General features: G+C 44.0%; 2 protein-coding genes across 6 annotated transcripts in view; both read left to right on the plus strand.

Annotated features, from left to right (window-relative positions):
* Positions 1–7998: 7998 nt before the first annotated feature.
* LOC129495407 (beta-Ala-His dipeptidase) lies at positions 7999–38259 on the plus strand. Of its 3 annotated transcripts, XM_055302877.1 has the most exons (12): positions 7999–8283; positions 12184–12309; positions 15500–15649; positions 16460–16622; positions 17331–17419; positions 19607–19807; positions 21607–21691; positions 26618–26778; positions 27785–27949; positions 29211–29352; positions 32184–32331; positions 32507–38259. In XM_055302877.1, the coding sequence occupies exons 2-12, from the start codon at positions 12226–12228 to the stop codon at positions 32571–32573; spliced, it is 1455 nt and encodes a 484-aa protein (XP_055158852.1). In that variant the 5' UTR covers positions 7999–8283; positions 12184–12225; the 3' UTR covers positions 32574–38259. The 3 variants fall into 3 exon arrangements, with proteins under 3 accessions (XP_055158852.1, XP_055158854.1, XP_055158855.1); XM_055302879.1 differs by lacking the exons at positions 7999–8283; positions 12184–12309 and adding an exon at positions 14977–15098; XM_055302880.1 differs by lacking the exons at positions 7999–8283; positions 12184–12309; positions 15500–15649; positions 16460–16622; positions 17331–17419 and adding an exon at positions 19204–19303.
* Positions 38260–41733: 3474 nt separating this feature from the next.
* The window catches only part of LOC129495406 (zinc finger protein 407-like), a 448575-nt gene continuing 418916 nt past the window's right edge, over positions 41734–71392 (plus strand). Inside the window, exons 1-2 of one of the 3 annotated variants that reach the window (XM_055302874.1) lie at positions 41734–42002; positions 70569–71392. The exon at positions 70569–71392 is cut by the window's right edge and continues 3919 nt beyond it. In XM_055302874.1, coding sequence (XP_055158849.1) covers positions 70625–71392 — 768 coding nt within the window. In that variant the 5' untranslated portion in view covers positions 41734–42002; positions 70569–70624. Of the gene's footprint in view, positions 42003–42251; positions 42875–70568 lie in introns of those variants that run through there. The other 2 variants (XM_055302876.1, XM_055302875.1) reach the window with 2 other exon arrangements.

Consider the following 71392-nt stretch of genomic DNA (forward strand, 5'->3'; position numbering starts at 1 on the left):
TCTGGAGGGATCAGGCAGGGAGAAAAGCATAAATATTTCAATTCTGTTTACAGAAATGATTTATCAGATTACTATAAGTTAAAGATAGTTTAGGAAAAGAAAAGGGAAAAGGGTTTCCTTAATCCTAAAGGAACCGGCAATACTTCAAACAAAAAATTTTTTTAAAAAATGATAATCATCCTCAACAGTTCGCTTAGTCCCCTGTAGTTAACTTTTTGTTTTGCTCGATTCTGGTTAGAAGTTTTGTGACCACATCAGCTCTTTCTTTTTCTGGAAATCCTTGCTCAGCCCAGTGGCAGGGTCACGGAGCTCTTCTAGGGATGCCAGCATGGAGCATTCTTGCTGCAGCTGATTACAGATATTCTGGGAAAAGAATCAGAATGAGGCAGTAATGCTAATGACAAAGACAGAAAAATAACCATGGTTAAAGATGTATTGAAAGTTCATTTTGAAATGATGGAATTGACAAAGAAATTTGTTTATTTCCGAGGCACACAGCATTTAAAAATAAACATTGGGATTATGATGGATTATAAGTGCAGTAAAAACATGGACAGATTTCTAGAAATTTCATAGAGTATTTTAAATACTTATATTAGTAACCATACAAATATAACCTAAAGAAGGTTAAACATCACTTTTGTTTGATAATGCTTTTTTATTTTTAAGATTTTATTTATTTATTCATGAGAGACACAGAGAAAGAGAGAGAGGCAGAGACACAGGCAGAGGGAGAAGCAGGCTCCATGCAGGGAGCCTCATGTGGGACTCGATTCCGGGACCCCAAGATCAGGCCCTGGGCTGAAGGCGGCTCTAAACCACTGAGCCACCTGGGTGGCTCACCTTGTTCATGCTTTTTATGTAATTTAACATATCAGATAGGCCTAATTATACATAGTTTAATATCACTCCCAAATCTTTGAGATTTTTCCAGGGATCCTCCTAAAAAGCCCAAAACTAGTTATAGGTCAAAAAGACTTCATTTAGAATTTGACTTTTGGAAGTTGTCAAAAACATCCAAAGGTTTAAAATTTGGTTAAATATTATCAAAGGTCACTGTGAAGTAATACTTGATTATCTATTTAACCAGAGTGATAACTTCAAATTTTCAAGGGCAAATCAGGAAGTTGCATAGTTTGGAAAAAGATAATAACCCCCCAAACTTTAGTTCTTTTAATACTGAGAAGTTTCGACTTTCTTAAGTAATCAAGGACCTGATTAAGCAACGTAAAGAACAGAAAGTTATTTTAATAAGGCACATAATCTTTATTTTCTGGGCAGATTAGTCAACATGTGAAAAACAGTCTTTTACAATAATCAAAAAAAGTATTGTCCTTTTAATAGAGAAAGATTATTAAATTCTAGTGTTACATAGGCACCACTATACTGTTGATATGGAAGCTCTTTTAGAAAAACTTGTAATAAATTCATTTAATTTTCACCAGTTTCACCACACAACATAAGATTTTCTTTTTTTTCCCCCAACTTTTGATACTTGTTTCATTTCTATTTTTTATTCTCCTGGTTTTTAGATTTTGAAACAACCTTTAGATAACCCCTAGCTAGGACAAAATCACTCTTCTTTGAGTAAGAACATATCTTCACACCTTATATACTTTTTCTTATCAAAAGCACACCTTACTTTCCTTGGTATTTTGTAAACAGAGTTTATTTCTTTACCCTAGTTATTCTTAGCAGTTTCACTTATATGCATGGATTAGAGTTCTTAACCCTTGTAACTTTGATAGCTAGTGAACATGAGGAGGTAAGCAGTTGTGAGCTGGTTGTTACATGCATATTCTGTAGTAAATTAGCAACTTTATGAATACATCATCATAATTTCTACAGGCCTGTGCTTCCTCACAGTACAATTTATTTTCAATGTAGCAAAGGAATATGTTTACCAATACATTCATATACCTTATCTCTCTGTAATAAGAAGCCAAAAGTAGATAAACTCATATTTAAAACATGTTTATAAATTGTATCAGTATTTTGTCTTATTTAGAAATGGTCTGGATATTTAATGAGTATACATAATTTAACTTAGTATAAGATTTTGGGAACTTTTGAAGCAGATGTATTTTATAAAACCTAAGCACCGTGTGGGTTTATCTGGGAGGAGAATGGAGGTAGGATGTGCCAGTCCTCTTGGACTCTCAGGGCACCCACACAGAGCTCCTGCCTAAAGGGGCAGGCGGGTGGATTACTTACGGATGGAGAGCCTGCACCAGCTGTTGTAGTCTCACTAATTCGGGGCAGATAAGAAATGCTGCAGCAGGAGCAAGTAAGCCCCACTGCACCCCTCCCAGCCCTGAGCACAAAACAATAGGCCATTCCCATACACTGGGTGCAAGGGACTCGTCCCCAGAGCACCTCTCCCTGCTGGCCCCTGTAATTCCTCAAGTGCCCCATATCTCAACTGCTCTTTCAAGTGATTACAATCCTCCCCATTCAGAAGTGCTCTTGTTGGAACAGAGGCACCTTTTCCGACTATGCTTGATGCCCCTGAGAAGGACCACACTCAGCTTCGGCAGCCGCTGGCACACAAAGTTGGGGATGCTGTTCCCTGTCTACCCCTGAAGGAATGGGGTACAGAACACCCTGAGGGAGTGAGGAGTTTGTGAAAGGAAAGAAGCCAGAGGGAGTATGCACAGGTGGAAACTCCCAAGGATTGTAGGATGATGAGCAACCCCAGTACCCCGGGCTCCCGGAGTCGCCATACTGACATTGTGGGTGGCATCCTGTTACCTAACTGCACACCCTGTACTGTGTGCAGTCAACGGTCTCTGCAGGAGCACTGGGTGGGTCAGTGACCTAGAGCCCAGACCCTACTGACCTAGCCCTTGGTTTAGATCCTGGACTCACAGTGCTGGGCCCACAGTTATTACTCTATCCCCTGTCCTGGTCTTGGAGGCTGTGGGTATCTGGGACATGGACGTTTATGTCTCTTAAGGCACAGTAATTGCAGCTCACAGCCTTTCAGGGAGTTCTTCTTCATGCTAATCCTGCCCAGTCCCTGGACTTCAGAAAGTGTGCAGTGAGGCATGTTTCCTGTCCGTCTGTATGTGGACAATGCTCACTGAGGCTTGCACTGGGCCAGGCTGGGGAGCCCTTGCCTTTCAGGAGGCAATCACTGTAGGGACTTCTGATCAAGATTCACTGAGTTCACTCTTGAACTCTCCCATCCACTCCAAATACCCCAATTACATGTGCTCTAAATTTTTAATTAAAAACACATAGGCTCAGGGGCATCCCAGGTGGCTCAGCGGTTTAGTACCGCCTTCAGCCCAGGGCATGATCTTGGAGACTCTGGATCAAGTCCCACATTGGGCTCCTGGCATGGAGCCTGCTTCTCCCTCTGCCTGTGTCCCTGCCTCTCTCTCTCTCTCTCTCTCTCTCTCTCTCTCTCTCTCTCTCCTTATCTCTCATGAATAAATAATAAAGTCTTAGAAAAAAAACACATAGACTCAGAAACATAATAAATATCCCTACTGAACAAAAACAGAACCAAACCTACAGAGGTGATCTGGGGCTGAAGCCGCTACTTTGCAGGACTTTGGGTCCGAAACAGGCCATGGCCTCTGGAAATGAGACTCCCACAGAGTCATAGGACCAATAGTGCCCTGCACAGAGAACAGCCAGGGCCACTGCCATTGCAGAAACCGAGGGACTGGTGGGTCTCCCTGCTGGTGACACATCCCAGCCTCACTGCACAGTTGGGGAACGCTAAGCCACCAGCTTAAAACCTGATCCTGGACCAGGGATCCTGAAGTGCCAGGTGGAGGCAACCTCAACAGTCCTAGGCAGAAATAATCATGAAGGAGAATAAAACAGCTGTCATTCATGTAGAGTCTGCAGGTGAAGATCCCAAAGAATATAAATTCACAGTAAGAAAGCCCACAAATTAACTGAGAAGCGAGTTTATATCCTCTGAAACGCAAATAGAACATGTTTAAAATGGATGCAAATGATGTATGTTTAAATTCAAGAGATTGGTGATTGCATGTAGAAGGCCCATATGAGCCAGGAACAGACAGATATGAAACACAACCAGTTGGAAGTCCTGAAAATGGAAATTAGTAATTGGAAAAACTCTATGGTTCAGGTAAATGCATAACTGGCCACAAAAAGGGACTAATGAGTAGTCTTCAGTTTGCTAAAGGATGCTGAGGATTGAGCAAGACGTGGAAATATGTCTGACACATCACAGTGAGGCCGAGAACACTGAGGAGTAAGAGAAAATCCAAAATCCCTTCGGGGAGGAGGGGCGCAGGCAGTCGGCAGCGATGATCCCTCTGCATGAGAGGTGCTGGTTGTAGATGCCCCGGCCCCCAGAGGGCCTCCCCATTCAGCTGCAGCAGCTGGTGTGCACTGTGCGGGCACAGAACTGGCGGTTGCGAGGCTGTGGATTATGGACAAGGAAGGAGGGCCTCATGCAGGACGATGAGCAAATCCACTGGTGGGTTTTCAGGAAACCCTGGAGACTCTTGAGATTGCTGGGAGGGAATGAAATCAGCCCAAATTTGTATTTACACTTCCCTTGTTCATGTCACAGCTGAAATGGTCTTATCCGTGGACAGGTTTTGCTTTTTTTCCATGCGGTGTTGAGATAGTAGTGGCGTCAGTGAAAGTCCCAGTATCCTTCAGATCTGTGCCTGTAATCGCTCCCTCAGTGTTGGCTGGGGTCTTATTCTGTGACAGGCACGCGGGGATATGGAGATAAGGGAGGCAAAGGTCCTGGCCCTTATACAACTTATGTCCAAGCAAGTCAGATCATTATTAAGTGAACACAGAACAGAGTAGGAGATCATGAGAAAATATAGAGCCGGTTGTACTGGGTCAAAATGCATGTCCACCTGGAACCTCCAAATGGGACCTTATTTGCAAGTGGGGTCTTTGCAGATGTAATCAGTTAAAATGGGGTCCTACTGGAGTGGGGTGGACCCTAGAGCCACTGCCAGTGTCCCTCTGAGAAGAGAGAGCACAGAGACACACCCAGATGGAGGCGGGTGGAGCTGGGGTGCAGATCAGAGCCTTGCAGCTGTGAGTCGGGACACCCCCCCAGGATGGGGAGCTGGGCCCCCAGGTTGGAGAGCTGGGGTTCCCCCAGGATGGTGAACCAGGCCCCCCGATGGTGACCAGGGCCCAGGATGGGGAGCCAAGGTCTCCCCAGGATGGTGAACCGGGCCCCCCAGGATGATGAGCTGAGCCCCCAGGATGGTGAACTGGGCTCCCCAGGATGGCAGCTAGCCCCACTCTCTCACAGCTCACTCGCTCCTGGAGAAAAGGCAAGGAAGGCCTCCCCTAGAGCCCTCTGAGGGAGTGTGGTCCTAACTTCCCACTGCAGAGCTGTGAGAGGATCTGCTCTGCGGCTCTGAGCCACCCCGTCAGTGGCACTTGTTCCAGTAGCCCTAGGGAACTAATATACAGGACGGAGAAACTCCTGCCAGCTCCTCAGGGCTCCCCTTGTTCCTGAACTTTCATTTTTTTTTTTTGAAATAAATTTTATTTTTTTATTTTTTAAATAAATTTATTTTTTATTGGTGTTCAATTTGCCAACATACAGAATAACACCCAGTGCTCATCCCGTCAAGTGCCCCCCTCAGTGCCCGTCACCCATTCACCCCCACCCCCCGCCCTCCTCCCCTTCCACCACCCCTAGTTCGTTTCCCAGAGTTAGGAGTCTTTATGTTCTGTCTCCCTTTCTGATATTTCCCACACATTTCTTCTCCCTTCCCTTATATTCCCTTTCACTATTATTCATATTCCCCAAATGAATGAGAACATACACTGTTTGTCCTTCTCCAATTGACTTACTTCACTCAGCATAATACCCTCCAGTTCCATCCACGTTGAAGCAAATGGTGGGTATTTGTCGTTTCTAATGGCTGAGGAATATTCCATTGTATACATAAACCACATCTTCTTTATCCATTCATCTTTCGATGGACACCGAGGCTCCTTCCACAGTTTGGCTATTGTGGACATGGCTGCTAGAAACATCGGGGTGCAGGTGTCCCGGCGTTTCATTGCATCTGAATCTTTGGGGTAAATCCCCAGCAGTGCAATTGCTGGGTCATAGGGCAGGTCTATTTTTAACTCTTTGAGGAACCTCCACACAGTTTTCCAGAGTGGCTGCACCAGTTCACATTCCCACCAACAGTGTAAGAGGGTTCCCTTTTCTCCACATCCTCTTCAACATTTGTTGTTTCCTGCCTTGTTAATTTTCCCCATTCTCACTGGTGTGAGGTGGTATCTCATTGTGGTTTTGATTTGTATTTCCCTGATGGCAAGTGATGCAGAGCATTTTCTCATGTGCATGTTGGCCATGTCTATGTCTTCCTCTGTGCGATTTCACCATACTCAAAGATAAACTCAAAATGGATGAAAGATCTAAATGTGAGACAAGATTCCATCAAAATCCTACAGGAGAACACAGGCAACACCCTTTTTGAACTCAGCCACAGTAACTTCTTGCAAGATACATCCATGAAGGCAAAGGAAACAAAAGCAAAAATGAACTATTGGGACTTCATCAAGATAAGAAGCTTCTGCACAGCAAAGGATACAGTCAACAAAACTCAAAGACAACCTACAGAATGGGAGAAGATATTTGCAAATGACGTATCAGATAAAGGGCTAGTTTCCAAGATCTATAAAGAACTTATTAAACTCAACACCAAAGAAACAAACAATCTAATCATGAAATGGGCAAAAGACCTGAACTTTCATTTGTCGTACTTCGTGTTGGACACCACAGGCCGCCTGCAGACGCCTGACGCGTTCGGGGGGCCAGGCCTGGAACCTGCGCGCTGCCCTGGGCTCCGGTCCTGAAGACGAGGGAAGCCTGTGCTTTGAAGTCAAAGCAAGTTCTCTGTGAGCTCCAGGCTGACATTCAGGAGTATGGAGACGACTAGAGGTTTCTGGACAAACTGCCCAGCAACTCCCGACACCCCGAGCACCTCGCTCACTCTCCCTGGTCAGCCCCATTTCTGGGCCTGGTCTGGGTCTCCCTCCCCGCCCCCTGCCCCGGGCCTTCCGGGTGCTTCTCTGTTCAGCTGCCGCCAGCACCCCGATTTCTGTCGTGCCCTGAGATCCGTCAGTCACCCTGCAGGTGCTTCCATTCACCCTGTTAACCCTCATAGAAAAGTCGGTCAGAAAAAAAATAAAAAAATAAAAAATAAAAAAAAAAAGAAAAGTCGGTCAGGTGAGCTTCAACGGGAGAACCCTGGCCCCCATCTACGCACAGCCCGGAGGCCAGGAGACACAAAGTTGGCCTGGGAGCGGGGGACAGGACCACTGATGCTTTGGGACCTGCTCCCCCAGACTGAAGGCCGAACTCAGTCTGGGTGCAGAACCAGGGGGAGTCTGGCCTCTGAGGAGCCCCCATCCAGCTCCTGCCATGATGCTGCTGTTGGGGCTGGTGCCCCTCAGATGTGACCTGGGGTACCTGCACACCGTGGGAGGCAGTAGGGCCTCTCCCCCCTCCCCTCCCACCTCTGCTCCCAGCCTGCCTGGGCCCTGCTTGCAGGTGCTGGGAGCTGGCACCCTGCCAGGGGTCAGCAGGCTGCGAAAGTACCGCGGAGCAGGACCCTCTGTGCGGGTGTTTGGGCCGGGACCGCCCGACTGTGGGGAATACAATGGGCCCCAAGAGTCCCTTCTGTCGCAGGCGGACAATGCCTGCTTTCTCCTTCCCTGAGGCCCACGTGGGGTGCAGACCAGAGGGAGGGAGAGAACCTTGCAGTCCCCAACAGCTCAATCATGGGACCAGCGGTCTCAGGCCCAGGATGGAGCACTGTGTGCAGAGCCCAGGGCAGAGGAGGGTCCGATGCCGTGCAGGACCTCGGGCCTGGGCCTCCGGAGGGCATACGGGTGGGCCTGTGCCGCCTGCACCCCGTGACCACACCCAGCTCCTCCTCCATCCCCTGGCTTCTGGCCGTCTCTGCTGGAGAAACTGACGGCTTTGGGACTTTCCGGAGAGTTCTGCTCCTTGCAAGCCTCTCCTTCACCCAGGCTCCCTGTGAAAGCCACGCCCCAGGCTTGCTCCTTCTTCCAGACTCCTTGCCAGAGCTCGTTAATCTCTACAGAATCACCCGGTTCAGTTGAGCACCTGCAGGGGAATTAACAAGACTCCGGAAAAGCCTGGGTTTGGGTTTGGGATTTTATTTTGAACCCTGTCATGGTGAGATAAAGTAGGCGAATCCTAACAAATTCATCTAAGCAGCCACCGGGCAGAGCAAGTGCTGTAGGACTGTGACACAGGCCTCCCCAGGAGACTAGGTGAGTAGAATTCTCGGTGTGCACGTCCAACCTGGCCTTGAAATTTCTTACAGGCCAAAAAGGGTTTGGTGGATGGGGGGGAAGCTGGGGCACCAGCCTGGGGCAGGAGGGCAGTAGGGAGGCTCTGAGGAGGTGGCGCTGGATTGGGACTGGGGGGTGCTTTACATCACAGACCTGGGCATGACATCGATAAATCTTAAGAGGTAAAGTGTTTAAAAATAAGATTTAGCACAGGGACACTTGGGAGTTTGTTCCAGATCAAAGAACGACCAGCTGGAGTTAGCAGAAGCCTGTGGAGAGAGCAAGGTTTCCTCTGCCCCCCCCCCCCCAGCCTGGGGTTGGGCAACCTGCTTCCCTGAGAAAACAGGTTCTGCCTCCATGACCCCACGCTTCACCTTCCTGTTCCCTGACAACCTTCTAAATCTGCAGGATTCTGTTGGGTGATTAGTTCAAGATCAAGTGTGACTATAACACATGGAGACAAACAGGAAGGAAAAGGGACATGAAGGACTCTGGAGCGGGGCAGACATGCCGCCCGGGGTCCCACCCCGGATCCAAGGGCTGGTGCGCAGAGTGAGTGCCCGTGGGCCTGATGGCAAAGGACAACAGTGCTCCGTCCCTGCATCCGTCTGCCATGCAGGGATGGGGGAATGCGGAGTGACGTGTGTGCAAGCTCCTGCTCGCACATGGCCGGGGAGCAGTCTTTCTGGAAGCTCAGTCCTCAGCCTGAGAAGGGAGGTGGTTCCCACTGAGACTGGAAAGATCCTGGGTCCTTGCAGTCACCCTTTACCTTCTTTGCCCGTGGCGCCCTCTTCTTCTCCAAATTCCTCCTTTTATTTTTCATCAGAGAGGAGCATCCAGCAAGTTTTCATGAAAATTCAATGAATGAATAATAAAAGTTCAAGTATTAATTTAGGTGTATCAGCTGTGAAAAAAATAGCCTACTCCACTTCAAAGGGCTTTTCGCGGGTGCCCAGAGCTCCATCTTCCTGCCACTGTGGGTCAGAGGACTCATTTCCTCAGAATTTATTTGTAACCTTTGGCTTCTGGCTCTGCAGCCACAGAGCTGAGCTGGATCCAGCGCACTCCTACCAGAACGCAAGGCAAAGGGATCCGGCTCAGGGAGGCCCACTGGCACCATCTACTGGGCCAGCTGCTTCATCTGTTCCTGAAGGAGCACGGCTCCTTTTATCGTATTTTATTTTATTTTATTTTAATAAATTAATTTTTATTGGTGTTCAATTTGCCAACATACAGAATAACACCCAGTGCTCATCCCGTCAAGTGCCCCCCTCAGTGCCCGTCACCCATTCACCCCCACCCCCCGCCCTCCTCCCCCTCCACCACCCCTAGTTCGTTTCCCAGAGTTAGGAGTCTTTATGTTCTGTCTCCCTTTCTGACATTTCCCACACATTTCTTCTCCCTTCCTTTATATTCCCCTTCACTATTATTCATATTCCCCAAATGAATGAGAACATACACTGTTTGTCCTTCTCCAATTGACTTACTTCACTCAGCATAATACCCTCCAGTTCCATCCACGTTGAAGCAAATGGTGGGTATTTGTCATTTCTAATGGCTCAGTAATATTCGTATTTTAACCTGCTGCTTCACTTCCTCTGTGGACAGGGCTTCGATGTATGACTGCTATTTTTGTACCAACTGCATTGCGCTAGAACTCACAGGCCATACGGTTCACCCATTTCAAGTGTGCACTTCTAACGCCTTTTAGGATATCAAACTGTGTGGCCACTGCCACAATTTCAGAACATTCCAGAAAGAACCCCCTGCCCACCAGCACTCACTCCTCCCAGCAGCCCTAGGCAACCAGCAAGGCGCTCTCCGTCTCAGGATTTGCCTCTTTTGGACACTTCACATCCACGGACTAGTGCATCTGTGGTATCTTATGTCCGGTTTCCTTCACTCCGTGCGGTGTGTTAAAGGTTCTTTGGTGTCGTGCATGTGTCACTCTTTTGTCAGTTTTCATGGCTGAGCAACATTCCCTCGCATGCAGACACCACATCTTGTTTATGCACTCCTCCATGGGCGCTCACTTGCACGAGCTCTACCTCTTGGCTGCCACGAAGAACTCTGCCCCAGGTCATCCTGGACAAGTTCCTGTATGGCCCACGTGTCGTCACTTCTCTTGAGCGTGTACCTAGGAGTCGAACTGCAGGGTCATACGGTGACTGTGTGTAAGCATTCGAGGGCCTGGCAGCCTGGCTTCCACAGCAGTGCCTCAGTTTACATCCTCCCCATCGGTGCAGGAAGGGGGCACTCCCTTCACATCCCCACCTATGCTTGTTCTTATCTCACTTCTTGATTTTAACTGACGCTGGCTCATGGGTGTGAAGTGATTTTCACTCCCTGATGCCTAATGATGTTGAGCATCTTTTCATGTGCTTATTGGCCGTTGGTATATTTTCTTTGGAGAAATGTCTGTTCAAATCCTTTGCCCATTTTTAAACTGGGGTAGTGTGTATTTTATTAGGGAGCTGCAGTTTCTTGTGCTGTCGACACAAGTCCTCACCTTGACCCTGCTCATGCCCAGAACCAGAGGCCAAGAGGAAATCGTCTGAAATGGTTCTGTTGTAAAAATGTGCAAAAAACCCAGAAGGAAGAGCTGGGTGGGAAGAAGAAAATTAGTGTAGCTCTGACCTTGCTCGGCCTACCCTCATCTGGACCTAATTTTTCTGCTCTGGGCCCAGCCTGGAGCCTACTGTGGGGATGGAGGGATGGCTGGGAAGTGGCCAAAGGGGAGGGCAGAGGGGGGAGGCTGGGGTCTCAGGCACATCCCATGTTTACAGGCAAAGTAAGGAAGGGCCGCTCATAGACAGAAGCAGAGGGGCCAGAAGGATTTGCAGGAAGACCAGAGAGATGGGCTGAGGTTCCTAGGCAGAGAGAGTGGCTAACAGTATCTAAGTGATTGCTAGGGCCTCTGTGTCATTTATCACAGCATGGCTTATGAGTTTCTTTTGAACATCCTCTACCTTCAGGAGCGGACGGGAGAAACCCACAATACCACACAGGATTGTAGAGAGTCCTTAATATATATATATATATATATATATATATATATATATATACATTTTTTTAAGATTTATTTATTTGAAAGAGAAAGAGAAAGAAAAAAACCGGGGCCAGGCACAACGGAGGGAGAGGGAGAGATAACCTTGAAGCAGACACCTTGCTGAGCACACAGCAAGCCATGGGGCTCGATCCCAGGACCCAGAGATCACGATCGGAGCTGAAATCAACAGTTGGCCACTTAACCGATTTAGCCACCCAGGTGCCCCCAAATATTTTTTTCCTAATAAACTGGTTGATCATACAAAAAAAGTTTTATTTTGTTTTGAACTGCTTCACACTAATCTCTCTTATTGCCCTTACCACCTAGGGTATAGAGTGCAGACTTCTCTTCTCAGAAAGAGAGCCAATAGGAAAGATTGCATGGCAGGGAAAACCTAAAAGAGAAACTTGGTGCTAAAAGACAAACTTGTTTACTTGATTCCTGTCTTATTGAAATTATTTTTAAGATTTTATTTATGTATTCATGAGAGAGGCAGAGACACAGGCAGAGGGAGAAGCAGGCTCCCTGCAGGGAGCCCGACATGGGACTTGATCCCAGGACCCCGGGCTCCCACCCTGAGCTGAAGGCAGATGCTCAACCACTCAGCCCCCCAGGCATCCCTTATTGAAATTCTTGAGCATTGAAAATGAAGCATTTTGGTGGAGACATAGCAAAAAATATATTTCCTGTTCTACTACTTTTGTTATTTTAGTCCAAATGGCTGGAAGCAGCTGTGTCAGATAAAGTAAGCTTTCTTGAAGTATTTGGAAGGTTAGAAGTCCCAAATCTGGTGTTTATTTTTGCTGTCTCTCCCCTGTGGCCCACTCCAGGCATCCTCTCTTCTTGCCTCCCTGCTGCTGCTCGAGGGAGGCATGTTCTCTCCATCCTCACCACCTGCCGGGCTGTTGGAGAAGGTCTTCCAGTACATTGATCTCCACCAGGATGAGTTCGTACAGGTAGGAGAAATGGTACACGCAAAATGCTTGCATGACAGACCCTTTGGGTATCTGGGTAAACGAAGCCTTATTTGCGGGGAGGTGTGGATTTCTTTTTTTATTTTCTTTTCTTTCTTTTTTTTTTGCCTGAAAACTTAAGTCCATTTAAAATGCCTGTGGCTCCTCAGTGAGTTAAACGAGTAAATATTTGTCAGATTGAGGGAAGAGATCCTCTGCAGCCTTTCCTCCTAGAGAAGGCCTTCCTAGCATGTTGGTCAGACTGTCTGAGCAGTGATGATGCCCGAGGAGCCCACACTGGCCCTGGACCGTCCTCAGAATGCCCATTCCCCCTCTAGAGGGGCCTTTGCTGAGGTCCCTTCCTGCAAGGCCTGCTGAGACACCGCCCACCCCCAGGACACCCTCCCAGAGCCATTCCACCTGCCTACAGCCCGCTTCACGTCCAGAGTTCTGCCAAGTTCAATGTCAACGCTGTTAGGTAGCCCTTGCACAACACACACTTTGTCTCCTCCCTTGTAATCCTCTAACTCACTACATGGCAAACTGCACATGGTGTGGGTGCACATCTTGGGGGGGAAGAGCTGGAGCCTGAGGGCGAAGACCAAGTGGAGAGGGAGGCTGGGAGCTGAGGGATGGGGGCAGGGAAGGACTGTAGCCACCGCCAGCCTGCAAGTCCCCTTCTCCTCCGCTGACCCTCTTGTCCCCGGGCACATGGTATGTCCACTGCAGCCCGGGGACTGTGTGACATGTCACGGAGTTTTGGACCCTGAGCCCCCATGCCCTGTGTGGCACACAGTTGGTGCTCAGTCTGTGCATACTGGATCAATCAGCCCCTTCTGGCAATATTCATGTGCGGACCACTGAGAAGAGTTCATGTCTCGTGCTTTCACACAGAGCTGAATGGCCAGGCCGCTGGTCCTACACTTGACCTTCACGGGATCTTTCCTGAAACTCTTGGGCATATTTACTTGACATAATGCCTCCTGGGTTCTTGAAGCCCATGTGGGGACTCCACCTGTAGGTTGGAATTAGCAGTGGAGAGGGACAGTGTGCGGTGGAGATGTATGAATTTAGGTCTTTGAGCCAAAACTCTTCTTTCTGCAACTTCCTCACATGTATCCAATCTGTTACCTTTAGGGATTCCTTGACAGCATCTGCTCTGTAAATTCCAGCTTAAGAGTCTAAAAATCAGTACTCCTTAAGGTTAAATTCATTTCTTCATAATAAAAACAAAAGTGCTACACCCAGCAAAGAGATCAAACTAAAATAAATTGGGGAATCCAAGATCAGTCACCCAAAGTATGTGTGGTTTTTGTTTTTTTTTTTAATATTTATTTATTTATTATTTATGATAGACATAGAGAGAGAGAGAGAGAGAGAGAGAGAGAGAGAGAGGCAGAGACACAGGCAGAGGGAGAAGCAGGCTCCATGCACCGGGAGCCTGATGCGGGACTTGATCCCGGGACTCCAGGATGGTGCCCTGGGCCAAAGGCAGGCACTAAACCGCTGAGCCACCCAGGGATCCCCAGTATATGTGGTTTTTAATAAAAATGGTGGCTATCCCAATATGAACAACTCAAGCAACAATAGTGGAATGTGATTGATGATTATTAATCTCCAATATTAGTTGGTGTTTATTGAGTGCCCAGTAGGGGCCAGGCATTGAGCTAAGTCTTATGCACATTGTCTAATCCTCGTGGAAAGGAATGCTTGTTTTCTTCGATGGTTCCCCTCACTTTAGTGGCCAGATGTGTGTGTTTCCCACACATCAAGCAACTGTCTAGTTCTCTGGACACCAAAGGGGCACCCCACAGTGCAACTCCCTCTGACACCCCCTGCCTGGTGTGAGCATCACCCTCCTACCCTCAGCGCCAGTGGGGGATGCCAAGTCACACGTAGGTAGGGAAGCCCCTGGTTACTTACATATTCCAAATTGGGGCTCCCACGAACCCACTCAGGGCCTGTCATTTGCTACAGCAGCTCCAGAACTCAGGAAAACAATTATGTTTGGAGTTTGTTATGTAATTAAGGACATGATAAAGGGTAGATGTGAGCAGCCTGATGGAGAGGCACACAAGGCAGGGTCTGGAAGCAGCTTCTGTCCCCCTGGGGTTGAGGCATGCCACCCTCTCAGGCTATAGTCACCAACCTGGAAGATCTGTGAACCCCATACTTTCTGGGGTGCTTGTGGAAGCTTCATCATGGAGGCAAGATGATTATTAACTAACCTACAGCTCCTCTTCCCCACCCAGAGGATGCGGTGGGGGCAGGGAGCCCCCAGCTTCTAATCACAGCTTGGTCTTTCTGGTGAGGCAGCCCCCACCCCGGAGCCCACTAGAACTGCCCCATTAGAACACAATATGCTCCCGTCTCCCAGGAAGTTCCAGGGAGTTAGGAGCGCTGTGTCGGGAACCCAAGACAGAGACTGAATCTCTGAACAAAACATGCTCCTAGCACCTTTATCACATATGAAGTTAGAGGTCATAGGGGCTCTGGCCAAGAGCTCAGGACAAAGATCAACATGTGTATTTCTTGCGTGACAGTATCACACTCACAGTAGCCTGCAGGTAGAGAGCACCGCCCTCCTCGTGTGTAGGAGGGAGCTGAGGCTACCAGTTGAACACATGCAAATCCTACACCTCCAACGGGCGGAACCAGGTACAGAAGCCAAGGCCGCCTGCCTGCCTCGCCCTGGGGACACCGCCTCCCGGATTCGGGAGGTGCCAGACCTGCATGCAGAGGATGGTCTGGGGAGCCTGCCGCCCAGCTGAGGCCACTGTGTGGTTCCTAAAGTGAGTTTCGAGGACCAGAGGCCTCCAGGGCACTCGTGGGAGGCCCAGAGTCCTGCACTAGGGGCTGCCAGCCAGCTGCTCCCGGTTCCTAATAAACGGGAAGTGGTGTTTCCAGCGAGGCACAGGCCCGGGGCCTGGAAGGCAAACTTCGACCCTGCCTGTCCTGCCCTATTATTCTTCCTTCTTAAGCAGACGTGTCTACCTCTGGTTCTTGACCACAGCAGCCCACCTGGCAGTTACTTTGGAATATTGCGTGTTTGCCAACTCAGTCTCCAGCGCAGGTGGGGAGCGCTGGGCACCTGGTACCTCCTGCCCTCGAGTCATGGCTCGGTGAGGTGTGTCCCACCTAGAGTGGACGCTGGCCCCCCTCAGGCAAATCACCTTGTCACCTTTCCTTCCAGACGCTTAAGGAGTGGGTGGCTGTGGAGAGTGACTCGGTCCAGCCCCTGCCCCACCTGAGACAAGAACTCTTCAGGATGATGGCCCTGGCGGCAGAGCAGCTTCGGTGCCTGGGAGCCAGCGTGGACTCCGTGGACTCGGGTTTTCAGCAGGTGCCGGACGCCCCCTCCCCGCGACGAGCTGTCGTTTCTGTGCATCGGCCATGCCTTCCCTTGGGCGTGGCAAGACTGGGACCTGCTCCCATCCGATCCTCCACAGAAATGCCCCCATAATCTCAATTCCCAATAGGGCTAAAAAAAAAAAAATCTTGTCCCAGACAAGTCGGCATTACTGATTTCTCGTGGTGTCGGGGCAGAGGGGCAGGCGAGAGCGGATGGAGTGGGCGAGCAGAGCCAACCTTTCAGAAAGACCCCCCCTTTCCTGTACTAGTCTCATCCTTCACATGTGGTTTAAATTTTTCTAAACTGTCCCTCCCTTATGTTCACATGTACCTTTCTCAAAGGATCTGGTCTTTCATCAGAATCCCCGCTTATCGCTGTGTCCCGGTGATAAAGGGCAATCTTTTCATTTAAGCACCGGTGGTGCCTCCTTCAGCACAGCTGAGTCTCCCCAGTGGCATGTGTTTTCCAGAACCATGTCCATCTAATTTAAGCCACCTAAGTCTGAATTCATATCGAAGAATTTGCTCAATTAAATTTACTGTTTGTCACTATGCATCCAAGGAAGCACTTTACTTTTAATTATCTATTACATTTTAATTCAGTGTCTCATGGCACCCATTTTAGAGGTAGATAAAGTGATGATTAAAAGAATTATGTGGGCACGACAAAAACCCAAGGGTAGAAACAGGACTCCTGGTGTCATGTCTGAATTTTCTGGGAGAACTAAATAACATTTTTTTTAATGTGATGTTTTTGTTTGTTTGTTTGTTTGTTTGTTTGTTTCTTTTTTTTATTTTGCAGCTGCCTGATGGTCAGACTCTCCCAATACCTCCCATCATCCTGGCTGAACTGGGGAATGATCCAAAGAAACCCACTGTGTGCTTCTATGGCCACTTGGATGTGCAGCCTGCTAGACGGGAAGATGGGTGGCTCACAGACCCTTACACACTGACAGAGGTGGATGGTCAGTGGCACATCAGAGCTGGGTTCTTTGCAGATAAGGGACTCCCCACAAGGCTTAGGTATTGAAGATGTGACTCCTGTCCCCAGCTCCAGGACTTACGCTGTTTCTTGTTAAGAATGAACAGAATACTACCCGTTTCACAGTCCACCAGCTGTCCAACGAGGCTGGCTTTTTTCTCATTTGTGAAAGACCTATGCATAAGTGATGCATGCCCCTGGGCGAATTGACTCCCATGATGGCAGTCCTTGGGAGGAAGAAGTTGTCTAGGTCACACATTTTCCTTTTTTAAAATACTAAATGTAATTATGTTTTTTTAAAGAAAAGAAGAAGAAAGGTTAATGGAGATACACTCATACCCTTTTTTCATTCTTTTACTAATTATAAAATCTTGAAATGAGAGAGGCTATGTTACATGACATCCTGCAACAAATCCTCAGGTCTGTTTCAATGAACTTGGATAAAATAGCTAATTCCTGGTAAGGCCAAAGGGATATGCATATTTCAAATTAGTTTATATTATCTGATTAGCTGATGGCCATACTGTTTGTACATAAGAAATCAGACTTTGTGACCTTGGAGCAAGATTTGTGCCTGGAAAAATAGGAAGCACTATTAAAATGATTTCCATAAAACAACCTTTGTTTTTAACTCACTCAACTTGGCAGAGGTATCTGTGCTTTTCTAAAAATTCTTCCCTCATTTTTAAAGGAAAACTTTATGGACGAGGAGCAACAGACAACAAAGGCCCTGTTTTAGCATGGATTAATGCTGTGAGCACCTTCAGAGCCTTGGAGGAGGTAGGGAACCAGCCATGTTTGGGAAGGGATGATGTTGACAACAGTGACTGTGAGGACAATGATGATAATGACGATGTTGGTAGTGATGGTGATGATGACAGTGATGACAATGATGACGGTGACAATAAAGGTGATGGATAATGACGATGGTATTGACAATGGAGGTGAGGATGATGATGACGACAATGATAATGATGATGGTGATGAGGACAAAAACCATAATGATGATGATGATGTTGACAATGATGGTGAGGGCAGTGGTGACAACAACAATGATGATGGTGATAATTATGACAGTGATGATGAGGACAATGACAATCATGAAAGCGATGATGACTAGGATGATGAGAATGACAACAGTGTCAATGAAGGTGATGACAATGACTATGATGGCAATCATGGTGATGATAATGACAGTGAAGGTGATGGCAATGACAATGACGATGATGACAACGATGAAGATGATGACAACTTCCTTCTCTCCTTCTATTCCTCCTTCCTACCTCCTCTCTCTCTATTTCTTCCCTTCCTTCCTTCCTTCCTTCCTTACAAGGAAGCAAGCAATATTTATAAGAAAGTTCCCATATAAAGGCCAAAATCTGCTTTGCTTTTTAACTTTCCACTCTGAAACGTACATAATCACAAACAAAGCATGAGAAATGTTCACTGCTGTTGGACAAATCAGTTGATCTCTCTGAGTCTCATTAACCTAATCTGTGAACTAGGAATAGTTATTTCTGCCTCAGGAACCTGGCATGGAGTAGGTAAGGTAACACATAGAGGAACCCCAGTGCCTGTGAGTGTGAGGCCCTTTATGTGGGTGGGCTTCTTCTTTTCTGGTGCCCACTGTTCTTCCATCTTCCCCTCTTCTCCTGTGTTGCTAACTGAGCGCTTGAATACACCTCACACCACTGGGTTAGTTAACTAAGAGGCAGACAATTATTAATACCCATATCGCATAGATAGGGAGGTGAGTGGCCAAGAGGTAAAATGACTTGTCCCAGGTCCCTTGTATGTCAGTGACAGAGAAGACACCAAAACTGAGGCCTGGCAGTTGGTCTGTCTTCCTTCCTTAACACATAGTGGTTACTGGTGTGTATTTCATTAATCACATTTTACCAGAAAATTTTTAAGCTTTCCAACTACGTCTCAGCAATTGTTTTCTAGTTAAATGTTAAAAAGAGCTTTCAAATATTAATATATCAGAACTTTAGCTTCACTTCTTAAGACACATAGAAATAAATGTGTGCAAGGGATACACTTGAACAAATCATTATCCCAAAATGTCCTTAACCAACTGAATGACCGAAGGTCACTTACTTTCTAATATATAATCCTCCACTCATCCTGCCTTTGTTAATCTTTGGTGAGTCAATCCCACTCATTAAAACTAATTAGTATGTTTGTGCTATCATTTATCTGAATAGAATTACTTCTAGAGTTCTCCTGTGTGTGTTTTATGCTCTAGGAAGACTTTGACCTTCCCTCTCAAAGATATGAAGTTATAAATTATAAAGATACAAAAAGATCAAAACCAAATGGGGGAAAGGCACATTGTAAAAATTTTAAAGGAGCTATTCTGTGCCCTAATATTAACCAGAGGAAAAACTCAAGTTCCATTTTGCTGTAAGATCAAAGCTTTGAATAAGTTAAAAGGCAGATAGAACTCAAAGCTGAAAAATAACAGATACTTGAAATAAAAATTATCCTGGGGCTTAAACATTAGACAGTCTTTCAAAGGAAAGAGCTCTCATTCATCATACTCAGAATTATGAGGACAGAAAAGAGATTTGTAATTGAATAACCTTTCTCGAAAGGTTCCTTCTGGGGAGAAGGAGGAAAGCGTCTGTCTCCGAGGAGGCCCAGCAGAGCTTCGCAGCGTGGGTATGGCTTTTCCTGCAGGAATTCTTCCCTGGAATCATCCTTTAGGGTCCACATGGAATCCAGCAGGGTCATGCTGGAGGCCAGACACCAGGTCTTCCCTTGTATTCTCCTTCACAGTCTTGGTTATAACTCCTTTGCTGTGAGCGGAGCTGTGGGGAATGTGGACAACCCGTACATTGAATGTGTGTAATAATTAATGTATTTATGTCACATGCAAACTAATTCTGGATCTGAAAAAGATGAATGGGCAAGTCGTGCAATTTTTCTGACAGAATGGTTTGTCCTGTTGTTCATTTGATTCAGGATCTCCCTGTGAATATCAAATTCATCATTGAAGGGATGGAAGAAGCTGGTTCTGTTGCCCTGGAGGAACTGGTCAGAAAGGAAAAGGATCGGTTCTTTTCCAATGTAGACTACATCATAATTTCAGATAACCTGTGGCTCACCCAAAGGAAGCCAGCCCTCACTTACGGGACTCGAGGGAATAGTTACTTCAGGGTGGAGGTATTTGCAAGCCCCCTAAGGTGGAGGGAGGAGTCCATCCTGGGATCTTGGCAGGAAGAGAGAAAGCTCTTGGGAGAGCAGAGTTCTGACCTGGAGACATGGCCCTGGGGCCCACAGGTCTCGGGACTGGGGGATTCCAGAAGCTTCCCACACCCTGGGGCCGTTCTAGGATTCAGGGATCTGTGACTCAAACACCAGAAGGCTTAGGAGGCATGGCTGTGGAGTTTGGGGGTGAAAAGAGCAGTGCATGGGGGTGAGGAGACTGCCTGGTCAGGGGCTGGGCTGCGGTGCCCTGGGGAGGAGCTCCAGGTGCACAGATGGTCGGGGGGAGGGGCAGGGGTGCTTCTTCCCGAGCCTCATCTGTGCAGGTGCACAATGGCTTTGCAGAGAGAAGACTTCCAGAACATTTGTCTGTCTTGCTGTAGTTGGCCTCTGGGTGTTCCACTGAGTAGGAAGTTTGCTTACCTGCCGAGGAGCGATTGCTGGAAGTGGTCGCCATGCAGAATGGGTGGGAAGGCAGATTGGAGCACGATCAAGTGTCAGGCGGGATTCAGGGTGTAGAGTCCCTGTGCCTATGCAGTTGGGTGATTCTTAGCAGCTATGCTCAGTAGCCAGAGATGGACAAGCAGGCGGGGTTGCTGCAGGGTTGACTGAGGTCATTTTATGGGAAGTGAGGGAAGAAGAAGGAAAAAGTGAAGCACAGTACTGACACAGACAGGTTGAAGCAATGAACAATGTGGGGTCAGGGGAGACAGGAGGACAACATGGGGGGAATTTGGGATGGGTCAAGTGAGGCCAAGAGCAGGTGGGGTGCAGGAAGTGACAAGAATGGGTGAAGGGGGATGAAGTTGGGAGTAGAAGGTGGGATAAGGCAGCTTAAGGTTTCAGAGGTGGGGCTCTGCAAACCCCAAAGTGCTTTAGTTAGTATGATCGCCCAGTGAAACAAAGGTCTTAAGCTGAAGTGACTGAACAGGCGATCCATCTGGCAGCGCTTTAGAGATGGCCTGGAGCTGGTGGGGGACCAGCCAGGAGGGAAGACAGAAGGAAGGAACCAAAGGGACAATTTAAACAAAACTCGTTAGGAATTGGTAGTGTATTGGATAAGGTGTGCACAGAAGTCAAAGATCATTTTAAGGCGACAGATTTATAGGACTGGGGTCACTTCTTGTTTTGGAAGTGGGCGGGCTGATAGGGAGTAATCATAGGAGAAGATGCTGAATTCCCTCCTACATCCATTGAATTTCAGACATTGGGAGCATAGCAAAGTATTATGCACCACCAGCAGCCAAAATCTTTAGGTCAAGTGAGTAGGTGAAAGGTCAGCCCTACAGGGATGAGTGTGTGTGGTGTGGAGACAGTAACTGAAATCCAGGGAGGCAGTTCTTGAAGTTCTGTGTGTAGAGGAAGAATGAGCCAGGGCCTGAGCTCTGGGGTGGGAGGCTGGGAGGAAGTTACAAGTGGAGACAACAATAGAATTATAAGAAAAGAATAAAGAGAAGACGGTTTCTGGGAGGAGGGTTGAGTGACAGAGGATGGGCTACCTGGACCACTCAGAGAGGGGACTGCTGGCCCCAGCAGTGCTGTCTTAGGGGAACAAATGGGTACAGAAATCAGTTTTGGGGATTCAGGAAAGAATGAGACTGAAGACATGGGAGGAGTAGATGCTCAAACTCGTGTGACTGGGAGGCACCCACCCAGTCCTGGGGGACAGTTCATGGGGCTGTGCGCCACCACGTGAACGCTATCGCCAGAGCAACCACAGAGGTAAGTGCCTGTCTTTTCTTTCTCCTGTCCTATAGGTGAAGTGCCGAGATCAAGACTTTCATTCAGGAACCTTTGGTGGTATCCTCCATGAACCAATGGCTGACTTGGTTGCTCTTCTTGGTAATGTCTTATTTCATTTCACTTAAAAAAAAAAAAGATTTATTTATTTATTTGAGGGTTGGGATAGAGGCAGAGGAAGAGGGAGAGAGGATCTCAAGCAGACTCCCTGCTGAGTGTGGAGTCTGACATGGGCTTGGGGCTCCATCTCTTGACCCTGAGATCATGACCTGAGCTGAAACCACAATTCGGATGCTTAACTAATTGAACCACCCAGGCGCCCCTTCATTTCACTTTTTAAGCATCATGGAACCTACTAGAATGCATTTCTGTTTGACTCCATGCCACTCTCTTCCCTTGGCCTCCAAGCCAGTTCTGAATAAGGGTGGAGTAGAAGAAAAATCATAGTCTTAGCTTTCCCTCCTTTGGCTAAATGTTCCTTAGGTTTATTAGGTCCACGTTACATTTGCTGATGGACCGAAGCTCTTCCTCAGTCCACCCCATTTTCTTTTACTGGGTATTGTGATCTGGCCATACTCGGGGGCAGAGAGAGCCCTCTGGGGAAGCATCTGGAGGAAGCATCTGAAGCAAAGGCTCCAGCACCATTTGGCTTCTGTTTCCAGTTCTGTGGCCTCAAGTGGCACAGAGAGGCCATCGGTTTGCTCGTCTCTGTCTGCTCCTCACCTTCTGTGGTGTGCCCGGAGTTCACAGGCAGAAGTCACGTGTATGTGTATGCTTTTCTAGAGAGCCAGTTTGCCCACCCTGACCACCTCGATTCATCTTGTAGCTCTTGCTCGCATTTAGGCTGGATCCTGGGAGTGAAGGAAGCTGCGTCTTCGGGAGCCTCACTTGGAGGAGCCCCTTTTACAGTCCTGGCAGGGACCCTGCACTTTTATGTTCATCATTTGGTGTTTTTTTTTTTTTTTTTAAAGGTTCTCAGGGAAGCTTCAGCCCCACAATACTTGGATCTGTCTCCTTGGCATAAAGGGTACCTTTATGCAAATTTTACCACATGTCCCTTTGGGGCAGACAGTGCCAAAAGAGGGCATGTATTAGCAAAAGTCTCTTGTCTTTCTGTGTTGACACAGCTTTACCTCTGCCCCACTCGCTTGCATCCCTTTGGCCTTGGCAGTCTCTGACGGGGCAACTGGGCCACCTGTTGGGAGCTGTCCTCAGGGTCTTCAGGACCATCTTTAGTTGTAGAGCTTTGTGCTCCTTCATTCTCCAAAGTGAATAATGAAATCTGTGTGTCTACCTGTCATGTGTGATCTAACTCTGCAATCTATCTTTCATTTATCTCCTATCCGCCTATTCTTTCCATCTACTTAACTACCATCAATTTCTTCCTTTGTGGCCTTCTAGTTTTCCTAAAATATAATTCTTGGGCAATATTCCCCATACTGGACAATTTCAAATGGAATAAAACAATCCATTTTCCTTCAAAGTGTTTAAAATGTTTCCAAAAGAATTCAGATATCATACAACTCAATATTTTGAGGAGGAGGAGGGAAAGGGTTATGTTTCTGTTTTATCAGAACTAATTTTCTCTTCCATAGGAATGGCATCATCAGAAGTTTATGGTACATTTCAATCTCCCCCCAATAATGATTGCTGCGTTACATTCTCTTAGATGGTACGGTTTCACCCAGGCTTGGAATTCCACTTAGTCCTGCAAATGCATATGGCTCTGCTAGGAAAAATCAGATTGGAATCATGAACAGAATGAAAAGCATATGGTTTCACTTTCTTTAATTTTTGAGACAAATCAAATAATCCGTAACAAAGTGATTCTGGATTGGATCATCTATGTGGCTTTCATAGATGCTTTGTACAAAGACATTTCGTACATGCTTTGTACAAAGACCTAAGGGCATGGGGTTGAGCTTCGGCACTGATGACAGGCAGTAGCCTCTTGGCTCCTGTGCCTTCCATCAGGGCCACTGCAGGTTAGGATGTCCTGGGAGAGCTGGGCCTGTCGGGTCCTCCTGCATACTGGCAGGTGCCCTAAACATTAGTCAGGGAGCCTCCTGCTGCTGTGTGACCTTGTGCAACTTCCAATCTCTCTGTCCCCTATTCCTCATCTATAGATCCTGATAGCCAGGTCACTAACAGGTTATATGTGTTTATTGAGTGCCAACCGTGTGAAAGGCGCGGGAGTCTCCAACCGGGAGACACAGGGAAGGGTGATGGTGGGGGTGCAGATACCCAGTTTAATACCATAGTATTAAAATGTTAAATTCTGAGAGGACTCCTGGGGATCAGGATTACATTTGCTTCCTGTGTGCAGTTTTCAAAGGCACCACCCTCTGGGTCTTCTGTGCATTTCCGGGCTGGGCTCCTGGCCGAGGAGGAGGGGGAGAGGGAGGGGGAGGTGGAGGCGGTGGCAGCAGTGGCCTGGTTCAGGGGATCATGATTTCAAGTGGGAAATGAGGAGGGGGGTGGGGAGATGAACTCCTTCAGCAACATCCTGTTTTTTTTGGGAATGCATTCAGTGTTGAAAAACCCTGGCAAAGAAGTAGCAAGAAAAGGGCGTGTAAGGCAGAGGCCTGGCCAGCACGCCAGGCGCTTTCCCACCACTGGGTCCTGCGGTGACCTCTCGCAGCCCTCCCTGGAGCAACCCCTGCTGGCGGGTGGAAGGGGCAGGGAGAGGAGGATGTGCTCTCCTCTGCTCTGGGGACACGCATCTGCTGGCACTCTTTGCAGCCCGCAACTGGGAGGGCTGCCCTGCGCCCTAAGAAGACAGGATCCTGATGCGACTCCATCCTGGCCCCGGCCGGGCCAGCTGTGCTGGAGAGGTGCAATGAGTGTGTAGAAAAGCCACTCTGCTCAGACCCCAGCTTCACTTGCTAACGACCTCTGCCCCCCCACCCCCCACGGCAATACCTGCAGGGCCAGCTGGAATGATAGAGAAAATGTCTAGTCCTGGGTCGGGACATGGACGCTGAGCATCCTGGCTGCCAAAGTATTTCAGGTCTTACTGGTTGCCAACCTTGACCCTCCCAACACTCTCTTTCCATTGCCAAGGCTGCACAGACCCTCCCACACCACCTCTGGGGCCCAGCCATGCTGCTGCACTGGCTTTCCCGTGCCCCTGCCCCTGCTTGCAGACCCCCAGCTGTTTCTTTACCCTGGGTCTGTTCCAGCCGCATCACCAGCAGGGGCTGCGTCTCACCCACGTTTGCAGCTCTGTTCTCGCATCTGAGAATGTCAGCAGAAGTCGAGGGACAGGCACTTGAGGGAACACTCAGTGATGGTATTACTGGTGGCGCTTTTATGTTTGGTTTGGATTTTGCTGAGGGCACGGAGGGTGGACTGCAAAGCACTGACAGCCAGGCCCAGCCATTGGCACCCAACTTATTTTTTGACTTGAATTTTACAATGGGTTTGAACCATCTATTTACTATATTCTACACTTGTTTGGGCTAAATGCAGAGAATTCCACAGCTCAGTACTGCAGGGAGGCTTGTACCTGCACAGTGTGGTTGTAGACTTTTGGCTGATTTATGGGGGGCAGGGGTAGGGGCCAGGGAGGCCATGTTTAAGCCAGAACAGTGAAAACTTCCCTTCTCATTTTGCTGCCTCAGCACCTCAAAACTTGAGGTTTTGCTTTCTGGGATCATCTCAAAGTTCTGGGACAACCAGTATATACTGCCATTCCTGTTGGTTCTGGAAGGATGGTTACTTTGGATCCTGTTGTGTCTACACGGAGAGCCAAACTACCTACTGGTCAGCCCAGGGAGAGTCACATTTGTCATTTAGCCTATGCACCAAGAGATGGCGCTGTTGCTGATGAAAGGAGGTTCTTCAGGAATGGTCAGGGATCATCAGGTGCCTTGACCACAGCAGGTTCCAGTAATGAGGGGGCACAGCTGGATTCTCCCAGAGCCTGCGACCCGGGGCTTTGTAATTGTCCGCTGTGAGACCAAGATTTGAAAACATGGTGGTTCATGATGGTTTTTTGACATTGTCAAGTTATAGTCCCATTAAGAATGTGGAGCATAGGGCACCTGGGTGGCTCAGTGGTTGAGCGTCTGCCTTCAGCTCAGGTCATGATCTCAGGGCCCTGGGACTGAGTCCTACATCGGGCTCCCCGCAGGGAGCCTGCTTCTCCCTCTGGCTGTGTCTCTCTGCCTCTCTCTGTATCTGTCATGAGTAAATAAGTAAAATCTTAAAAAAAAAATAAAAGAATGTGGAGCATATTTTTTATGAAGTGTCTTTATTTGAATGAAAGGCCCCAGGTGGCCTGAGGATGAATTTAGATGCCCTGGATACATTTTTCACCATTTCTGCTAGTCTCTTTGCTACTTTGATAAGTATGTTCTGAAGGTAGTGAGCAATGTTCACTAAACCTCCGCTTCTACTTCCTCTGTAGATATTTGATGATTCCACCCCCACTTCTATTAATCCCCAAACTCCTTCCTAAATAACGGACTAGACTATCTGCTTATTCACTCTGAAGGCATTTGTGGTCATGATGTAGGCCTCCTAGACTAGACCTCAAGGTATTATGCTTTTGATCAAAGGTGAGTCTCTATCCTATGATAGTGTGTGTAGGGGAGAGAAGCTGAGAAGGAATGAGGATTTTTGGTTCCTCAGGAATGTCTGTATAGACCTATACATACGTATTTAAGATTTTTAATAATGAACATACATTGCATCTTAACTCAGGATAAAGCAAAATTTCAGAAAGAACCTAATTTGTGATACAGAAGGTGTAATTGAGAACTGGTGTAATGCAGGTAAGCCATCGCCTATGACCTTGTGTTTCCATCTCTCCATTGATGAGGTGGACAGTAAAATGGATCTGCCTCAGGCTCAGCCTGTGTGGGGACCAGCTGCTTCCTCCAGCCATCCCCCTGGAGATGTGAGTGGTGCCAGTGGCTCCGCCAGGGGGACCAGGGCCAGTCACGAGGCCCACTGTGGCCCCTGGTCCTGCTCCAGGCCCAGAACAGTCACTCACTCGTACCTTCTACCTGGCTTTGGTTGCAGGGAGCCTTGTGGACTCATCTGGTCATATTCTGATCCCTGGAATCTATGACCAAGTGGCTCCTCTTACTGAAGAGGAGAGAAAACTGTACAAAGCCATAGATCTGGACCTAGAAGAATACCGGAAGAGTAGCCGGGTTGAGAGATTTCTGTTTGACACCAAGGTATGGTCCCAGGTTGATGGCTAATGTGAAAGAGGAAAGGCAGTAATAAATCCTATTTTTCCAGTTCCTGATTTACTGTGGGAGGCTCATCTGCACATTTCAGAACTGAAAGCAGATGTGAATTCTGAGGCAGATTTGTCCTTTCACAGCCACTTATTTCCCTCAGGTCTAGAGCAACCCAGACTTTATCTGGGGTCCAACTGGCCTCAGGTGCATAGCCTTGGGGCAATCCCTCATTTCACAGACACGTTTTCTGGGGTTTCTTAGACTCAATCCCAGCTATCTCTGCTTCCTATCTCCTTAAAGGCTGAGAACAATCTGAGATTATTCCAGCCCCACACCCCTAATTGTTCATTTTAATAGAATTAAGAGCCTTAGGGACTAATCTGTACATTGCTACATCACTGCCTCAGGGTAGTCAGGAAACCATAGCCCAAAGCCATTCATTTCTGGCAAATTTGGATGTTTTCTTTCTCCTTCTTCTTGTTTTTACAACCTTTGCCTGCTATGGTGAAGGATGGTTGTGGCTGGTTCTGGACGGGGCTGCCAGGAGAGGGAGAACCAGGTGGAACAGAGGCAGTGGAGTTTATTATGGTGAAGTGTATCCCTTCCCCCGGACCATAAGCAGAGTTCTTTGCGGCCTTCTGAAAAAGAAAATGCATTTACTATGCAACTGAGTGTCGTAGTGATTGGGGATAGAAATTTATAATCAAGCCCCAAATTCTGAAAGCTCCTTTGCCATATATTAACTTCAGAGCTTGGGTGAGGAGGGGCCTGCATCAGTGGAGCAGGTTGGTTGGAGGTGGGGAGGGGACAGCAGAGGGTCTCAGGGCCCGAGGGGAAAGACTGCCTGTGTTATCGGTCCAGGCGTGTCTAAGGAAGGTGATAATTAACTTGTCATGAACGGTGGCAGAGATTTACAGGAGTGGGTGATACAAGCAATACATTTCAAAGAGTTTTAATCAAACATTCTTTTGTATAGTAAAATAATTTTATTTTAATTCAGGAGGAAATTCTAATGCACTTATGGAGATACCCGTCTCTTTCAATCCATGGGATTGAGGGTGCGTTTGATGAGCCTGGAGCTAAGACAGTCATCCCTGGCCAAGTTATAGGGAAATTTTCAATCCGTCTGGTCCCTCACATGAATACATCTGTGGTGGAAAAACAGGTAACAAATGTTCTGAGCGTCACATCCCACAGTGTAGTGAGCTATTCAGTTGTTAGTGCTGAAGTATCATTTCCCCCCCAATAAAACTGGAACAGATGTCAAGAAACCAATATAATTTTTGTTCAGTAAAAATCTCTTTCTGCAATTATACGCAATTACAGGAGTCAGATAAATAACCATTTGAGGTTGGAGTGATGGGAAGTATTTTTACATTAAACAGTTGACATAAAGGCAAGATTGGTTTACACACAGATGGAGAAGCTGACTGCCTATGGCCGCATGGAGCTGGAAAAGCTCAAACCCATAGTTAGTTTGCCCTTGTCTGAAATCAACACTCTGAAAGTAGCTGTTTTAATGAAAATGTTATCTGGAAGGAGTTATGTGTCTAAATTATCAACCTGTTGTCAGTTTACCTCAAGTTCAACAGAAAGAAGGCTCTGAATGAGTGAGCTCCAGGAATGCCTCATTCCAAATCTCTACAACCCCTTGACCTCCTTTATTGTCTTCTTAGCACTAATTACATCTTAAAATGCCCTCCTTCCCTATCTCAGTCCCTGTTTTTCTCCCTCTCTTCCCCCGTTTTGGATGCATCGTTTCTGTTTCTCAAAACATGGGTTCCATCAGGGCAGCCCCCTTGGTCTTGCTCACAGCTGTGTTCTCACACCTAGAACTGTTCCTGCCAACATGACAGGCATTCAACCAGTGTTTGTCAAAGGAATGAATGGGAGGAACGTTTCAGAGTGTGAGGAGTTTTTCTTGGGAGGATTTCCATGGTAGCCACTGGCCTGGAGCCCAGGGGACAGAGGAGGATGCTGACAAAAGGCTCCTTTACAGCTTAGCCTGGCATCACCGCCCCTCCCCCTTTGCAGAAATTTCCAAATGCCTAATGTTCCGAAAATAGTAATTAAGATCCTGACAAGTCCGAAAAGAGGGATATCCAAATTGAGAAGTTGTATTGTGTTTCACAATGACCACGCATTAATCGTCTGACACTGTGGTCAGAATGGGGCAGGCTCAGGGCTGAGGATTGGAGGGTCCCTGGGTAGAAGGGGTGTGGGATCAGGGTTTCTTTTCCTGCTGAAGGCCTCAATCCCAGAGCCCCTGCTCACTCTGTCCATCCTCTGTGAGGACGAGGGTAAAATCACAACACTTGGACCTAATGAGCTGGGATTTCAGTTTCTTGATGAAAGATTGCTGCATATTCACTGCATGAGAGAATAACTTGAAATTTTCTCTTACAACTGAAAATGTTCCTTTTCAGGTGAAGCAGCATCTTGAACACGTATTCTCCAAAAGAAATAGTTCCAACCAGATGGCTGTTTCTATGATGCTAGGACTACAGCCATGGATTGCAAATATTAAAGATAATCAGTATCTTGCGGCAAAAAGAGCCATCAAAACAGGTTAGACTTGTGATACTTGGAGTTGCCAGTTTACAGTGGGACCAGAGCGTGGTGTGTGGTGGGGCAGCGGAGAGGAGAAAGCAGGCACGGTCAGAATTTTCGTTCAGCTCTCCTTTGCCCGTTGGCTGTGTTACTGAATGTCAGCTACACTCCAGGGCTCTTTTTTTTTTTTTTTTTTTTAAACCACCAGGGCACTTGATCCACACTGTCTCCTGACCCCTGACAGCCCTCCCCAGTTGACAAAGTCTGTCTGGAAGAGATTAGGGAATTTGCTGAAGGGCACCCAGCTGGAAGTGGCAAAGCCAGGTTCATGTCTGGAAACCTGAATTTTGGGCAAAATGATGGTCTTGCAAGCCTCTGATACTTATGGAAATGATGGCCAACATATAAAAATGCCTTTTAAAAGGCTCAGGTGGATTTGCATGAAAGTAAAGGAAATCTGGGGTTAAAAATAAAGGAGCTAGGGGCGCTTAGCTGGTGCAGTCATCTAAAGGACTGACTCTTGATTTCGGCTCACGTCATGCTCTTGGTTGTGAGATTGAGCAGCCTGGGTAGCTCAGCGGTTTAGTGCCGCCTTTGGCCCAGCGCCTGATCCTGGAGACCGGAGATTGAGTCCCACGTCAGGTTTCCTGCATGGAGCCTGCTTCTTCTTCTGCCTGTGTCTCTGCCTCTCTGTGTCTCTCATGAATAAATAAATAAAATCTTTTAAAAAATCTTATTAAAAAAAAGGAGTTAAAATATAATGGAGTGAGAAGGCTGACCCTGGGTTGCCCTGTAGGATTTGTTCATCTTGGTCACAAGGAGGTTTGGGTTTTTAGGTCAGCAGAAGGTAGGGAATAGGAAGTGAGACTCACTATTTAAAGCAGGGCATCCCCCAATCACCCTTTATAGCTTAGCCTGGCATCACCTCCCCTCTCCCTTTGCAAGAATTTCCAAATGCCTAATGTGGTTAGGGAGGGGGCTGACCACAGATCCATCCTCACAGGGTTCGGGTCTTTAATCTCCACTCTCCATGTGGTCCCGTTCTGATGCAAACAGCCCCATGGCAGGCCACCTGGGATTTTTCACAGAGAGGCCTCCTGGGGATGCTCATTTTATAAAACTACCAAACACAAAAACTCAATTCCAGCCTATCTGACTCTGAAACCAGCGATGTTTTCAGAGCCACTCTGGAAGTAAGGAGGGCAGCATAGCTTCATTTGGAATTTCTTTGGTGGTGCCTATTTTGACTGCATATACTTCCAAGGCCTGGGCAGGGTCCTGTTGTTGGTGAGCACAGGACACATCCCTGGGCTCCAGCTGCCCAGGCAGGGAGAAGATCTATCCAGGCTCTTTGGCTTCTGCAGCAGGAAGGTGACACTGCCAATTGCAAAATAGAGGACTCTCTAAAAAGCAGGGGGACTTTCAGAAAAAGCCAGGTGGGGAAACACTATGGACTAATGGCACTCTCTCACAGGTGAGGCCTCAGGCCACATCCCTAACAGAGCACAGCTGGAATTGTAGGTCCCCACCACCTAGGAGCACTAACACTTGATCAGGGTTATCTGTACAAAGGACAGCGACATTAAACATTAGAGGACAGGTCTGAGACTTAGAGCCATACTTTTCTACATAATTATTCCTACTACTCCCATTTGTAGCAGTATTTTACCAGTAAAATTTGGTCAAGAAAGGAGGAAGAAAAGTTCTTAGGAAGGTAAATGTAATCCCAGCTGAAGAGTGATGTGTGATTGAAATGTCAAGGTCAACAGTAAAGCCCTGAAATATTCTTGCAGGAATGCATAAGGCACCTTGTGGTTTATTGTGTGTGAAACAAGTTCTTATAACAAAGCATATCATCTTTTCTAACATTCACACCCTAGTCTGTGGATAAAGAAGACATGGCATATTACCTTTGTGTCTTCATTTTATTTTGCATTTCCAATCCATCACTGACAACTCATCCTCTCGCCTGGAAGGCTTGAACTCACCACTCCTTAGACCCTAGGATATCCATTACATTTATTTCATGAGATACCTTGACAGTTAAGCACAAACACCACAACATTCAGGTGATAGTTGAATACAGCTGTTTATTTGTATACTGGTTACACCACCAAAGAAATCCCACTTTCCAAATATTTAATTCATGAAGCGACCATAAAAGTAGGTACATTGTCTTGTAATACTCCTGCCAGAAATGCATGACCTCTTCCAACCATGAGAAGATATCAAACAAGCCCAAATGAAGAGACACTTTACAAAGCAACTGATCAGAACTCTTCAAGAAGAGTCAAGGTCATGAAAGACAAGGAGAAACTGAGAAACTTTCACGTACCAGAGGAGAGTTAGAAGAAGTGACAAAACGCAGTGCAGGATTCTGGATTGGGTCCTGGAATGGAAAAAGGGAAGCACTGGTGAAATTCAGATAAGGTCTGAGTCTAGTTAATAATATTTTTCCAGTGTTAACTTCCTTTTCTTTAAGATTGTACGATAATTACGTAAGATGTTAACATTACAGAAAGTAAAGTAAGGAACATATGGGAGCTCTCTCTGTACTATTTTTGCAACTTTTCTATAAAATCTACAATTCAAAATACAAATTTTATTTAAAAAGTTTTTTTTTTGAAGTGGTTAATTATAAAGAATGCAACCATGGTTTTCTTCGTGACTCTACTGTCTTCAGAATATAAACTGCATGCTATCAAGAAGCTTACCTACCCCAGACACCAAAGTTAATGATTAAATAAAAACGAAAAAGGGAAAGATAAAGCCAACACTACACTTGAGAAGATTATGAGGGGTGGTCTTGTCATTATTTTATTCAAATGCATTCTTTTCCTGTGCTTCAGTGTTTGGAACAGAGCCAGACATGATCCGGGACGGATCAACCATACCAATTGCCAAAATATTCCAGGATTCCATCCAAAAGAGTGTGATGATGCTCCCGCTGGGTGCTGTGGATGATGGGGAGCACTCTCAGAAGGAGAAAATCAACAGGTTAGTGGATTCCTGTCAGGGGCCGATTCTTCACTGCTCAAAAGCCAGGTCTCCACCTGCTATATATTTTAGATTGCATTCACATCACCAAATCTTCCTATTTACATTGTAGGCGACTTTCCCCCATCACCTGAACCGAAGTAACAGTGTTTCTCTTTATTTCTTCCTTTGTTAGGTGGAACTACATAGAGGGATCCAAATTATTTGCTGCCTTTTTCCTAGAGATGGCTAGGCTGCATTAATAATGATGAACCTTCCAGCTTAAATCTGACCTACTGACAGATACCTTCTTCTGCACACCTGGACAGGAACAGAATCTAAGTAACCAGAGAATTTCAGTCCGGGAAATAATGCTTTCCTTCCCATTTAAAATGTTTTAGGACATTTGGACCAGAAATAAAATATCTTAAAGGCACAGACATTGGGAATGGTATACTGTCCCCATGGCACACCTTTCTAAAGTCACCGATACCTGCAACATCTCCCCCAGTTTGGCTCCAGGAGCCCCAGGATTGGACTCACTCTTTCCTTGGAGCACAAGGACATTCCTCCATTAGACTCTCCCTGGCAATTTGATAGGTCTGATCACACCAGTGTGCTTTTAGGTTCTGAGGTGCTCATGACACATCATCATTCCGTACAGTGTTTATATCAACCTTGCTTTTACCACACATTTCATTTATTAGTAAAACTGTTGGTTCCACCACTGGTTACCATGATTTCCCTGTGGGTTCATTTGTAGAGGAGTAACTAAAGCATGATGTCACATTAACCTCTTGCTTCCCCTTCATTTATTTTGCCTGCTTCTTGGAAAGTTCTGAAACAGAAATGATCAGTAGTTGTGTCCTTATGCCACTTGGGATTCCCTGTGTGAAGATGAGTACTTTTTCTATTCCAAGGTTCTTTACCTTTTCTGGGATTGATGCCAACCAACCACCCCTCCCGCACCCTATTCTTTGTAACCCACTGCTGAACCCCCCCGCCCCCCCCGCCCCAATCTGTGCATATGTAAAGTCACCACTGCAGCATCAGTCCTGATAGAATTTCTCTCACCCTGTTGGAATTTTACTTCAGTGACTACATCTAAATTGCTCAAAGCTTTTAATAGCATCAGTTTTAGATAGAGAACGAATCTAATCAGCCCTGACATCAGTAACACATTCTAAATTTAAAGCCATCAGCTAATGCTGCATTCAGTAATCATTTTAGTTAACCATCTTGTTTGGCTTGATTGCATTTGATGGTGTAAACAAACAAACAGAAAGAATATAATTTTTCTCCAGTTGAGTGTATGTAAACAAATCAATTTAATCTTTATAAATTCATTATTTAAATCACATTAATGGAGAAGGATTTAAGAGTTTATTAAAAGATGTTTCTCTTATGATTCCAAGTAAAATCAAAGTGTAACACATTTAATCTCTTTGTGGGTTCTTGAAATGTTAGTTTTAAAATTTGCAACACCACATCCAAAAGGGCTGCAAAAGTCCTCAGGACCCCCTGGAGGACTCTGGAGGCGCCGTTGGGGGCCACATCCACATCAGAAGGGACTACTCAGAACCACAGGACTGTTGTGCCAAAGACTGGGAATCTGAGAACCACTGAGAAGCCATCACCGATGCAAACACACGAGGGTTGATTTACAAGCTTGAGCTTGAGTCCAACTACACCCGACACAGCGGAGCAGGGACTTGGACCCCGAGCTCAGTCACTCATCAGGAAATGCATCTTTATGGGTTTGTAAAGAACTGAGAGACATTATTACCAGTGGTCCTATTATTATTTTTTTTCCCAGTGGTCCTATTATTATGTGAAGGATTCTTCCCTGAGATTCTTCCCCTGTTTCAACTGACACTGAAACACTGTGAACCCTTTGGAAGACAAATGTCAAGGAAATAAACGTTATGCATTGCTAATTTGAAATGCACTTGCAATATGGTGTCTATTATAATAGAAGTATTTTTATCTGATTTTTGCTATTTATTATCCTTTCCTGCTTTTCAGGTTCAGGAGGCATTATACGTGTTCTTAAGTGTTTTTCTTTCCTTCTGATATAAAATTCTTACTTTGTTCCCATCGAAGGAACTCTTTAAGACTAAGGCAAAAGTTAATTGAACTATTCTTAAAATGTCAAAAAAAAAAAAAAAAAAAAAAAAGCCAGCGATTCAGCTTTACCCTGAGTCTCGTCACAGCAATGGACTCGGATGAGGTGTGAGTCTGGAGGTATCCATGAGTGACCTGCTTTCTCCCTGATGCTAGAAACATCAATTCCTGTTTCTTGAGTATTGGCAGGTATTTGATACTTTGTTATGCTTGGTTCATGCTTGCCACATTATGTTGAATCATGTGATGTTTGGATCTTGTGGGACCTACCTGACGTATTCCGTAGGGTTCCCAAGAATTAATTGTAAGAGGTTTATGATGCCAATTTATATTCTTAAAAGGGTGTTCATTAGTGAATGAACAAAAACTGGCTGTAGGATATATTGTAAGCACTTCTGTGATGGTGTGGGCCATAGTGCGAGAGCCTCGCTGGCCATACAAGTTCTCTGCACTTGCAGCTGGAGGAGGGCAGTGGCCAGGACACATAGAGGACTTGATGTGGCTCTCTTCTCCCTCCATTTGTTCAATTCACACCCTTTTTTCAGTCTTTATGTTAGCAAGATGCCCGCGACTGCCAGCACAGCCCCACCCAGCTCCCTTTCCTAAGAACCGGACCCCCTACCCTCCTGCATAGTTCCTATCTGAAATTGGACTCATCTCAAATGGAAACAAGTCTTATTCATCCTCCCAAACCTGTTTCACCTCCAGTGTTCCTGGACCATTGGAATCCTGACTGTTCTCTGACATTTCCCCTCTTTCAAATCCAGTTCGGTATCTAAACCTGTTGACTCCATTTCCACTGTCACTTCCCACAGCCTGAAGGCCAAATCCTAACTTCTGCTGGGTTATTGCAAAGCCCCTCCTGAACCTCTTTGCATAAACGCAGCCCTCTCCCATAGAAGTGTCACACTGCAGTATGCACACCCCAGCAAAGTGCACTGCACATAGTAGATGCTCCATGTTGCTTGCTCAAATCTTCCTTTTGAATCTGTAGCTGCATTTTTGAGTATCCTCTAGCAGGCCTGCTGTGCCCTGTACAGACCTCTATCTTTATGCTCTTCCTCTCAGGCTCTTCCTAGTTGAAATTGTCTTGGGAATAGCCAGTGCTGGGGAAAAGCACATTAGGATGTCACATTGAGGCGCCATTGACTGATAATGGTTCACTCATGTGTATCCTGCTGGGCAGCACTTGTGTCTTCACGAGGATCCAGGATCCAGGATCGTGCTTTAATTCAGAGGCCCCAAACAGCAGTCTGTGAGCTCCAGGTGCCACTTACCCTGTTTCATGTGGCCTTCACAATGTCCTACATACTTCTGAATTGGATGCCAGCATTTCGAAATTAGTAGACTGATTTACACAAAAGATTTCTCTTGAGCAACTGAGCTGCTGTTCACACAGGCTGGTGAACACACTGAGCTGAGAGGTGGTGCTAATAAGCACAGTGCCTGGCCCATAATATGCACTCAACAAATTTCTAAGATATGGAAAAGAAGGAAGCTCACAAAAGATGATGATGCTATTCAATATGGTTTCTTACTTCTACTGATAGCTCCTTTCACTTCAAAAAATACCTCAAATGCCATTTTATGATAGGGCCAAGTGACTTTTAAATACCATACTATTTTAAATATCTAGTTTAAAATGTATTCAACATCATCTAGCTTTTAATTTTTTTTGCCTTAAGTTGTAATATTAATTATGTAATAGCTAAAGAATTAAACAATGATTTGAGGTCTTGATTATATAAGATGAAATATGTGTTTCTGTGATGATATATTTATGTCCGATCTAATGTAGTTATCAGCCTTAAATACCCATGCCTTTCATGACAAGCAGTAAAACTTAAACAAAATATGTGCCTAATCCTTGCACATATTATTTTTGTTCTTCCACTGGCCAACTCTAACATCTACATTCTATTTTGTAGAGCTTGTGACATTCAAGAAAGATAATCTTCCTCGTTAGTACATTGAAAAGAACTTTCCTCTTTAGGAAGCAAGCTCTGGGAGGCAGAAACTGGGTTGGGTACAGTCTATGTTTTGCTCAGCTGCCCAAAGGCACAAACAATTGATGACGTACAAAGAGAAATACAAGAGATTTCCTAAAGAAAAGTGATGCATTCTTTCTTTTCTAGCATGATGTGGAAGAAAATGGCTGGTAGGTGTAATGACTATAATTTCTTAACAGTTATGATAAGTAAGTAAATGCTTCTGAGCTTTTTTAGCTTGGATAAATTGAACAGAAAAAAATGTTCATTACATGGAAAAATTTTATTTAAAAACATTATGCTACTATAATTTCTTATCCAGAATGAAAAAAAGATGTCAGAAAAATTATGCCTTTGACTATGATAGAAAATGTGAAGTTTGAAATCATCTCACCTCCCACATTAAAATTCAACTGAAACAGCATTCAAAGAGAACGTAGATTTGAAATTCTAGCGTGGGTGGTTAAGTGTTTGTAGCACATTCTGACTGTTCTTGTAGGTAGGCATTTCAATGTAATGGCAGAACATGTTAATTTGAAGGAAATTAGAACTTTAAATGACACTGTTAAATTAATTACTCATCAAAATTGATAGTCACCAAAAATGACCAATGCTTTCTCTCAAATTTTAAATAATTATAAGCAAATAAAAGAGGTCATAGAAACTTTATTTAAAACTCCACTTAAAGGGATCCCTGGGTGGTGCAGCGGTTTGGCGCCTGCCTTTGGCCCAGGGCGCGATCCTGCATACCTGGGATCGAATCCCACGTCGGGCTCCCGGTGCATGGAGCCTGCTTCTCCCTCTGCCTGTGTCTCTGCCTCTCTCTCTCTCTCTCTGCGTGTGACTATCATAAATAAATAAAATTAAAAAAAAAAAAAAACTCCACTTAGAGAACCAGAAAACGGAATCCTAGGTGGTTCATTAAGTTAAGCATCTGCTTTCAGCTCAGGTCATGATCTCCCTGCTCAGCAGGGAGCCTGCTTCTCCCTCTCCCTCTGCCCCTCCCTGCCGCTCATGTTCTTGCTTGCTCTGCTCTCTCTCCTAAATAAATAGAAAAAAAATAGATAAATAAATAAATAAACTTAACCAAAAAAAAAAAAAAAAAAAAAAAAAAAAAAAGAACCAGAAAGCAGAGCTCAGGGTTACTACATTAGCCAAAGTGACGGAAGGGAGGTTCTGGAAAGAGTAGTCACAAAGGGAAACACCAAATTCTGTATACTTTGCCTAAATTGGCAGATGACCTCTGCACCATGCACATGTAGGGCAGATTCAAGCATCCCAGTTAAGGCTGAGGGAACTAAATGAGATTTCAGCTGCCACCATAACAAGAGAGACAAAGTATGGAGTATGAATACAGCCAAAATAACTGCCTGTTAATACTTTGTCAACCACAGACAACTTCTTCAGAGGAACATAACTGAATCCAGAATATCTACATTCCTTAAATATCTAGAATACAACTCAAAATTACTAGATATTTAACAAAGAGGAAAACATGACTCCTAATCAAGAGGAAATTACTGACAATTCCAAAATGATTTATATAGTGGAATTAACAGATAAAATGTGAAAGCTGCTAGTATAGTTTTGCTCAAAGACGTAAAAGAAAATATGCCTTCATAAGTAAACAAATAGGAAATCTCATCAGAGAAACAGAAAGAAATGAATAGAAATTTTAGAATTAAAGGTACAATATCTGAAATAAAAAAAAAATCACTAGCCACTTCTAACAAGTGATTGGAGATAACACAGAAGAGAAAATCAGGGAACATAGAAAATAGATTATTCAATCGCAAGATCTGAGAGAAAAAAATGAAAACAAAACAAAAAAGGAGAAAGCCTCAGAGAATTGTATATATATATTTGATTTGTATATATATATATATATATATATATATATATATATTTGATTTGATTTGTATATATATAAATATATATATAGTTCAGGAGAATGAGAGAATAGGGAAGAAGAATATTTGGAGAAATAATAACCTCTAACTTTCCAAAGTAGGTGAAATACATAAACTTATAGATGTTAAAAGTTCAGAAAATACCAAGCGGGTTAAGCATGAAGAAAATTACGGCCAGACACATCGTAATGAAACCACTGAAAGGCAAAAATAAAGAAGAGAAAAATGTGAAAGTAGTGAGAAAAAAAAAGGCAAATTACATATAAGGAAACATCAAAGGAAGGAAAGATCTGAATGATGTGTGCTCCATCAGAAACAAATGGAAGCTGAAGACATGATCCTTTTTAACAAAATCTCTGTGAGCAGCACATGGGGCTAAGATACTCTTTTTTAACCATTCTGGCAATATCTTCTTTTTAATGGAGTACTAGTCAATAACACTTCATGAAATTATTAATATAATTAGATTAAGGTCTCCCACTTTGTTTTCTGCACTTCATCTGAAAACTCTTTTGGAAATCCTTTATTGTATGATAAAGGAGAGCAAAATAAAAAATGAGTGCAAAAATACGAGTAAAGTCTGATTATTAGATAAAAGCATTGTATCAGCATTAATTTCTTGATTTTGATAATTGTATTGCTATATAAGAGTCTATCCATGTTCTTAGGGCATGTACACTGACATGTGTAGGGGTAAAAGGGCATCATGTTTGTAATCTATTTTCATATGGTTCTGAAAAAAACAAGTATGAAACAATGAAGTAAATATGGTAAAATGTTGATAATTACAGAATCTGGTTGGAGGAAACATGGGAATTTTTTGTGCTTTCAAATTTCAAAATAAAACATTATAGAGTAAAAAGAGATGAGGTCAGAAATGAAATGTTCTCTAAATTCTAGTTGAGTGTGAATGATCAGCTTGTATGAAGGAAATGAAATATATTATTCTTGGCTTTTTTTTTTTTTTTTTTTTTTTTACTTAAGGAAAACAGACACCATCATCAATTTACATGAGTAAAATGAGGTCCCATTGACTTCCTTAAGGTCACATTATGATGTAAAAGTCCTGTTTCAGCAAAATAATGATGAAAATGATAAACTCAGATTTTCTTTCAAGTCTCAAGAAAGATGCTCAGTTGGTTAAGGGTCTTAGGCTCATGAGTCATGATCCTGGGATGAGGGGTTGGCTCCCTGCTGAGTGGGGAAGTGGGGAGTCTGCTTCTCCCTCTGCTCCCCCTTCCCCCTGCTCTGCCCCTGCAGAGCTTGTGCTCTCTACAATTGCTCTCTATCAAATACATAAGATCCTTTATTTTTTATTTTAAATATGACATGTTAACTAACCCCCCCCAAGGTAATAAAGGTAGAAATCAATCACCCAAAGCCCAACCGGATGCCTAATCCATATGGAGAACTGCACTAGCTACTGTTATCGTTCAGAGAGGTATCACCATGTCACACAGGACCAACACTGTCGAAATAGATATTTCAAAGTTTTAAGTACTACATTTTCTTTTTTTTTTTTTTAGAGATTTTATTTATTTATTCATGAGCCACACAGTGAGAGGGGAGGGGGTGCAGAGACACAGGCAGAGGGAGAAGCAGGCTCCGTGCAGGGAGCCTGATGTGGGACTCAAACCCAGGACTGCAGGATCAGGCCCTGGGCTGAAGGTGGTGCTAAACCGCTGAGCCACCTGGGCTGCCCCTAAGTACTACATTTTCAACTAAATTCTAAGTACTTTTTCAAGCGAAGTCTTGGGAGAAAGAATCTAATTACTCACCTTTTACCAGTAATGTCTTCACTCAGTTACTGTTGGTAAATGGTATAAACATAGCACCGACAGGCTGGTCGTCTAAGGAAACTTCCACGGTTACTGACCTGGGTTAGGGCAGTAGACTGGCAAGGGCGGCTTCGAGTCTAAAGCTGAATCCCACCGTCACTAGCTGTGTGATCCCGGAATGGCTGGCTCCTCCAACCTGCAGTGTCCGACAGTGGGACAGACAGGAGGATTCACGGGCATTACAATGTGGAACGTGACCCCCGTAACGAGAATGAAAATCGGGATCCCTGGGTGGCGCAGCGGTTTGGCGCCTGCCTTTGGCCCAGGGCGCGATCCTGGAGACCCGGGATCGAATCCCACGTCGGGCTCCCGGTGCATGGAGCCTGCTTCTCCCTCTGCCTGTGTCTCTGCCTCTCTCTCTCTCTCTCTCTCTCGCTCTGTGTGACTATCATAAATGAATAAAAAAATTAAAAAAAAATTTAAGAATGAAAATCACCTTGAAAAATATTTTAAAAAGGTCATCATCACCTAAATGTTTGCATTCTTAACCAGACCAGGGCCGGACTTCACCTTGAGAGACGATTTGGTTTAGAAAGCCCATCACCGGGATCCCTGGGTGGCGCAGCGGTTTGGCGCCTGCCTTTGGCCCAGGGCGCGATCCTGGAGACCCGGGATCGAATCCCACGTCGGGCTCCCGGTGCAAGGAGCCTGCTTCTCCCTCTGCCTGTGTCTCTGCCTCTCTCTCTCTCTCTCTCTCCCTGTGTGACTATCATAAATAAAAATCAAAAAAAAAAAAAAGAAAAAAAAAAAAGAAAGCCCATCACCACAATGATACGACCCTGACTTTTAAGTCCCATTTGCTTAAAATCACCTGACTGCCAACGTTTCCACAGGTGTCCCGAGCACGCGGGAGCTGCACGACCCGACCCCGGGTGGCCTTCCCTGCTGGAAAAATCATGCCTTTGACCATGACAGAAAATGTGAAGTCTGAAACCATCTCACCTCCCACATTAAAACCCAACCAAAACAGCATTCAAAGAGAACGTAGATTTAAAACCCCGAGCTGCCGCGGCCAGGCCGTGCTGGCTTTCCCACCACCCGTGCCGCGCGCGTCCTGAACGTCAGGAAAAGCAGCTCGCGCGGGGACATTTTTAACACCGAGGATTTCTCCAGCTTCTCCTGCCAAACTGGCGAACCGCCACAGTCAGCATATTGCCACCCCGTGGCTTCCCAGGGCCTGCGACCCCTCGGGTGCCTCCGCGAGCCACCGGGGAGTTTTCCTCCGGCGCTGGGGCTGCGCACGCGCCCGGCCCAGCACCCGACCCTCGGCCCCCAGACGAGGGCTGCCGGCCCCGGTCGCTCCCGCACCCCTCGGGCCGTCCTCGGGGCCCACAGCGACGGCGAGCGGACGAGGGGGCGGGGTGGGGAGGAGGCAGGACCCGCCAGCAAGTTCCTGCTCCCGCGCCCTCTGGAAATCCCAAGGGGCCCTCCTGGACCGACGCCGCGCGCCGTCCACCCGGACACGCATCTCCCTCGCTGAGATTGACTCCTTCGGCCTTCCGTTTTCCCCTTCGGGGGAGGGAGGGACTTCCGGCTTCCTCTCCGAGTGGCTTCCGGCAAGAGCTGATGGGCCGAAAAGAAGGCGGCGCACGGGTCGGCCGGCCACTCGGGGCCGAAACAGGGAACTCGATGTGCTTTCGCTAAACCAGTTCCGGGACCCTGTTTCTTGGTCGTGGTGTCCGGCGCTCGGTCCACCACGGAGGCGACCTGGGAACCGCCGGAAGTCGCTCGAATGAGAGGCAGGAAGTCCCTCCCCTTCCTCCCAGAGGGAAGACGGTGAGCCGGAGGAGTCAGTCAGAGGGGCGAGCAGGAGCGATTCCGTCGGCAAACAGGTAAGTTATTCTCTGGCCGGGGCGGGGGGTTTGGAGGCGGGGACCGTCCAGCGTCAGCGCGGGGCCTGGGGGCGGTGGCTTGAGGGCCCGGGCCCGGGCTGCTGGGCGCCGGGAGCCCCGCCAAGGCCCTTCGCTCTTCCTCCTCCCCCCTCCCCCCGCCTCCGCCCCTCCCCGCTCGCCGGTCCCTCCCGACGCCGCCCAGCCTCGCCCGGCACACGCCCGCCGCCCGCCGCCCGCCGCCCGCCGCCCGCCGCCCGCCGCCCGCCGCCCGGCCTCCGCTCCCGCCCTCCTCCCGCTCGCTGCGCGACAGCCTGCGGCGGGGCTCGCGGGCCGGCGGAGCCTCGGCTTCCCCGCGGGCCGGCTGTCAGCACCCCGTCGCGCCGTGGGTGTGCGGGTGAAGCACCCGCCCCAGCCTGGAGCCGCGGCCCCGCCGGTTGACCGTCCGGGCGGTGGTTTCCTCCGCCTCCTCCTCCGCCTCCTCCGCCTCCTCCGCCCGCCGGCTCCCGGGTCACCCCCAGATGCACCGACGCGCCGCTGCTGCCCGCGCCTCCTTCCGTTAAGGACGCTGGAGCCCGGGAGCAGCGCGCCTGCAGGGGAGGGTCCTGCGCCTCGGCCCGGCGGCTCCGGACGCGGGGAGGCCCGGGCTGCGGCGCGGCGCGGCGCGGCGCGGCGGTGCGCGGGCGGCTTCGGCCCGGGTGGAGACCCACCTCTTGCCAGGCCCAGCGCGTCCTGAGCGTGCTCGCCCGCGTCCTCCAGGTCGGGCTGCGGGGGGTGCGTCCAGGAGTGCTGACCCCTGTCGGCTGAGCTGAGTTTGATGGCCCGTCTGTTTCCCTTGAAACAGGTTGAGGGGATAGGAAGGGCATCTCGGCAGGGTGAGCATCCCTCCACACACGTGCAGGAGGTCTTTACTTTGTAGGCGAGCACAGCCCTCGCGGTGACCGCGCTGTCAGTTTGCCGCCGGTGCCGCTGCGTTGAGTCACAGTGTGCCCTGCCGCGCGGCGAGGAGTCCGGCCCAGCGGGAGCTCCGCGGAGGGAAGGGCCCTGCCATCCATCGGAACGGCGTTTCTGAGGCATCCTCTGTATGCTGCATTTAGCTCAGCAGCCTCGTAGACCAGGATTTGATTGTCCCCTCTTCGCCAATTAAAACTCAGATTAAATACTGCGAACAAAGTTAATGTCAATCCAAATCTCAAATGCTTGTTACTCATTCTTCGAGTTTGTTACTCTCGAGATAAGGAACGCCTCTTGGCATGTCTCATACACAGTGTGCAAGGTTCTCTAGGAGCGGATGTCTTCCTGCGTGATCTGCAGGCAGGTGTGATTGTTGCTGATAACACGGTTGCCACTGTGCCTTTGTAAAAACATTGTTTTGGGATAATTTCAGATTTACGGAAAAGCTGCAAGACAGGACAGGGTCCCACTGGTATTCAGCAAAGCGTAGTGACTCCACCTGAGCAAACAGTGGTCCTTGCTTACTTCCACACACCGCTCGAGGTGCTGGAGTTAGATTTCAGGATCTGCTTAAGGAGGCAGGTACAGAAACAAACACAGTGCCTTTTGCTAAGTGCTGACATGGAAATGCACAGAGCAAATGGTGTCTGCCTGGGAAGGAGTGGCGAGGGCTTGCAGGGGGCGGGGTTTGGTATAGGTCTCCAGGATTAGTGGGTATTCACTTGCTCCATGGGACATTTCTCCCAGCATTGACTTGAACTAGGTTTGTGTCGATAGAGGAGAATTCGGACCTTTATAAATTAGACTCTCACATTTCAAAAGAAGGGGTTTGTATGACAGGTTTCTCAGGTCTCATGGTGGTGAGAAGATTTCCAGTTCCTAAATCCATGAGTAGAAGTAGAAATTAAGCTCTTTTTCTTAGGCAGTAATGGAAATGTCTACATCTATACATTTTAGAATTTTTTTTTTTTTAAGATTTTATTTGAGAGACCGTGCACGTGCAATGCAAGCAGGGAGGGAAGGGCAGAGAGAGAGGGAGAAGCAGACTCCCCGCTGAGCAGGGAGCCTGATGAAGGGCTCCATCCCAGGACCTTGAGACCATGACCTGAGCCACCCAGGTGCCGCATGTTTTAAAATTCTTTGTTTTCAGACTTAAGTACATTTTGTGGTTAGGTCACACATGCTCTTTATGCAAGGATGGGGCACAGTTCTTTTTCTTTTTAATATGATTTCCTGCTTTGTAGTTTGGCAACATAATCCCAATCTAACCGGTTATCTCTCAAATACTTACGTTTTTTTATTGCTGTTTTTAAAATATTTATTTATTCGTGAGACACACACACACACACACACAGAGAGAGAGAGAGAGAGAGAAAGAGAGAGAGAGAGAGAGAGAGAGAGAGGCAGAGACACAGGCAGAGGGAGAAGCAGGCTCCATTCAGGGAGCCCAATGTGGGACTCGATCGCTGGTCTCCAGGATCATGCCCGGGGATGAAAGCAGGTGTCAAACCGCTGAGCCACCCAGGGATCCCCCAGTTCTTCTGAACTATAATGTGTGTGTTAGATCCTACCCCAGACATTTGAGTGAATGCCTTAGCTTGGCTGCTATAACAAAATGTGATAGCCTGGAGAACTGACAACACAGGTATTTACTTGTCACAGCTCTGAACATGAAGTCCAGGATCAAGGTGCTGGTTCCTGGTGAGGCCTCTTCCTGGCTTACAGACGGCCACTTATTCTGCTGTGTCCTCACATGACAGAGATCGAGACAACTTGGGCCTCTCTTCCCCTTCTTATAAGGACATTGATTCATCTTAGAGACCCTACCCTCATGACTTAATTTAAATCTAGTTACCTCTCAAAGGTTGCACCTGCAAATACCATCACGTTGGGGATTAGTGATTCAACATAATGAATTTTGGGGGAGGACACAATTCAGACTATAGTAGGTGGGTTTCTTGGAGATTTTGTTTTTATGTGAAATTCCTCCTGTACAGACATGATATGGAAATAAATAGAAAAATCAGCATTTGTATGGTTTTTGCTAAAGCAAACACAATTTTATCTAGATAAGACATTTTAGATATATATGTGTTTTTGAAGATTTATTTGAGAGAGAGCACAAGAGCATGAGGGAATGTGCAGGGGTTGTGGACAGAGGGAGAGAGAAAATCCTGAAGCCGACTCCCCACGGAGCGTGAAGCCAAGGTAGGGCTCCATCCCAGGACCCCAAGATCATGACCTGAGTCGAAGTCAAGAATCAGTAGCTTAACTGACTGAGCCACCCAGGTGCCCCTTATTTTAGATATATTAAATGCGATTCAGAGACCAGTTGAAGAAAAGAGGAAATTTTAGTTGTTTCATTTTGATGAAAAAGAAAGATGCGATGAAATACTTGGGTGGTCCTTTCACTTTTAGGCCTTAAAGAAGTGACCGCCTTCCTAGATTGGTCAAATCTTTCTCAGGACTGTGGCAGTGATCTGTTCCAGTTCCCTGGTTGTCCTGTAAGGAGGCTGAGCGCCCACAGAAGCTGAGTAATCTGTCTCCGAGTTTAGTGGCAGAGCAGGGATTAGAATCAGGCTTCCTGATTTACAGGCCAGTCTTTCTGCTTCCATCAGGGGTTCTCCAAGTTAAGGTGCATCAGAGTCACCTGGGGAGCTTATGAAAATGCTCAGCGTCCCCTGGGCTTCTGATTCAGCAGGTCTGGACTGGGGCTGAGAATTTGCGTTGCTGACAGGTTCCTCCTGGGTGACATTGAAGCTGTGGGCTCTGAGATCACACTTTGAGAGCCCTGGCCATACACAATGTTGCCTTTAATCTCTTAGGAGAGTAAGTAAACTCCCTGGGTTTACACCAGTGTAACCTTTTCCCTGGTACTCAAAGAATGGAGTTGTTTAATTTTGTGTTACCAATCAGCAGTGTACCAAAAACATAATGATTAAATGAAAAAAAAATTAAAAGGATGAGAAATATAGTATTTCTTGGAGGGAGTCATTCTGGCATTTTCAAGGATAATTTTTGGAGATAATTCTAGAGGTCAGAACCACTCATTATTGAAGAGAAGTCACATGAGCTCTGAGGACCTTCCGTCTTAGACATTTGCACTTAAAGAGTGTCTGGGTTAACTGCTAGTTTGTATAGGAGTGAAAAATTACTTCCAATTTTATTACTCTATGCTTTTCTCTGTTGTGTTCTGAAATGTTCATTTCTTATATATCAGAATCTTATCAGGCCCTCACAGAGTTATGTGCCCATAGTAGATGTTAAATAAATGTAAGTTGAATTAAAAAAAAGATTAAGGGGGAAAATAAAGTAGACCATTTTTTCTGGAGAGATTTCAGTGCCCTAGGAAAATTACTATACTTTCTACATTATCACAATTACAGGCTTTTATGGAAAAGTTATAATTTATTCCAGTTTAAGCCTTATATGCAATTATTTGGATTTTTTTTTTAAGCACAATTTTGGAGGACGCAGCCTGTTTTTATGTTACAGTTAATGAGTGATTCATCTCATACCTTGTGCATCATTCATCTGAAATGATTTATAAACACTTTATACTTTGAAATAACTTAAGAATTACAAAAAAGTTGCTAAAATGGCTCAGAGAGTTCCTGTATACTTTTCAACAAGCATCTGTTGATTAGCATCTTATGCATCCATAGTGCAGTTATTGAAACCAGATAGTTGATAGAATTAATCTAAAGACTTTGAGGTTCACCACCGTGTCCCTTCTCTGGTCCAGGGTCCAATCCAGGAGCCCACATTGTATTAAGGTATTCTGTCTCCTTAGTCTCTTCCAGTATGTGACATCTCCTTTTGGCTTTATTTTTAATGACCTTTATGCACTTGAAGAGTGCTGGTCTTTTATTTTGTAGAAAGTCCTTTATTTTGGAGTTGTCTGATGTCCTTTCATGATTAAATGGAGTGTGAAGCATTTTGGCAAGAAGACCACGGTGGTGAAGTTGTGCCCTTCTCGGTCTCTCATATTGGGACGTACGTGACATAGACATGTCTTATCACTGGGGAATTTTAACTTTGATCTCTTGGTTGAGATAGTATGTGATAGCTGTGCTCTAAAGATAAATATTTTCCCTTTGAAATTGATTACTTTCATTGCTTTACTGATTTTTGGTACAGAAGTTTAAAAGAAATGAGCATATAATGTCAGAATCCTTTGAGCCTGGTCCCAATTATGAGAAATTTCTTATCTGAGGAGGTTTAGCATAGCATGGAAAGGGAAACATAGCATGGAAAGGGAAAAGTGTAGGCTCTTGGAAGAATGGTTATTTGCTCAAAAACTTGTACTTGATCTTGGTCAATCTCAGTTTTGAATTGGCAGGAATGGATGCTATTTGTCCCAGTTCTTTTGCTGTGGTTCTGCAATGTCTCACATTTGTCTTCCAGTGTATGACTCTCCATAACTACGCTGCTTTTCTTAAAATTCTCCCTAGAGCCTTTTTGTAGAAGATAGATACACTTCAGTTCATCACAAGGCAGGTGCTCTAAGTATTCTCCTACTTCCCAGCACTTGGTAGTGCATAGTGCATGTGTTCTTTTTGTATACCATGGTGAAGTGCTGGATACATTACATATACACATCTGTAAGTTGGTTCTGTTTTTCAAAATGCCCGTGCCTTTTCTATCCCAACCAGAATAATTTGAAGCTATATATCTGGTCTGTCTCCCTGCAAAGCTCGCAAGCTCTCTCTCCTTGGATTCAGGGAACAGATCTCTTTCTGTTTACCAGTGACTTGCACACACAAGGCACTTGATATTTATGAATAGATGAATATTTATATGTGCATTTTGTTAGTAGAATATGGTGAACATCTTCTCACATTAACAGAGCTGTGTGATCTGCACAGTATTCCAATGTATGGACATGCCATAGCAGCTTCATCTTTAACCCATCCTGCATCATTGGATATTAGGTTGTTTCTAATTTTCATATTATAAAGAGCTTCATGCTGAATATCCTTAAACACGTATTTTGTCCAATTATTTCTTGTAGAGTCATTGATAGGTCAAATGTGTATGTACACACATAGAGAGTGTGTACGTGCATGTGTGGAGAGAGGGAGAGAGAGACAGAGATAAAAATTACCTTCTAGGAAGGTGTATAGATTTATACCCCAACCAGTACTGTTGAGAATGACAGTTTTCCCACACTTTTTTCCCAATGCTTAATTCTCTATATTTTTAAAAAGACTACAATGAATTTTTGGGATTTTTTAAAGGATTCTTCCTGGAGTATGGTGGGTTGGGGATCATAGTCTTATTTGTTAATAACTTTCCATATTTTCACATTGCAGTTTTTCAGTTTTTTTGTGTGCCTCAGTGAGAGAGCAGAATGACTCCCAATAAAGGCTTGAGTGGTTAACACCTAATCAGTATTTTACTTGGGGCACTTTTTGTATCCTCACAAAAGTTATAGTTGGCTATAACTGGTCTTTACCAAACAGGAAACGTTTGAGAGTGGGATACATTTCTAAATCACATCATTCAAAAAAAATCAACTATAGGTCAACTATAGGCTTAAGGACAGCAAAACTGTGGAACTTTTAGGAAACAAAGTAGGATAGTAGTTGTATGACTCTGATATAGAGAAGAGATTCTAAAACAAATCACAGAAGACGCAGACCATAAAGGAAAAGATTCATAAGTTTGACAATATTAACATCAATAACTTGTGTTTATTAAACCATCAAGTGAGTGAACAGACAAGTCACAAGTGATAATAGGTATTTTCAGTACACATTAGTGATGAAAGATTAGTATCCAGAAAGGTAAATGGCAAATCAATAATAACAATAGAAAAATGGGCAAAGGACCCCACCTTAATAGGCATCTCATAAAACAGGAAACCCGAATGCAAAGATTTTCAACTTAATTGGTAATTAGCGAAAGGCAAATTAGGATGAAAAAGGTATATAGATTCACACACATTAGGTTGGCAACAGCATAAAAATCTGACAATATCTGTTGTTTGGGAGGAAACAGCTGGATTGCTTATACCCAGCTGATAGGAGTGTAACTTGGTACAATAACTTCGGAATTGGGATCCCTGGGTGGCGCAGCGGTTTGGCGCCTGCCTTTGGCCCAGGGCGCGATTCTGGAGACCCCGGATCGAATCCCATGTCGGGCTCCCGGTGCATGGAGCCTGCTTCTCCCTCTGCCTGTGTCTCTGCCTCTTTCTCTCTCTCTGTGTGACTATCATAAAAAATAAATAAAAAAAAAATTAAAAAAAATAACTTCGGAATTATCTTGTAAAGTTAGAGACCAGTGTATCCTTTGACCTAGTAATTCCATTTCAAAGTCTTTATCCTAGAGCAGTGCCTCTAAAATGTGTTCCCAGGATTTCACGGGAACTTTGTAGGCAGATTTTGGGCCTCACCCTACACCTACTGAATCGGACTTTGAGGATGGGCCAGCTTAACAAGCTCTTCAGGTGAATGGGTACATGCTAAAATTGGCAATTCACTGCCCTCTAGAGAAACTGCTGTTGAATGCCTGGCGACATGTACAAGAACGCTCACTATTGCACTGGTAAAAGGAAAAAACTGGAAGCAGTGTACATCACAGGAGAATGGATAAGTTGTACTAGACTTCTATAGTGAAGGACTATACGGTAGTGAAACTGAATGGATTTTAGCTGCATGCATCACCAGGGATAAGTGTCAGGAAGGTCATCTGGGGGAAGAAAAGATACTTCCAGAAGAATGTATATACTATTTTTCGTTTTTTTTTTTTTAACTTTGGAAATGTGCAAAACAAAATTGTATACTGTTAGAGTACTATTTGCTAAAGTAATTAAGAAAACAGGTAAGTTACAGACACAAAGTCCATGTCCGAAGAGAGCTCTGTAAGTATGAAGAGCGAAGGTGGTGGGGGCACCGAGAGGGACAAAGATAAGTATTTAATTTTCTTAAACTGATCTGCACCCAGGGATTTGTTTTCTTGTGTTTAATACCTTGCCCATGGTAAACTTGTTTTTTATATCTACCAAATATTTAAAACACAAACATCTATGCTTTTTTTTTCTTTTTGCAAAGTCTGTCTGCATGGGACTATTCACTTTCTGTAAAAAAGATATGATGAGGTGATCGTGGTAAAGACGTGTTTTTGCAGGATTAGGATATAAACTTTCAGGAGTAGAGATTTCAAAAAAGAAAATTGGTTTCAATGATAACGATTGTTAATACTTGCTGAGTGCTTACTGCCAAGTACATCATGTGCTGAGTTTGTTTGTTTGTTTTTATTTATTATTTATTTATTTATTTATTTATTTTAAAGATTTATTTTTATTTATTTATGTTAGACATAGAGAGAGAGGCAGAGAAACAGGCAGAGGGAGAAGCAGGCTCCATGCCGGGAGCCCGATGCGGGACTCGAACCCGGGACTCCAGGATCACGCCCTGGGCCAAAGGCAGGTGCGAAACCGCTTGAGCCACCCAGGGATCCCCCTATTTTTATTTTTTTAAAGATTTATTTATTTATTCATAGGAGATACAGATTGAGAGAGAGAGCGAGAGAAGCAGAGACATAGGCAGAGGACTCCTCGTGGGGAGCCTGATGTGTGATTCGATCCCAGATCCTGGGATTGAGACCTGAGCTGAAGGCAGGCGCCCAACTGCTGAGTCACCCAGGCATCCCTTGTGCTGAGTTTATACAGTGAGGTTGTGTGGGCCAGTATCACCAGTACAGGAAAGGAAAGGTAGCTGTGGGCTTGCAAGTCCAAGTGGTAGAGGCTCTCTGATCTTAGAAAAGGTCAGAGCAAGAAAATAATCCGACAAAACAGTTAATGACTGAGAGTGCTGGAGTTAGGAGAGAAAAAGTAAAAGCAAAGTGGGGAGTGTAGGAGACTGGTAAAGAGTCTGTTTGCCCCATTTGAAAAGTTACTTTGTCTTAGGTTTTTTCCTAAGCCAGTGTACATGACTTTATCTGCTAGAATTAGCCGATGACAAGTCCCTAAAGCCGAAAAAGTAATTGAATTCTGTTTTAGTTCTAAGGATTGCATCTTCCAGGTCATTAGAAAGTGGTATTAGACCAGAGGATTTAAGAAATGATACTTCTTGGCTTGGGCAGTTGGTTGCTAAAAAGGGAACTTTGTAGAAATTTACCTTTGCCTGTTTTTTCTTCACCTTTGATAATTTTTTTTTGAGTGTCCTATTTATCCCATATTCTGAGGACTTTTTCCTTAAACATTGCTTGCGCTGAAAATCTTATTGAAAGCCATCATGGTATGACATTCACTCCTTGAAATTAACAAGTATAGGAAAAATAAAAATGTGGTTCTTGAAGCCCTATATCAAATTATATGTCCTATGGAACCAAATAGCACTACTATTTTTGTTTGATATTCAGAGTGTTAAAATTTTCTAAATCAGGAGAACTGTCAAATGTTTGTAATTATATCATGTCATACTTTCTAGCAAAGTCAGCTCCTCACTAAGAAGTTGACAGCCTACGAGAGTCCCTCCATAGCAGGGAAGTCTGCATTTCAGACACATGGAGTGCCTGTCAGAGATCCCTTATGGGCAAATGTAGAACATAGCCTTCTTAAAACTGATTTTATATACTTCAGCTTTCCTAGTTTCTGCTGCATTTTGCTGAAGCTGTGTAATCTCAGTCATAACTCTCAGTGTTTTGCAATGTGTTTGATGTTCACACTTCTCTTTTATTTTCTCCTATATGCTGTGCTTTTTGTCTTGTAAATACAAACAGAATAGCATTAAATAAAAACAAGTAAGGTAGTAAGCCTAGTCAGGAAAAGACATTGTTTAACCCAGTTGGGAGTTAAACCAGTGTAATCATCCATTGTAACCAAAGTCCAGCTTTCTTGTCACTTACTAAATATAATGGAACCTTGGTGTTTGAAACCTAGAAGCAGCAACAAATTGCTGCTTTTTTTAAAAAAGATTTTATTTAAAAAAAATAAAGATTTTATTTATTTATTCATGAGAGATGGGGGCGGGGCAGAAATACAGGCAGAGGGAGAAGCAGGCTCCATGTAGGGAGCCTGACGAGCCTGATGCGGGACTCGATCCCGGGACTCCAGGATCATGCCCCGGGCCAAAGGCAGGCACTAAACTGCTGAACCACCCAGGGATCCCCCAGATTGCGGCTTTTTAAGTGTACAATTCACTTATCATTTCTGCTGACTGTGAATTATGGATACGAATTTGATATATAATTATTGGATCAGTTTATTATAGAATGAGAAATCATAGGAGTGCATATAATTATAAAGCCATTAGAATTTAAACTAAGGTGGTAATGTACTTTTAAAAGTAGCTTAGAAAATTTAGATCATTAGGAATAATAGGAGAAATTATTGTCTTTCAAAAAATGAGATCAAATGGTTTTCATTAAGAATCTTGTGGGTCCATCATGTGGTTTTGGGTATGGGTATGGGACTACTAACTTTTGTCCTCATCCCAGACTTTCTTTTTTCTTTTTCTTCTTCTTCTTCTTTTTTTTTTTTTTACAGAGAGAGAGACAGAGAACTCCAGAGTGTGAACTCGAGGGGGGGGGGCAGAAGGGGGGGCGAGAAAGAGCGAGAGAGAGCGCGCGCGCGCGCGCGAGAGAGAGAGAGAGAGAGAGAGAGAGAGAGAGAGAAAGAGAAAGAGAGAATCCCAAGGAGACTCTCAGCCCAGCCTGTGCAGGGCTCAGTCTCACGACCCCGAGATCATGACCTGAGCCGAAATCAAGAGTCCCACACTTAAGTGGGACAGAACCCCCAGGTACTCCTGGACGTTCTGAATCAGAATCTCTCCGTGGATAGGACCAAGGGTTCAAGTTTTGATGATTAGGTGAATTTGTAAGGGATTGATATTGTCTATAATTTCCTTGTTTTACAAATGTGGAAGTAATAGCTCCAGGTGTGCTCTTCAGGGATAGTTGCATTTCTCAAAGGTTTTTTAAAGCCCGAAAGCCTTCCTTAATGGTCTGATGATAAACAATATGATCATTGTGGGGTTGGTGTGTGACAGAGGAGGCTGGCTGCCCACCTAAATCTGTCAGTTCTTCTCTTTCCTAAGACAGAGCTGCAGGGCTCCAGGTCACATTTTTTGGACTCTGGCAGGAAGCAAGTATGAGTCAAGTGGTAGGTGCCACTTTTCAATCAAGGCTTTTAAGAAGCAAATGTGCTGCCTCTTTCAGCTCCTCTGTGTCTGTCAGCTGGATCCAGGGAAAGAGGAAGCTCTAGGGCAGGCCTTGAAGGTGGGAGGAACCAGGATTCCAGGATGGACCTGGACCTGACTGCCTGTGGACCAGGAACACTTGCCCTGGAAGTCTTCAAGAGTGAGGCACAAACTTCTGTGTTTGTGCTTGACCCATTTTTAAACTCACTTATATTACAATAGTAAAGGTGTTAGGTGTTACCTTCTTGCTGCGTTGGTTCTAGCTTCTGTATCCAAATCAAAAAGGAAAAGCAGGTTGTGAATATGTAGAAAACTAGTATTCTGTAGTTATCCTCCTCCACAGATACAGTTCTGTGATCTGTTCCTTGGAATGTGGAAGCATGATATTACAGAGTTGGGGTCTTTTATCATTCTGCCCTGTTTCATAGATGTGTGATCTGAAGGAAGCTCCTACCCACATGTGAATATCCATAAATGGGACTTTGTGAGACCAGCCCAAATGGGCTGCCAATAGCAGGGAGGGGACTGATTTTCAGAGCATTCTTGTTTCAGAATGAACTCAGAGCTGAGAATCCTTATTGATTCCTACTGATTTTTTTAAGCATTTATATAATTAAAAGAAATTAGTAAATGAATAAGATATGATGTAGAGTTTTCCAAGGGTTAAGTCATTTGCCTACTTGTTTTTGCTATATTTTATACCCCAGTATTTTAATCTCACATTTTTTTTAAAACTGGACCTTGTCATAAGAAGTAATATATTAATATATGTGAAGTCCTAGGTTGGTCCTGTGTTTTTTTCCTATCCGTGGTTGAGTAATATGTACTTATTTAAAAATCCTTGCTTGTGGTATGTAACTTTATTTTAAAATGCCATTAGTGATTTTCTGTTGCACTTGGGAAATATTGTTCACATGAGAAACTCTATTTTTTAGTAACTTCAGTGCTTCATCCATAAAATTTGAATAGAAATAAATGCAGTCACCTGGAAACTAGCAGACACACTGTGTCTGAGGAGGCTTTGGCTTGCAACATTTTCCTATTAAGAATGTTGTTATTCTGTTTTCCTCATGTCTGTGTTTGTGGTCACTGAGGGATCACAAAAACAGTGTGTCTTAACCATTTGCAGACTGCGTGAAGCAGCATCTCCTAGAGTTAGTGAGCGGTGGGCCTGCAGAAGCCAAGAGCGTGGCATGAAGGGGAATCCTGAAACACGCTGATACTCCAGCAGAGAAAGCCCTTGATGGTAACCCCCTGGCCCAAACTCCCAGAGGACAGTGAGGCTTGGAAGGAGCTGAGAAGCACCACTGAATCACTGATTTAAATGATTTTGGGTGTATTAGGAAGAAGGGCAGTGGGGAACTCACTCACATTTCCCTCTTATTCTTCCAGTTGCCCATATTCTTTTCCTAAGTGTGTGTAGGGTGCCACCGTGGGGGCATTTTGGGCACTGTCAACAGGAGGGGGTACTTTGTTGGAGGGGTGCCTCTGCCATCCCTGTGACTGAGGAAGTAGCCCAAGCATGTTTTCACTCCCCTCACAATTGGTTTTAAAGTTCTAGAATTTACCTAAGACATTGCACTTATATCACCTTAGGTTTTAACCTCTACAGTCATTTTGGTAGCTTGTCTCCTGGTGTACAAATTAATACTTTAAGTCTGTGTTAACATTTGTCTTTTAAGGTGAGAATGGAGCTTCTTATTTCAGGTGTTCCAGAATTTTGTAGACAAGTCTTATGCACTGTAGACATTGAAACTGAAACAGTCTTCTTGGTTTTCCTTTTGAAGAGTCTATCTTTGTATATAGTCCAGTTTTCTCTCCTTTCTTTAACCATATTTTATTTTTTGCATTCATTAACACCCATGTCAGCAGGCAGGATAAATAAAAGCAGGCAGGAAAAATAAAGGTGATAGAATTTGTGATGAATTTATTTTCCTAATTTGTACCACATCAGGTAAAACAAAAGAAGTATGTTAAAATGGTCCAAAAATATTCTTTTTTTTAAGAAAAATGCAGATAACTGAATATTGCTGAATTTATTGCAGAAATTGAATTCATACTTGTTATTTTTTTTTAAATTTTTTTTTATTGGAGTTCAATTTGCCAACATATAGCCTAACACCCAGTGCTCATCCCATCAAGTGAAAAATAATCATTTATAAAAGACAGTTTGGAGGTTATTTAACCTCTCATTTATTCATTTTTTTATTTTAAAGATTTTATTTTTTTGAGAGCATGTGTGCATGAGTGAAGGGAGGTGCAGTGAGGGAGAAGCAGACTCCCTGCAGAGCAGAGAACCTGATACCTTGATGTGGGGCTAACCTTCTCATTTGTCATCCTAGTTAACAGTGAGATGTGAGAGACACAGAGGTTTAATGAAAAACAGCAAAATCGAAGTCAGAAGGAGAATTTGGAGGGAAACTTGAAAATGGAAATGAAGTTTTACCAGGTGTAAATCATGAGAAAAGGGGTAAGAAAAGTTATAGAAGAATGCCAGCACTTTGTAATGAATGGCAGAGTAGTTGCAGAGAGAACCTTCTAGGGCAATGAAAGAATCCACAGGTGTGTATGATTGCAAGCGGCTCTTAGTTGCAGAGAATTGGACTAGATGGTACGGACAGAGCTCAGGTGTCCAAGGACAGAAGATGGAAACGGTGCTGACCGGATATAAGGATGCAGGAAGTCTTGTGATGCCTCTTAGCCGCATGTTATCACAGTGTGCCGTTATACATCATGCCTCTGTCAGGAAACTGATGTGTTAGCTGGTTCGTGGCCTTTTGCTTGGGACACGAGGAAGGTTTATCTGTTGCAGATGGTTGATACCACTGAAATTTTGTAAGATTGAACATACATTAACCAGCTTTGCTAGGAATAGGAAAATACTTCATACTCCTCTGAAGTATGACACTCTGTTGGCGTTGGCATCTCCCAGAACTTTTTAAGGCTGGTGTGGAAACTACAAGTGGACAGGAATCAACAGATACCAACAAGTAGTTTTTTCCCTCTAATGGCAAAGGAGTCAAAACTTTTTAGTACAGGGGCACTCAGGTGGCTCAGTGGTTGAGCGTCTGCCTTGGGGTCAGTTCGTGACCCCTGGGTCCTGGGATTGAGTCCCACATCAGGCTCTCTGTGGTGAGCCTGCTTCTTCTTCTGCCTACGTCTGCATCTCTTTGTGTCTCTCATGAATAAATAAATAAAATCTTTATAACAAACCCCAAAACGTTTTAGTACAGAGACACAGCTACACTAGGAAGGATATAATTTGCAGTGGGCCCTCAATTGGAAGTGAAGTCTAAATGGGAGCTGCTAGTTCCTATGTAGTTTTCTGTCAAGTCTAAGAAAGTGATCTTTTTTTTTTCTTTAAGAAGCTTTATATATATTTGATCCCCTGACAGTTCCTAGAGATGTGGCAGAGATCTTTGTAAGCCATCTATTTGAAACAAACTCTTTTTTGTTTTTTTTCTTTACTTTTTATTTGGAGATAATTTGGAGAGTGTGTACACTCTCTTTACGTGTGTGTGTACACACACCCTTTTTTCCCTGAACTTTTTTGAAAGTAAATTAACTATATTATGACCCTTTACCCATAAATTCTTAAGTGTATATTTTCTAGAAATAAGTATATTCCCCTATATAATTAAAGCATTTAATTATATAAATTCACATTAGTACTTATATTGGGGCTCTCCACAGAAACAGAACCAATGGCATATTAAATGTAGACACAGAAAATGACATTTATAATAGGAATTGGCATGGGGGCACTACTGGGGTTGGGAAGACCTCTTTCTCTGGCAGAGAAGATGCATCAGAGTTTAGGAACTCAGCATCCCCAGCTTTATTAGGGTCTTCCTTCATGTCCCCATCCCAGGGTTTGGGGCTTGGATCCTTCCCAGTTAGCACTCTCAGAGTAGCCGTGTACCCCTGAGAGGCTGCCCATTCACCTTGCTTTTGGATCTAGCCAATCTCTGAAGGATGTTCAGCATTTGATAGGCAGCACTTTCAGCCCTGCAGCTGTAGGAGATCAGGCTTTCCTGCAGGGCACACTTGGAAGCTCTCAGGTCATTTACGCAGTGCTTGAGCTGGGACTTGACTCTCCAGGCTCATCATTTTCTTTCATTTTGTCCGGCAACATTTGGGCTCATCATTTTCTTTCATTTTGTCCAGCAACATTTGGGCCAACCAACCAGTCATTATATTCCTTGGTTTTTCAGAAATGTTACAGAGTCACTTAGCGCTTTGATTCATATAAGTGGTTGATTAGGAGTATCCAATGCAGGTATTTTGTGTATCTGTAATCAGTTCTCATCATAGACCAAGTATAAGCATTCTTTTTACACTGAAAACAGAATCATTAGCATCTTTTAATCCAATCAGATTAGAGAGCCAATTCTAGAAATCCCAGAACCAAGTTAGAAAATTTATCCTTTAATATTCTCCTCCGGAACCACTCTATACAAAAATGTGTGTCAGGATTTCAGAGAAACAGTAGGCTCACATATATGTGTGTATACAGATGAGCCCCTGTCTTATAGGGGTTGGCTTACACGACTGCGGGGTCTAAGAGCCCCACAGTCTGCTTTCTGCAGGCTGGAGACATGAAAAAGCTGATGGTTTGATTCAGTCTGATTTTTAAAAGCCTGAGAACCAGGAGTATTAAGGCAGGAGAAGATGGATGTCCCAGCTCAATCTAAAAACAAAAACCAAAAACCCAAAAACAAATTTGCCCTCCTTCTGTCTTTTTGTTCCATTTAGGCTCTCAGCAGATTGGGTGATGCCCACCTACATTGGTGAGGGTGATCTTTACTCAGTCTGTTGATTCAAATGCTGTCCCTTCCAGAAATAGCCTCATAGACACACCCAGATGTAATGTATTACTGGCGATCTGGTCATCCCTTAACCCAGTTAGCTAATACATACAGTTAATCATCACAGTCTTTTTCGTCAGTTGACCTAAAATGTCCTTAATACCATTTTTCCTTGCCATCACAGGATTCAGTCTGCGAATAGGCATTGCATTCAGTTGTCCTCTCTCCTTTGCCTCCTCTAATCTGGAATGTTTCCATAGTCTTTGTCTTTTACGACATTGACATTGGTGAGGAATGTAGTCCTCTCCATTTTTTTTTCTTTTTAAAATCTTTTTAAAATAAAATATTCCTCACTTTGTGTTTGTCTACTGTTTCCTCTTGATTAACTGCAGGTTTTGCATTCTCACCTGAATGGTGCATGTGTGTCCTGTCCTTCTCAGGGTGTTCTGTCTGGAGGCACACTATGTCTCTCTGCCTTTCCTTGAAAATATTAATTTCACAGCTGTTGCTGATTTATCCACTAGACAATTACTGAGGTTTTCAAAAAATTCTTTCCTTGAAACTGATAAGCAGTTTTTGGGGCAATGCTTTCATACCATTCAAACATTCTACATATCAGGATGATTCCCCACCCTAGACTTAGCATCCATTGATGATTCTTGCCTGATGCAGTCTTTGCTAGTATGACTTTCTATCTTCTTCACTCCCTCCATATTTACCAGTCGGCCCTCAGCATCCTGCTATATACACAAGGCTGTCTTTTCCCATCGGTTCATCCATCTGCCAACTATGAACATGGACTTGTCCATTCGTGTGTCTAATGGTGCTTAATTATTTGGTGCTCACATTGTCCCAGATTTGGCCAGGAGGAGCCCTTCCACCTGACTCTTGTGTCTGTGTTACATCATCATCATCGTCTTTTTTAAACATTTCTCGGGCAGCCCAGGTGGCTCAGCAGTTTAGCGCCGCCTTCGGCCCAGGGTATGATCCTAGAGACCCGGGATCGAGTCCCATGTCGGGCTCCCTGCATGGAGCCTGCTTCTCCCTCTGTCTGTGTCTCTACCTCTCTCTCTCTCTTTGTGTCTCTATGAATAAATAAATAAATCTTAAAAAAAAACATTTCTCCACTTTTTGACATAATAAAATGTTCTAGGCTCATATTGTACACCTACTTTGCCCCAGCCCTAGAATCTGCCATTTCTTGAGGCTGCCAAGTTCCTTTTAGTGGGAGTGGTGTTAGGGGCCAAGATCTGGTGCTAAGGGTGTGTTAATTGTTTCTGCCCACCTCCCTCTGTTCTTGAGTGTCAGTGTAAGGTCTCTGAGTGCTTCCTCAGACATTTACTTTTTAATAAGCCCCCCATATCTTTCCCTTTATTTATTTTGATTCAGAGTTTAGTCCAAGAACCACAATCATAAATGTGTTTCTGTCTTAGAGCTTCTTTTTTTAAAAAAATTATTTTTTATTGGTGTTCAATTTGCCAACATATAGAATAACACCCAGTGCTCATCCCATCAATTACCCCCCTCAGTGCCCGTCACCCAGTCACCTCCACCCCCCGCCCACTTTTCTTTTCTTTTTCTGAGAGTGGTCAATTTCCATTCAACCGTATGTAGAGATTTTTAAAAAAGCATCCCTGTCAGTCGTCTTCCCAAAGTAATATGTTTTAGAAAGTATAGGAAAATGCCAGGAGGAAGAAAAGTGACCCATAATTTTGCCACCCAGAGGAAATAAAAAAAAACTATTAACTTTGGTATATAAATGGACTTGGTTAAAACTACCTCCATTTAAAAAATTTAATACTGAAGCCTTTTCTCCTTTCTAAATATACTTTTTTAGCACTCAGATCTTTGATACCTAATAATTTATATTCCACATGTTCTGAGACTTGATAGTTTTTATATCGTGTGTTAGCTTATTGACATTTGGAATTACAGTGTTTTCCAGATTTCTTCCCAAATTAGCAGTTTCTGTCTTTTTTCCCTGCAGCTCTCTGATGAGCCATTGTAACCCCCCCCCCGGCCCCCTTCCCAGTGGACCTGGTGATGTGGTCTCAGCAAGAGCTCTGGAACGTGTCTCTACGTGGGTTTTTGTTGTATTTCTCCCAGATTCGCAATTTGGAAATCCCTTTTTTCTTCCTGTTTTTTCTGCTGGAATGAAAAAAAAAAAAAAAAGAAATCCATACCTAAGAGTTCATTTTCTATTGGTTGAGTGTGATATGGCTCCTTACTGTCACTGAGGGGTTTTCTCCTTGAACGCAGGGGTCTTCTTCCTCCTCCCCTCCCCTCTGGCCCAGGACGCTGAGGCTTAGGTGCAGTGGTCGGTGGTCGCCACGCGGGCTGCAGCCTATTGTTGGGAAGCTTGGGATGAAAACAAAGGCTTCCTTCTTTGTACTTTAATGTTCTCTTTCACTAGTGTTTAAAATTTTTAGAGTAAATGGATTACGTGTTTCTTTTTATTCTCCTCCTCCTCGTTCCTCAGCTTTCAGTATGCCATGTGCTTCATTTCATTCTCTTGCCTTTTGATAAAGATAAAAGGCAAATTTGAGTAAAGTATACTAACTTTTATCATGGAATGCTTTTTTTATGGCTGTATTATAAATTCTTGAAAATAAAGGGTCTAATGGAAACACTTAATGAGAAAGTATAGGGGCTCTATCACATATACCTCCCCCCCTTTTTTTAGTGAATAGACCGTTTAAACTAAATTAAGTAAAGGATATAAATTCTGTTGTTTCAGTTTTAATATTTCATGACTGATTTTATAGATGAAATTATATTTTACAATAAATAGGAAGAAGAATTTATATAGCCTGTTCTATTTGATGTGAAACAGCAAATCCCATTTCTCTGCAGTTGTAAAGAAAATTCATTATAATGTCTTTAGTTGTAAGAGATGGTTTCATTGTGATTAGTTACATTGATAATAAAACAACCTTTTCAAATGGCATAAGATACCAACGATCCTGTGCGTCTGCTTTTAATGGCATTGAACTTTTTCATTCTCTACTCAGAGTCTTCATTCCCCTTCTTTTAAACTGTTTTCCTGTTCCAATAAAAATTTTATTTCTTTAAAATAAATTTTTAAAAATTGGTAGAAATACTAACAAGCGTTGATTTTAAAAAAATCCGTTGTGAAAGATATATTAAATTTTAACATTTTGTGTAAAATATTTCTGACTACAAAAAGCTGCATTTGTCAGAGATGGTTGATATAAGATTATCATAAAATTAACTTTATTACTGAATCAATTTAATGTATTTGGAAAATAGTACTTGAAGTGTAGGAAGATTAAAAAAAAAAAAAAAAAGAAATAGCCAGGTAAGAAGGCTGAGCTACTTTTACAGTTTATCTTGCCGCATGGTTTGTTGTTTTATGTTGATTTTAATACATTTTTGTAAGTAGTGTTGGAAAGGTGGAACTCTTTGGTAATCAAAGGGATGATGGTCTTTTTCTTCTGTTGTGGTCACCATGTTTGATCCCTATTAGTATGGTTTTTTAGTGATTGTTTTAGCTCTACCATAGGTACCAAGCACATATTCTAATTTTTAACTTGCAGGCAAAAGTGAATTGGATATTGGAAATAAAACATGTTTCCCTAGAATAGAAGCAAAATTCTGTTCTGATTTGAGTGAGAATTTTTTTCTCCGTCAGGTAGTTTTACTTTACTCCTACCATTTGGGCTGGGGAGCACATAGTTGGGGCCTCCTTGTTCAGTGTGTCCCTGGACACTGGCCGGGGAAGGTTCTTTGTTGGGACTAAGCTAAACGTGGTACATGAGATACTTTGGAGTTGGAACTTAATCAGGTATGAGGAGTCCTGTGACCAGTGTCCCCTGGATCTTCTGAGCTTGCATGTGTCCTGCTAGGGGAAGGAGGGGGTCACGTGGCCTGTGGCCAATGCATGTGTTCACCATGTGAGCTGCCCCATTGGATTTCGCGACTGTTAGGAATGTAGGCTGCTAACATTTCAGAGTCTAGCTGGAAAGGAACTCATGGCTACCGTTAGTTATGGGGCAGGTTGCTCTCTGAGCAATCCCTGGGGCCTATACAAGTGAGTGTCTTCTTCCAAAATGAGCAGGTTTTTCAGGAACCATTAAGACATTCCTTTTATTCCATACAAATCTAAATTTAGGACTCTTCCTCATCTCTTTATTAGTTAGCTCTTTAATAACTCTTGACTTTGTTATATCAGTTTTTCATTGTAAGCTGTATCAGATCTGGTTTTGGTAGTGAAAGAGGTATAAATGTCAGTTGATTAAAGTTATAAAATCTTACAGAAGTTTGATAAGATTTCTGCTCTTGACATGCATATTATACAATGTATTTCAGTGAACACGTACTGATCCCCTCTTGTGTACCTTAATCTTAATGTGCTAGCACAGAGGATTCTGTGGTTAAAGGTTAGAGCACATAAGAAAGGAAGTGTATAGAACATACACGTAAAGGAGGGTGAAACTGAGCCATTGTTGTTTTTGACAAGGTGGACAGAAGGGCATTCTATTAGTTCTCTGTCCCTATGTGACAAATTATGTTAAAACTCAGTGACTTAAAGCAACAAGCATCTGTTACTCCTGGTTCTGTGGATTGGGAAGGTTCTGGCTCCTGGTTTCTCCAGCAGTCAGGTTGTTATGGGTGCAGTGGTCATCGGCGGTCTGACTTGGTGCTGGAGTAGCTGCTCGCCGGCTGGTAGGAGCCCTGTGTTCCTCTCCGGCCCATGATGGGAGCTTAGTCTCCTGCTCCACACAGAGGCTGCGTGAATGTCCTCACAGCAGGCAGGCCAGAGAGGGGGCCCACAGAGAGCCTGTGCCTTTCATGACCTGCTCTCTGGAGTCAGACACCGTCACTTCCACTTACAAGCAGGTCAGTGAGGCCAGCCCACACCGAGGGGAAAGAATGAGGTTTTTGTCCTTTGAAGGGAGTATCAGACAATCTGTGGACTCATTTTAAACTACCACAGGCCTTTTTCTGGGTGAGGAAATGGACATGTTTACCAACTTACTATGTAAGAATGCACTGTGCCTGTTCTCTGGACAAGGACGTGGGTTTTACTGGACCGAAGTATTCATGCACTGGTCTGATGGTGCACAAACCATGACTGTGGATATATCCATTCCTAGTGGTAAAGCTGCCTCTGGTGTTATCTAGTGAATGGATTTTAGGGTGCTAAATTATACTCTCTTGTCATGGAAGAATTCATTCAACTTAGAGCATTTTCATAGAAAATTGAGTTTTTTTTTTTTTATGTTGTGGTCTCTGTTACAAATTGCAACTCCAAAAATGGATTGGGTGATACTTTATTCATTTAGATGATAGCATAATGGTAAGTCTGGTTGGAAGTGGCAGGTAGAAGAGATCTGAGTAGTCCACTGGTTTCCATGTATTCCTGTCCCATTCACCTGTGACCTTTGCAGCTCATGATAGACTTGTAGGAAGTCTTACCTGCCTTACCCTGTCCTTCTGGGAGGAGAGAATACCTACTGTCAGATCTTAATGACTTTTGGAGTTCATCCTTTTTTGAACTCCCCAAAAGGAAAGGACAAAAGACCATTGGGAGTTTTTATATATGCATGTATGTGCGCACCTGCCATGCTGCACACACGTGTCCCCTGCTGTGATTTTGCTGTTGGCCTAGTGCCAACAGGTACTCACCTCACACTGCTTGCACCACTAACTGGGGTGAATGCAGGAAGGATGAAGGGTGAGGTGCCATGGAGTGGAAACAGGAGGGGTGGTTTCTAGCATGGGTGGCTTTGTCACACCAGTGAGAGGTGTCTGTGAGCGTGTAAGAGAAAGCAGGAGCATGCACGAGCCAGTTGCTCGAGCTCACTTAATATGTAAGTGTCAGAATAGAGAAAAGGGATGAAGAGAGAAATAAAGATGAGTTTGGAAAGGGTGAAGAGTACACCCGAAGTGAGGAAGGTGAAGGGAGAGACTTCGGGCACTCTGCCCAGAGTAAAGAGCTTGTGAAATGGTTCAGTAATCACCCTTCTCCTGTATTTGTGAAGTTCTTTCTTTCAAAGGCTGAAAGAAACTTCCTGTGAGCACTGGCCACCAGGTGTCATCAGAAGGCTGCTATTGATTTGTTTTATTTTGTTCTTAAAGAGTATGTGAGTGTTTTTTAAAAAAAGTAAAGGAGTGTCTTGATTTCTGTCTTGCAACTTTTTAAAGAATTTTAAACCATGGCAGAGACTGTGTCAATTAGAGCAGGAACTTACTTTTATGACAGATTCTTGGTGAGGTAATAATTTATAGGCGAATTGAAGATGATAAAGTTACATGCAGCTTACTTGTTTCTTTCTTTTTTTTTTTTTAAGTCAGGGAACAACTGGTTGGGAATTTGGATAAGGAGATAAAGTGCATGGAATTACGTGTTTAAGAATCTTTGTGGCACAGTGAGGATATGTATTGAATGGTAATTAATGGATTTGTATAGGAAACATGCTTTCAGAAGATGGGTTTAATACTGTATCCCATTACTTTAGCATAGACCCCTCCTGGGTGTTCTGAGTCTTGAAACTTTACTCTGGGAGGATGTATGAGACTCATTTTCTTTCTCCACTGGTACCAGTATTTTGCGAAGAAACAGAGATTATTTCTTACTTACTGCTGTTTGGCAGTGAGTCCCTTACTTGTTCATTTGCTTTGTTTCTGAGAAAATTAAAGGTACTTTCTGGTTGGCTTTCCATAAATGTTTGTTGAGCGAATGAATGAAATTTGCCTCCAGAAAAATGAGCACTTAAACTGTCGTAGCTGGGTGAGTTGGATTCTCTCCCCCATCTCCATTGGCAGTTTGGTGCTTGTTCTCATAATCTTTCTGTTGAAGACTCTTTTGTTTAATTTACATTAGCATGAATGCTCTCACTTCTGTTTAATCCCCTTTAGATCACTTTAAGATATTTATTAAATCATTTTACTGACATCATTCCAGTTCTGGACCTTGTAACTTAAACTATTGGAAGACACTCTCTCTGCGTGTATAATTTTTCTACCTGTGGTGTGTCCTGCATATTGAAAAATTAATCATCCTAAAGTACTGCTGTGTTTCGGTGATTCCTCACTGGCACTACTGAATAAATTCCAACTTTCAGTTCATAGCCTTGTGTGACATGGTCTTCGGTTGACCCCCTGCTTTTGTATAGTAGAAAATCAGCACTGTGGCTTTCTGGACTGCAGGCAGCAGTCTTGCATGCTTGCATTGCGGGTGTTGTGTGGCTTTGCCTAATCCCTTTCTTCTACTTGAGTTGTTTCACTGCTGCTACCTGCTCTGTCAAAAAAAGAAAAAAGTAGTTTCAATTTCCTCAAGCCGTAGCTCATATAATATTTCTGCTATTTGGCCAGATACTCTGCTTGGAAGTATGATTCCTTGCTCATTGATACAGCTGTAGATCTTAGTTCCTGTCACACATGTTCATATGTGGCCTTGTATTAGAGTTCCTTTGTGTGTATGTGACATGGCTCATAACAGAACAAGAGCCTGGTGAGGGCAAAGAACGCATCTGTAGCACGATAGTTCCCTTCACTAGGTATATATTTGTTGAATGTTTGTTCTTTCTTGATAAAATAAGATGTTGAATTATTTCATTACTTTAAAAAATCAGTTGGGTAATAACAAGTGTAGAAATATTTCTCCTTTTGTTTTAAAATTTTGGAGGCATTCTATAGAAGATAAAGGATTTCATTATTTTGCGTGTACACATTAATGCAGTGGTCACTCTTTTGTCTCAAAAATGTATTAGTAGGTGCCATCATCAGAACATTCATTCTGCTTAGGTATGTGTGAGTTAGTGGTTGTTCTATGCATATACTTCTAAAGATGAAACTCCTGCTAGTGTCCACAGTGAAGGTAGTAGAGTAGTATGCCATAGCAGTGTTGGAAGGGTAAGAGATGGCTGGAGTCATCATTGAAAGGAAGAGAATTGGGGATCCCTGGGTGGCTCAGCGGTTTAACGCTACCTTCAGCCTAAGGCATGATCCTGAAGTCCCGGGATCGAGTCCCACATTGGGCTCCTTGCAGCCATGCTTCTCCCTCTGCCTGCGTCTCCATCCTGCTTCTCCCTCTGCCTGCATCTCTGCCTCTCTCTCTTTCTCTGTCTCTCATGAATAAATAAATAAAAATCTTGAAAAAAAATGAAAGGAAGAGAATTCACACCATTTTAGGCAAAACATTAAAAAGAATTAAACATAAGTTATGCTATGGACATTTTCAAACATGTACATATACAGACTTATACAAAAGGTGATAGAATAGTATATTGAATTTCCATGTAACTGTCACTCAGCATTAATCTTTATCACCACATAGCCTTCACTGTGTCCCTCTGCTCGACTCTTTTGAGGTATACCTCAGATATTTTTCATTTTACCTATAAATACTCAGAGAAGAGACTTTTTTTTTGTATGGAAGAGACATTTTTTTATAGCACAATGAAATATTTGCTTATTCTAGTACCTTATATGTGCTTGGAATTGTTCTAGGCTCTTGGGATATAAAGGTGGATAAAATAAACCATGTCCTTACTTTCTAGCATGGGAAGACAAAAATAAACCAGACATATAAATAACCAGAACAGGAAAAAATTGATTTCATCAAAATTTAAAACTTTTGCATATCAAAAGACATTAATAAAGTGAAAAGGAAGAAAATATTTGTGAAACTATGTATCTGACAAGTGATTTATATTCAGAACACATAAACATCTCCTCCAGCTCAATAATAAAATAGACAACCTGTGTAAGAAGTGGGCAAAAGGTTAACAAACATTTCATAAAACACATAACAAAGTATTTATCACCATCACTAGCTGTCAGGGAAATGCAGATTAAAGCCATACACACCTACCAGAATGACTTAAATTGCAAAGACTGACAGCATCAAATATTGGCGAGAATGTATGGATTAGTCAAAATGCTTGACATTGCTGGTGGCTGTGTAGAGCAGCACAGCCACTTTGAAAATCAGTCAGATTGTTTCTCATAAAGCTATCATACACCTCTGCTCCTGTAGTTCAGTATTACTATGCTTAGGTGTTTGCACAAAAGGAGTGAAAATATATGTCCATAAAAAGACTTTGCAAAGAATATTCATAGTGGCTTTATCATAATAGCCAAAGAGGAGGAAACCGCTCAGGTGTCCATCGACGGAATTGTGGTATATCCATACAGCAGAATACTGCTCAGCACCAAAGTGGAACACATGCACTGTTAATACATGCAATAAAGACATTGTATTGAGCAAAGGAGGCAGACCTTCCTTTCCCCCAAAAGGCCTGTTGTTCTATTCCACTTCTATGAACTTCAGGACAGGCAAGACTAATTCATTGCAGAAGAATACTGGGCAACTGAGTGGTTGTCTCAGGGAGGGGGAGTTACCAAGGAGTGAGTGTGAGGGGCAGGAGAAGAATTTTATAAGAAGATGGCATGTTCTCTATTTTGATAGGGACATTCATGAGGGGCCCCTTGCAGGTCTCTGAACTGTTCTTTTTTGGTGCTTCTCCCTTCTCTGACTCTACGCGACAGACTCTAGCTGTCCCTTGACTCTGTTGGGAGACCCCTGGGCTCTGAATGAGATCCCCATTGCTGTGCTGTGGCCTGGGTCTTTTCTCCAGGCTGGAAGCTGGGACTTCTCTTATTTGCATCTCATCTCTGATCACTGTCCTTTCTTTCCTTTTTTTTTTTTTAAATTTTTAAAGATTTTATTTGTTTATTGATGAGAGGTAGAGAGGCAGAGACATAGGCAGAGGGAGAAGCAGGCTCCCCACGGGGAACCTGGTGCAGGACTCTCTATCCCAGGACCCTGGGATCAAGACCTGAGCCAAAAGGCTGACGTTCAACCACTGAGCCACCCAGGTGCCCTGAATCCTTTAGTTTCTGATGTCCAAAGTGTTATGATGTTGTTTCATAGATTTTGTCTGTTTTTTTCTTTTTTAGTTGTCTAATGCATGAGAGTAAATCCAGTCCCTGTGACTCTTTTTGACTAGAGGTGGATGTTCTGGATTGGGAAATATTTCTATTAAAAAAAATGTCATATCCTTTACAGTGTAAGGCAGAGATTTTGTGTTCTTTGCTGTAGTTCTGGTATCTACAACCAAGAATACTGTTTTTGGGACAGATGCATGATTCATTCCCACCCCCCACCCCCCTTTGCTCTTTAATTACGAATATTGACTAGCAGAACCAATACTTTATTTAAAGGAGCATTTTCTAAAGGGTTCTTTGGAACCTGTGGTCTCTTGATTCTTTATAAGTAATGAGTTCTGTAATGAAATTGGTTTGAGAAATGCTTATGTGCTGAGACATCCTGTGGTAAAGAAACTTTGGTTCAAACCAGAGTTGCCTAAAGGTATTTGACCAGGGGTATGTTTTTCCTGCCCAAACATCTATTAACCTCCTACTTAATTTATTTTCTGTATTGCATACTGGAGAAATGGTAAACCTCTTATAAGTGTGGTGAAACTATGTACATTTATCTTTTTTACTCTTTTACAAGAATGGTACACTCTGTTATTATAACACAGTACCAAATACAATATGTTTTTGTGTTTTAGATTATATATGTAAATTTAGAATTTTTAAGCAGCTTTGTTGAGATAGTTACATATTATACATTTTATCCATTTGAACTCTAATTTAATGGATTTATGTATCTTCACAGACATGTGCAACCATCACCACAGTGAATTTTAGAACACGCTCCTTACCTCAGAAAGAAACCCTGTGTTCTTTAGCTTTCACCCCCTGTCTTGCTCCTCACCTAAGGAACCACTGGCCTGCTTTCTATATCTATAGATGTGCCGATTCTGGACATTTCCTGTGAAAGGAATCTTACGCTATGTAGTTTTTTGTAATTGGCTACTTTCACTTAGCATTTCTGAGGCAATGCAGACTGTGGTGAATGTCAGTACCTCATTCCTTTATGTAGCCAAAGTCCCATTATGTGGATATGGATGTACCTTACTTTGTTTTTCCATTAGTTTCTTGATGGACATTTGGATTGTTTCCACCTCCTGGCTATTGTGAAGAATACTGCTGTAAACATTTGTGTACAAGTTTTTGCAAGGACATATGTTTTCACTTTTCTTGGGTGTATCCCTAGGAGTGCAATTGATGCTCTGCATGGTAACTCCACATTTGACCATTTGAGGAACCACTAGACTCTTCTCCAAAGTGGCGTCACCCTCTTCTGTCCCCACTAGCCTTTTTGTGATTTTCCTGACTTCTCCACGTCCACATTCTTACTAATACCTGTTATTAACTGACCTTTTGATTCTACCTGTTCTAATGAGTATGAAATGGTATTACATTATGGTTTTGATTTGCATTTTTCTAATGACAGCTGATACGGAGTATGTTTTCATGTGCTTTTTGGCTGTTTACCTTCTTTGGAGAAATGTATAGTCAGTCCTTTTGCTCATTTAGAAATTGGCTCATCTTTTTATCATTGAGTTGTAAGAGTTCTCTGTATGTTTTGGATTAAGTCCTGTGTCAGATATATGTAAAAAGTTTTTCCGATTTTGTCAGTTATTTTTTTCACTTTCTTGATTGTGGCCTTTGAAGCATACAGTCATTTGAAGTTTTCAATTTTGATAAAGCCCAATTCATCCATTTTTTCTTTTGTTGCTTTTGGTGTCACATAAATATATTTTGTTCCCCACTTTTCACAGAGTCAAAGCAACAGCCTTTATTTGGTTTGTCATTGTTATGAAAAAAGTAGTTAAAATAGTTAAAAGTAGTTCTCATTAGTTTTGAGGCCATAATATTTTACGGTTTTTTATTCACATCAAATCCAATGGCATTTGGCTGAAAATTCCAATCTTGGTGTAAAGTAAATGGAAAATGATATGTTTTAATTGAATTAAATAGCATAATGAAAAATAAAATCAATATTATTGATTTTAAAGCATTTTATTCAGTGAGATTCTTTTCTCTCCCCAAAATTTTCTTCATTAATCCTGCTTTCCTGCTGACATTTCTGTTTGTCATTAACCTTCAGACGGTACAGAATGGCTATTAGATAAGGAAACTGGTGATTGACAGTGGGAACAGGAGTGGCTTTTCATTGGTAGGAAAGTTTGAGCAGGAATAGTGATGTGTGATGAGAATGTGTATGTTGTTAATAAGATATATTTAGAAAATAATGGTAAGTCTCTTTGCTGTAGGGGCAAAGGATGAAGCAGTTGTTATTTCCTTTTACACTGGAGCTTGGGCTTTGGTTGGGAGGCTGCAGAGGGGAAGGCCTGACTTCCTGGCTTGAGTCACAGCAGTTTTGTTTAATCTGTTTTACAGACAGGGGTTTGCTGAAATAAAATTTGAGAAGACGGTTTCTCCATTTAAAAAAAAAAAAAAGTAAACTGAAATGTACTAGTAGAGAGAATTGACTCATGGGAGTTTTTTTGCAAGCTAGTTGAGAACACTTCTTCAGTCAGAGATGCCATAGTCTTGCTTCCTGAACCAACAGTGTGGTGATGTGGTGTTTCCCACATCTGACTTTGAACTTTTCATAAGGACTTGACACACAGCATCAAGTTCATCTCAATAAAAAGGAAATATTGAGGCTGTGATATTTTTTCACTCAGCATGTCACTTTATGTTGACTTTTGGACAAAATATGTGCGTGTGTGTTCTCTACGTTGAGAGGTTTAATACCATGTTTATTTTGTGCACAGGTTATGAGTGCCAAGTGAGCCGCCCTGACATAAGCAACGTCACCGGTACGTTATTAATGATGGATACTGAGAAGAAGCCGGAGAATGATGAGGATGAAAATATCAACAAAGAAGCAAAAGACTTGAGAAGTACTTCATCTCATGATGTTGATTGTGGGCCTGTATTTGACGTGATCCCAAATTCCTCAGAGAATCCCACCAGCAAAAGAGGTTTTCCAGAATCCTCACACTTTGGCAGTGTCGCTGTGGTGGAAGACGGAAACAAACATGCTTCCAAACGAATGAAATTATCAGCTGAGGCAGAGCACCTGGAGCCTGAAGAACAGGGCATTCACAGGCTAGAAACTTCTGCAAGCATGGTCCCAGAAGGGCATATTCCGTTAGGTGAGACAGCGAGGAAGACCCTCTTGAATGAATGCCCAGATGGAGGCACGCGTCTTCCCAATGCCTTCTCCCCACCTTGCAGTCTTAGCACTGTGGATGCTGTTTCTCCGAAAATAGACACTGAAAAAAAATCTGCTCAGGAAATGGTTTCCCTTGATCCGGAAAGAGAATCTCCTTTCCCCCTGAAAGAGATCAGTGTTAGTTGTACCATTGGAAATGTAGATTCAGTTTTCAAGTGCAGCGTATGTGGTCATTTGTTTTCTTCTTGCCCTGATTTGGAAAAACATGCTGAATGTCATACGCAACAATCTATGGAACATACCTGCTGTCACTGTAGCCACAAAGCAGAGAGCAGTGCAGCATTGCATTTGCATGTCAGACAGACACATGGGCCACAGCAAGTCTTTTCTTGTGATCTCTGTGGCTTTCAGTGTGTGGAA

Source organism: Nyctereutes procyonoides, unplaced genomic scaffold (genome assembly GCF_905146905.1).
Source record: "Nyctereutes procyonoides isolate TBG_1078 unplaced genomic scaffold, NYPRO_anot_genome, whole genome shotgun sequence".
Classification (NCBI taxonomy): Eukaryota; Metazoa; Chordata; class Mammalia; order Carnivora; family Canidae; genus Nyctereutes; species Nyctereutes procyonoides.

Bases quoted from the DNA above. Each gene is read 5' to 3' on its own strand.
- LOC129495407 (XM_055302877.1), top strand. From the start codon at position 12,226: ATGTTCTCTCCATCCTCACCACCTGCCGGGCTGTTGGAGAAGGTCTTC. The intron at 12,310-15,499 runs GTAGGAGAAATG...CTTTCCTTCCAG, and splicing joins ACCAGGATGAGTTCGTACAG to ACGCTTAAGGAGTGGGTGGC. The intron at 19,808-21,606 runs GTATTTGCAAGC...CCTGTCCTATAG, and splicing joins ATAGTTACTTCAGGGTGGAG to GTGAAGTGCCGAGATCAAGA.